This window comes from Melopsittacus undulatus, chromosome 10 (genome assembly GCF_012275295.1).
Source record: "Melopsittacus undulatus isolate bMelUnd1 chromosome 10, bMelUnd1.mat.Z, whole genome shotgun sequence".
Lineage (NCBI taxonomy): Eukaryota > Metazoa > Chordata > Aves > Psittaciformes > Psittaculidae > Melopsittacus > Melopsittacus undulatus.
In genome coordinates this window covers 26,363,212-26,433,533 of record NC_047536.1, presented here as the reverse complement: position 1 = coordinate 26,433,533, position 70,322 = coordinate 26,363,212, and the positions used below count along the sequence as shown (strand labels likewise).

Here is a 70,322-nt window from a genome sequence, read left to right as displayed (position 1 = left end):
TAAATGGCCTGCAGTTGATGGCCAAGTATGTGGAAGGAAGTGTTCATGGAGAATGAACAAGAGCAAAGACATCTTCAATGCATCAGCATTTCTTACACCCATCAGTAGTTTCTTTTCACGCAGCTTTTACTCTCTTGGTTGATACCAGTTGTACCTTTCCTGTAGCTTTTTCGTGAAGCAAAGATTTGTGCATTGGTTGCCCCCTGGCTGCTCTTGTTTATAACATGCTGCCATAATTCCAGATTCGTGCTTCTACTTCTAGTATTCCTGTTAGAAAAGTTGTGACTCTTTTACAATAGATGGTCGTCTTCTCCCTGGGGTTCTCCTGCAAAGCAAAATAAAACCCAGACATGAGGCTAAAGGTTTTGTTTCTGAACAACGTGAAGGAGTCATCCAAGCTGACTCCAGTGTACTCAGACTGCACCAGTCTCGGAGGTGCTGTCACTTAAAAGTTTGCCATAATGCGCTTGGATGGAATTTTTTTCTCCAAGATAATTAAAGGAAGAAAGACTGGAAAGATACTGCCATTTCTGTAGGCAAAAGCAGACTGCACTGTTCCCTGAGTTACATGACATGTTTTAAAACAGCCAATGCAGAAGGACTTTGTGATTACTGCTATCAAGAAGTAATGAATGCCTGAGAACAGTGTAGCATGAGGAGATCAGCAAAACTGTCAAGTGGGTGTGCAGATTCTGACCTTCAGGACACTGGTAATTTAAGAGAGGAAGGCCTGTGTCATAGATGGTGAATATTTCATGCTGAATTTGTTCTGGGACCTGTTTTTCTCAATACCTCATTCCAACTGCACTTTCACAACAAAAGCAAAAGCTACAATGTATTTTTGATGTCCTAATGACATTCTTTGTTTGATTGATCAGTTAAAGATCAGCCCTATTTGATTATCAGCCTTTTCCATAACGGTTCAAGCTAGCTCATTTCAAAAGGAGATGCAGGAGAGTTGCAGTAACTATAGCAAGTGAAGAGGCACAAAGCAACAGGCCTCTCAAGCCCCTTCTGAAACTGAAGAATTAAGCAGTTTAAAGCCCTTCCCAGTGTTTTTGATTGTCTTTGACATCATAAACTCCACCCTGGCAGCTGTGGTTCTAATGGGTTGTGTCCTATTGGAAAGCACAACTGTTCCCAGTCTATCTGTGGTGGATAAAGAACTGGCTGGATAGCCGCACGCAAAGAGTTGTGGTCAACGGTTCAATGTCTGGCTGGAGACCAGTAACGAGTGGTGTCCCTCAGGGATCAGTGTTGGGAACAGTCTTGTTTAACATCTTTGTCGGTGACATGAACAGTGGGATTGAGTGCGCCCTCAGCAAATTTGCTGATGACACCAAGCTGTGTGGTTCTGTTGATACACTAGAGGGAAGGAATGCCATCTGGAGGGACTTTGACATGCTTGTGAGGTGGGCTGATGCCAACCTTATGAAGTTTAACCATGCCAAGTGCAAGGTCCTACACCTGGGTTGGAGTAATCCTAGGCACAGCTACAGGTTGGGCAGTAAGGAAATTCAGAGCAGCCCTGCAGAGAAGGACTTGGGGGTGTTGGTCAATGAGAAAATGAACATGAGCCAGCAGTGTGCGTTTACAGCCCAGAAAGCCAACCATATTCTGGGCTGCATCAAAAGAAGCGTGACCAGCAGGTCAAAGGAGGTGATCCTGCCCCTCTACTCTGCTCTCATGAGACCTCACTTGGAGAATTGTGTACAGTTCTGGTGTCCTCAACATAAAAAGGACATGGTACTGTTAGAACAAGTCCAGAGGAGGCCACGAGGATGATCAGGGGACTGGAGCACCTCCTGTATGAAGACAGGCTGAGAAAGTTGGGGCTGTTCAGCCTGGAGAAGAGAAGGCCGCGTGGAGACCTCATAGCAGCCTTCCAGTATCTGAAGGGGGCCTACAGGGATGCTGGGGAGGGACTATGCATTAGGGACTGTAGTGACAGAACAAGGGGTAACGGGTTGAAACTTAAACAGCAGGGGTTTAGACTGGATATAAGGAAGAAATTCTTTACTGTTAGGGTGGTGAGGTACTGGAATGGGTTGCCCAGGGAGGTTGTGAGTGCTCCATCCCTGGCAGTGTTCAAGGCTGGGTTGGATGATGAAGCCTTGAGTGATATGGTTTAGTGTGAGGTGTCCCTGCCCATGGCAGAGGGGCTGGAACTGGATGATCTGAAAGTCCTTTCCAACCCTGACTATTCTATGATTCTATGATCTTTGATGGTGCATCTCATGTCAAAGCTGACATCATGACATAATGCAGCTCATGTCGAAGACCAGCAGTTTATATCAGGACTTATATAGTAGCAGGCCACAGATCATGAGTGAGCATGAAAAGCACATACAGTCTCTTGTAGTACACTTCTTAATGCTTCCCTTTATTCTCACTCTGTTTCCTTCTCACCCAGGGGATAAATGAATGTTTTATGAAGATATTTCTGCGCTTCAGGGATAAGGACTTATGTACAGAGTAGAACAGTCAAGAGAGGCAAAAAATTCAAAGAACCATGAAGAGTTGGCTCTGTTCTTTTCTAGGACCTGCTGAAGCAAAATCCTGGAGTGTTTGTTTGATTTTAACACCTCTACAACCACCGGAAAAGATCTTTCTCCCAGCAGTGTCAGCAGTAGGAGGTAATTGAAGGACATAATATAGCAGTGTTTTCAAGGAAAACTTGTTTTCAGATACCTGCTGAGCACCATTAATACATTCATTCTGGTTATGCTAACACAGTCAGTCAAGCACAGACTTCCAACAGGGACTGTTCTTCTCACCAACAGGTGCTGAGGATGCTTCTGTCATCTTTGAATATAACTCACTAATGAACATTTCTGGTTTGCTACAGTTCCAGAAAAACAGCACAAGTAATTGACCTGCCAACAAGAAAATCAGGTGGACACTCAAGGTGCCCAATAAAGTACAATGCATTGATGAAATTCCAGCAACAAGCTCTGGATGACCTCGTCCAAACTGTGCCAGAGCTCGGTTTTGGTGGAGCTCTGGAATGTGTTTGGACCTATTTTGCAGACTGCATTTAAGCAGCATGTAAGTCATTCTTAACCAAAGAAAAGGAGAGGTGGTTATGTGTTTCCTATTGCTCTGAAAACCTTTCAGCTTCTCTTGCCTCAGCAGACACCTCAACAATAGAATAGCTTAGTGTCCTTGTTACTTATGTGAGTCCCCTCCTTTGAGAACTTAGGGAACAAGGAGTCCTTGTCCTTGTTGTCTTCCAGTGACATGCCCTATCACCATAAAGTGACACTATACTGTTATCACCTTACTGCATCAAGTAAGTACTTAAAATGTTAGCCACCAAAACTGAGGACTTTCTGTTATGTTGTTCAGGCTTTTTACTATCTAATCTACAATCCTTAAGTGCAGCTTTCTGATGGCTTTCAGAATCACAAAGAAAAACCTCTTTTTCTGTTCTGTAGCATTTAAAGATATGCAATTTCTTGTGTAAAAGTCAAAAGGTAAGCCTTCCTGATGTCTTTTAGATGAATGGAAACATTCCAGACAATAACACTCTTGTTTCCTGTGCTGATGACGTAGATGTTATGGCAGACTGCAATCTAAGCCACTTGCAGTAACCATTTAATGCTTTAATTTTTTCCATTATATGTAATTTGGGACTCCTGGACAAGGAAGTAGGGAGCACATGGATAACCAACATAGCTAAAAGCTTTGCAATTAGCCCAGTACACAGTTCAGTGAAATTAACATTAGAATGAGTTTGGATTTATATTTTCTTAAACCAGATCCTGAAAGACCGCAGTACTTCACTTTTCAAATAGTTTAAGCACCATGACAGTCTCAAAATTCCCATTGCAATGAAGAAACTCTTGGAGTTTCTGGAGAAGTAGGTTTCTTCCCACCAACATCAATGCAATTATAGTTGCCTTGAGAGTTCTACATCAAAGTGTGTGGAGAAAAATAGGGACCTTTGTGACCTGCCCATTTGAAACCAAGGTCAAGATATGAGGTTCTTTCTCCCCCTAAAATCGTCAGAGAATTAGGAAGTTTTATGCAAAAAGTGAAGTAATAAAACAGGCTTGTTAATCATCTGACCCCCTACCCTGTGCCACACACAGAGATTAAAGTCTTAGAAAGAAAAGAAATTAATACATGTCAAGGTGGAACATATGCACACATCTGGGCACTCCTACCTTAGTTTTCCTTCAAGATGGTTCTGCATCCAGGATGCTGTCTCCTGTTGGCAAGATAGCAAAACTCCTTATACAGCATGTGGGAAAATTAGATCCCTAAACAGACCTCTGGATTCTTTTACAGGAGCCCTGTAATTTCTAAATTCACACAGAAATGACAAGACCCTCCTTTTTTCCTTCCTGAGGCTGACCAATCCTGCTAAAAGCAACAAAAGTTATGAGTAAAACTTTCAAAAGCAATGCTAGGTACTGTTTAAATATTTTGCAGTATAAATGAGGGGAAAAAAGGAAAAGGCACAAGTTCATGAAATGTTGTGGTCCAGTTAAAAAAAAAATGAAGCAATACACAAAGATACAACACTCACATAGCTCATAAAGGAACATTCTGTGCCCTCATTCTGAGCATAACATGGAATCCACGTGAATTTGTATAAAATGGCTTTTTTCCAACTTGCCACAGCATCCCACAGTTATTCTCTTTGTAATACAATTGATTGCTTAGCTGCAGCTGATGCTCTGCTTTCATGTGCTGTCCCCCGGCTGCTGCAGCCTTCTCTTTTCCCCACAGAGCATCCTTAATTAAATTACTCTGCATTGTACCCACACTGCAACAGGATGGGGAGCTAGAGATATTGCACAGCTGCAAGTGTTCAAGCAAGAGGAAGCCAGAAACAAAGACTGGTTTGTCTGGAGAAAGGTGCAATCCCTATGCAGTAGGCATGGGTCCTCCTGAGGAGAAGATAGCCTACAAGCACAGAGTACACAGGAAACATAGTGGTTACCAACTAGCAGAACATCAGTCTCAGGAAATGTCTCATAATGGAAAATAAAAATCCTTGGAAAAGACCTTTTCCAGATTTAGTAAGGACCTGCTGGAAGAAGGCAGCTACTCAGGTTGACTCAGGGTTACTACAAGCAAGTTTAGGTCTGCTAGCTCAGTCCATTTATTGGACTTCTGGATGCGAAGCTGAACTGATTTTCATTGATTCATATTAACTTGTTGAGTAATGCCCAAACACACTCGGGAGGTTCAGTCTTAGGACCTAAAACATCCTGCCCCATTCTCCTTCACCTCCAAGTTTCCAGTAACTGCTCTTGCAAAAAATAGGACTGTATTGGTTGAATTTTAATGGAGGCTTCTCAGAGTGAGACATCTCTGTAGATTAAAAGGTTTCCCAATGAAATGAGACTGGAGATAAATGAGCATGAACTCATCCACTTAACCAAAATAATAATGTGGCCATATTACAATTCAAAGACAAATAACTTCCAGGATCTGAAGCAGTAAATAATTAGAATCATAGAACCAACTTCCCTCAAGTGGCACCTGATTGCATGTGGCATTTCATGACATGGATTCAAGCTGATACAGAGACTCAAATCGTACTTCATTACAACCAAACCCATTTTATCCCCCTGTTTGGCACTTTCCCAACCTGCACATACATACAGTGTTCAATCTCATTGGTCCCTGTAAAACTGTCCAGGTAAATAGTCCAATCACAGTGCTACAGACCCTCTCACAACCCCCACATCCTCTGGCCTTCAACACCCCACCTCATCATCCCAGGACTTGTCAAAGCACCAAGACCTCAGAGCTCATTCTCAAACTGTTCTTCATGCAAATCTTATCACCTTCACTCCCCACAATTGCATATCAGGAAAACAGGCTACCCAGGAAGCGGTGGAGTCCTCATCCCAGGAATTATTTAAAAGACATGTAGACTGGGGACACAATTTAGTGGTAGAATTGGCAGTGCTGGGTTAATGGTTGGACTCGATAGTCTTAAAGGTCTTTTCCAACCTAAGTGATTCTATGACTCTGTGATCTACAGAATATGATGGTTAAAAAGGGTGTTCTGAAAAGCAACAAAAGCAATCCTGAGTACTTTTTAAAGAGCAGGGGAGAACAGAGGAGAAATAAATTCATCAGACCTAAGATGAACCTACCACACACATAAAATAAACTTCACAATCTGATCATTAGATAAGATTTATCACAATGGAAAAAAATAATTAAGCCAATGTGCATATCAGACTCTGAATCAAGCAATTTTGCTGGACTAAGCCTAGAATAAAAATGATCTTGTCTGTGTGTGACTAAAGGTTACTGCTCTTACAAATCAAATGGAAAAATGTATTCATCAAAAACATATCTATTAGCTTCACAACAGTAAGCACTCTGTGAATCCAAAGAAGTTTCTTAGGAATAGGTAATGCTGAAGGTTTACCCAGAAACTAGATAGCTGCCAATTTTCAGAAACAATTACTCAATTTGCTAGCAAATATTTCTTTCTGCAGTGCTTTGGAAGAGAGGCTCAGTTGTACTCACTCACTCATGTCTATTTTTGCAGCTCTATATACTTAGGTATTTTTAATTTTCTGGTAACTTCACTTAATATAATTTTAGAGATTCTAATAAGCATTTCATATAGCAACCCATTGTAAGTCAATCTCTAACATAATATACTATTATTTTATATACATCTGCAGCTCAAAATCATTTCAGTAAAGCTCTAAAAGCACTGGCAAAGACAATACGCTGTGTTGTGCATCACCATGGCAATGCTTCAGAAAATAGCTTTGATTTGGGGTCAGAAAGACCAAACATTATAATAGATTGAAAGGACAGAGTTCACCTTGATACAACCTAAAACTATAATGTTGTAACTATCATGTTCTCATTTTTTGAGATGTGCACAAAAAAGCAAGATTCAGGCAAGAAGAATGCTGGTTGATGCTGAGGTGATTTAGACCTTCTGTAAACAGGACATACTCAGAAAGTCTAGGAGTAGGGGTAAGGTCCATTTTCCCAGAGCTTTTGAAGTTTAAGCCAGCCTATACCAAAAGGCAGGATTATATTTCAAAAGAACACATTTTTATGGATCATCTGTTCCTTCATGTATTACTTAGCGCTTCACTTAATCCTCAAATTGTGTAACTGGACTACTTTACACGATTATAGTAATATCTATCCCTACAGCTAAGTAAACTGAGATAACAGAGGTTAAGCATTTATCTCAAGACAATGAAACCTGGATGAGATTCATAAACCTGTGTGCTCCCTGTGGACAGCATTGCCCTAAGCATTGCCATACTGCAACTGGATAGCTTACATAGATGTATGGAGCTGCCACAACACTCACACCAGCTTCACGTTGTGTTTAGCTGGTAGAGCCCTGATCCTGGGCTAGGATAGCTAGATCACCAGGCATAAAAGCAGCTTTAGGTCCTGCCAGCTCAGAAAAGCCTGGTGCAAATGATCCTACATTCACAGTTAACATAATCAGAGACACCTCATACCTATCTGCTCCTACCAATGTTGATATGTCTTCAATCCGGAAGCCAGAATCCCAAACTTATACATGGAGAATAGCTTTGGGATTGGATCTTTTGTAGGGCTGCCTAACTCAACACTCAGTCTCAACAACAAAGCCAACCCTTTATTCTTTAATTTCAATAAGCCCCCAGCCCCCACCTGTGTTATCAGACAACACGATAAAGTTTTCAGAGGACATTCGTTGAGTGAGTACAATCTCAAACAGAAAACACAATTACATGGCAAAAGCAAATAGTGTACTGTGACCTAACTGGGGATCAAATTAGGCCCTTCCGTTTGAGAAGTGCTTATGACACGTTTTCATTCACTGTAATTCCAAACAGGTTTAGAATTTGTCAGTTTTATTGTGCTGGTGTTCCTAGTCTCATTAGCTGTAACTCAAAATTGGGTGATTCACTGTCTTGACTATGAATCTATAGTGTAGCTCAAGAAAGCTGCTTAGCCTTTATTTGCTTCTGCATCTATAAAAGAGGGTTAAAGATTTTACCTATCTTTGAAGAGTGCCTTCAGAATTACAGGTTGAAAGGCTATTATTTATATATTAATAATAGATTATAGAATAATAGAATTACAGGTGGAAAGACTATTATTTATTATATTATTATTATATATTAGTTGCTGTCTGGGCTTAAACCACAACAATATTGACAGTAAGTACGATTATGAAGAAGGCTGTGAAATGGTGCTTCCTTTGTTTGTGAAAGTCGTCTTCCTCCCTTAGAAAATAACATGTTATATTTGAAACTTTTGTTGTTCAATTTAGACAAACGGTTTCTTGATCAAGAGCAGTTTTGCAGTTTGCTTAACATCCATTGCCCTTTCCTCCCAGTCGCACCAGCGAGCTTCTCCACCTGGTGGAATAGAAGAGAGTGACAACTGTGTCTGGCTGCAGTACAAGAAAGCTGGGCTTTTTCTTTTTAACATTCAAGATTTGACAGAGAACAATTACACCATTATCATTACAAATTGTTTGTCTGGCTACCTTCCAAATTGAGGGAACCACAGCATAAAAGACTAGTGTATCTTGCAGACCTCTACGTTAAGAAATTAATTTAGTCTTGCTGCCAAATTAGCTATGCAATTATATGGTAATACATCATGTCATAGAGGACTGCAAAGTTATTTATATGACTGAAACAATGTAATGCACATGTTCAACAAAAGGACAAACAAAACTTCTTAACTAACCTCCTCTACTAAAACACCCACTTCCTTTGCTGTCATCCCTTCCTAGTGCTGAGATTAACCATGCAGCTGAAAACTTAGGGGAGATCTATGTGGGTTTGGAAATTTGGAAGGCTGAATTGCAGAAGTGTTCAGACTGGAAACTGCTCAGGAGAGTGCGCTGGAGGGAAGCACCAGAAACCACATCTAGGCTCTGCCCAGGCCACACCAGGACTCCTTACAACAGCCAGGGACTATGCAGAGAGGAGTAGTCAAGAGGTGACAAGAGTGGGTGAAGAGAATGAGAACACAGCTGCTAAATGACTCAGTGCTGCAGCCAGTACCTGCACAGAGCATAGCAACAAAGTGGGTGTTTTGGTAAAAGGGGCTAGTTGAGAAGTTTTGTTTCTTGTTTTGTATGTTGTTGGTTGTTTGGTGTTTTTAAACCACAGATAATTTCTAAAAAGGAAAGTACAAAACTAAGCAAACCAACCAGTTGCTGGTGGGGTCAGGGTGGGTGGAAGAAACCCAGAGAATATTTCTTTCTTCTTTCCGCCTCATCTCTTAAGGTAACTTCACCCCTTGATTCAAAGAAACAGTCATCGTTTTAAGTTTAGTGAAATTCCTGCCTTCTCTCCCCATGGCTATTGACTGGTCTCTCTTCATGGGAAGGATCCCACTTCAAAACCTCTTCTGATTCTTCAATGCCATGTCCAGGGCACGGAACATCAGTGTGCCACGTATACAAGTGTCTGTTGTTCTGTGCAGACAGGTTGGTAATCAAGGAGTCACTGGCACAAATTTCTCTCTAGATAGTCACACAAGTGATTTTTAAGCAGAACTGGCAACTTGCTAAGGTCAGTTTTGTCATCACAAGTGTACACAAGTACAGGCAGCACAGAAAATGGAAGAAGGATCCAAAAAACTGGATGTGGAGGAGGCAGGGAGTCATCATTCAACAGTTGCATCCCACTTGTGTGTTCTCTCAAGGTTGCTTAAATTAAAACCTGGTAAACACATGAAGTGAGAAGAATCCTCTGTTTACATTAGTTTAGTAGTGGGATAGCTGCCCTTAGAGAACTAGTGCAAGTTTTCATCAATGCAAGATGAAAATCAAACACAATAGACAAAGGAACAAATGATCTACAAGCAAGACATGGGAGAATTCATCAGTAATATTTAGCTTCAGCTTGAGGGTGATTCAGACCCAGAATACATAAAAGAAAGATGTAAAGTCAGAAAAAAACATTACATTAAATAATCACTAGTTCTTCCAAAAGCTTACAATGTTTTTCAGCAATTAATTCTTGTATAAGTTAAAAAAAAAAAAAAAACAAAAAACAAAAAAAAACCCAAACAAACAAACAAAAAACTTAAGCTTTAACATGATAAGAATTTCTTTCAGCAGTGTGTAAAGCTAGGAAATGGAAGTAATAGCACTTCCCAGGCTACATTCTCATCCAGATGCCTCAAATGAAACATGAAGCATCTCACTCATTCATGTCAGCTCTGGAAAACAACAATTTATTTAATGCTCTGCAAGACTATGACTTCTTCATGGAAAAGCTAGGACCTGCTAGGAGCTTTGCAGTGAAGACAGCCATAGGAGCAGACCACTTGTTTCCTCCCACAAGATATTTTGGGCGCACCAAATATCAGTAGTAAACTACTTCTTCACCTTACATATTCCATTATAAATGTGTGGCTGTTTGCCTGGTTTCTGACAGTATGGGAATGCTTACAAATCCACTAAATTAAACATTTCTATCTAAAGCCAAAAGGAGAAGAAAGAAAAACCTTATTACAACCTTGCAGTCATGTAAAGTCTGGTTACTTCCAGTTAAAGCTGTTGGGCTGGTTCACAGAGTTTGCTAACTGCCCTCAGCACTAAGATTACCATCTCTCTCTGCTCCTTGGTTTATTGAATGTTAAAACCCCAGAGATTTTGCAAAACTTAAATTCTAACACCAAATATCAGAAGATGCAGTTTTAATCAGGATAGAACTGATGAAACAAAAACAGAATTTAAAATCAACAGATGTCAAACTATGCTAGGTGAGCATCTGCTCATTTTGGACATTAAAACAAGTCCAAGAAATGCCCATTCCATAATTATTATTTTTTGAAGGGAAAAAAAGAGAAAAAGTTAGGTTAAAACCAACGGCCAGATGCACCAGCCTCAGCCTGCTACTTAGCATTCAGTTAACAAAGCAGCTGGAAATCCCATCTAAATACATGGTAAAGCAGATTTGCTTCTGTTTTGCATCCACTGAGCAGTCCAAAGGACATAGTTGTTTTTTTAATTTTGAAACTGTTCAATTAACTTAAAATACCCTGCTCATTCCTATGTGAAGTCCTCTCTGTTCTAGGAGATAGGTTTTTTGTGTTCAACTCACTGTATTTCAATAATGCAGCTAAAGATCAGCTCATAACAGATGAACCACTACTAGGTCATTAGCAACTGTATCTCCTAAAGTTCGTAGTGAATTCCAGATTAGTTCATTCAAACATAATTAATCCAAATTGATCATAAAAGATATTGATGTTTTATTCCTTCACCTTCCAGGCCTGGTGGTAACACAAGTGTGCATGTGCTAAGCCAGGACCTCAACAGAAAAAACACAGTGTGAAAGCGTCAGCTGCCTTCTACAGGGGTCTGAGTCAAAGGCCTGAAGGTACAGTTAGGCTTCTGAGGCTCAGTCACTACCAGATAATTAGTCTTTCATTAAAGTTCAGCATCTGCATATTGAATTAATTCTCTGAAGCAGGTGGACAGCAAGAAACTACCCCACATCCTGACATTAAAACAGCAGGATGAGAGCAACTCAGCATGATAAACAGCCCAGAGTTCACATTATAAAGCTAACTTGGTTTTTCTTAAATAAGAATCAAATTTCATATAAATGAGGAAACAACTAAGTTCAAAATATAACAGTGGACAAATATTGTTTCTCTTGTTACAGACCCCTAAATACTGCTATAAAGTACCTGCACACCAATTCTTTTTATATTATATGCTTTAGGAAACATGCAAAAAGTCTCCAAATTCTTCTGAGGTACAATGAAACATCTGCCTGAGAGCACACAGTAGTCTTATACTACGGCTTAAGAAAGTGAAGAAGAAACCAGAAGACAGATGTGTTAAACAGACTTCCGCAGTCACTCAAAAAAACCCCAGTACTCATGATCTTCAACAAATTTCCAGGAAGTTAAATATCTTCCCTGTTGGACATTCTTTTACCCTCTGTCCTGGGTTCAGCTTTAGCAGTCATTTTTCTCTTTCCCAGTAGTTGATGCAGTGCTGTTTTGTTTTATTTTAGACTGAGAACAACACTGATAACACCAATATTTTTAGTTGTTGCTAAGTAATGGTTATTCTGATCAAGGACTTTTCAGTCTCATGCTCTGCCAGTGAGGAGGGGCACAAGAAGCCAGGAGGAAAGAGACACAGGACATCTGATCCAAACTGGCCAAAGGGGTATTCCATACCACAGCACATCATGCCCAGTATAGAAACTGGGGGAGTTACCCAGAAGGCCCAAATCACTGCTCAGGTCAGGCTGGGTATCAGTCAGCGGGTGTTGAGCAATTGTACTGTGCATCACTTGTGCTTATTGTTTTCCTTTTCCCCTTTTAGTTTTATATTCTCTTCCCTTGTTATTTCCATTATTATTATTATTATTATTATTATTATTATTATTATTATTATTATTATTATTATTGGTGGTAGCAGTAGTGGGTTTGTGTTATACCTTAGTTACTGGACTGTTCTTATCTCAACCCGTGGAATTTCTGTTCTTTTGCTTCTCCTCCCCATCCCTCCAGGAGCGGAGGGTTGGAAGGAAGAAGAGGGGAAGGGAGCAATCAGCTGCGTAGCTCTGAGTTACAGGCTGAGCTTAAACCACGACACCCTCCTAATATATAAATGCTCCAACTGCAATATAAGGTTGGCACCTGGTAGTCTACAGCAGGAAACAACAAGCTGGGCAATGTGGGATTTTTTTGATCATCAGTAAGTATTTTTCCTAATAACAAAGGTTCCTTCCTTCATTTGGAGCACTGCTAACTACAAAAATAAAAGCATGCAACACAGGTTCTAACTTGTGAGCACATCTCGTGGCTGCCTCAGAAATGTTGATAACAAGTTAAAAATAACATAGGTTATGGAGGAAATTATTTCAAGCTTTATTTTCAGTCAGTGCCACATAGAAGATTTCAGGAGATTATTTTTAAGCATTTTTTGTAAGCTCCAGGGACTTATCTCCTATTGTTAACCTAGATGGAAGCCATTCTTCTAGCTAGCATTTTACATCATTAATAGAAAAATCTATTGCTGAGCATGAATATACAGCTTAGAATTTCAATTTGATTGGTATTGTCCACTGAAGTACATCCTGTGAACTGATTATGACTTTGTTCCTTAAATAAAGATCTGAAAAGTCCAGAGTTCCAGAGTTTTTTTTAAGCATCTCTCGCAGCACACACTGAGATTGCCACAGGGTCAATTGCCCTGTCTGGCAACAACCCATACCTAGGTAATGGTAATATGTGTTCCCAGGGACACAGTTTTATATCCGTTCCATTCTAAAAGTGAAACTTCTGAACTGAGTGAATTCTTGGTGCAGCTCCAGCCTGGTGGCAGTGCTCAATGTGGAACAGGACAAACAAGCAGGCAGGGGAGGCTGCCTGGGTGGCTGGGTGCACAGATGGAAGCTGGGCACAGCCAAAGCTGCACCTCTGCAGTGGCAGCCCTGATGCTCAGGGAGAACATCCTATTCCAAGGGAAACAGCTAAGAGGATTGGGTATCATAAACTGACAACTATTTCTTTCCAATCTCACATGTGTAAAGTTGCTTATAGGTGACTCAGAAAATGTACTAAGCCAGTTATTGATCTGGGGTCTATCAGCTCCTAAAAATCAGTGTCTGCCAATGGCATGTGAGAAAGTCTATTCCAGCATCACAGCTGGATGATGCTGTCTCAAGGAGTAAAAGACAGCTGAGCTGGTTCATAATTAACATTCCCAGTTTCTATTAGTTTTAGCATATTCAGCACTGATGATGATATTGCACTGAACCAACAGTGACCCAGTTCAAAATGACACCAACAAGGCATCTTTCAGATCTTGTTGAATTAATCATTTACATTTCCTGCTAAACACTATTCCTGGCAGCCTGTAACAAGATTCTCAGATCGATTCTGCCCCCTGTTCCCACCACACAGGCTGGTTTGCTCCCTGTTTGTTCCCTGTTGGTTTACATGCCATTTTGTTATTCTAGGGTATCTGTGAGTGCTGAACACCCTGGCTTGTTACTCCAGTGCCATCTCCTCAACTTCAAAAAACACCAAAGAGTTTATCTTTTCTTTTCCTCCTTAAATTCCTGACTTTATACTGATAACAAAAGGGAAGGAAATGATCTGAACTAAGTCCGAGCTCTTTTTGTTCACTGAGAATTAAATACAAATATTAAATACTGTCTTAAGAAAGAGTGCAGTGTGCATCAATTCAGTTCCTCCACACATAAAGTAAAAATAGAGCAGAATTATAAATGTTCATCTAAAAAGTGTTCACCTGTCACCAGTACTTATAAACACTTCATCTCTAACAAAAGCAGAATTAAACATCTATGTGCCCCACTGTCTCAGAGTGTGAACTGCTTCACCCTAGCTTTTAGGATCAATTATTTTGCAATAAATCAAAAAATGTGTTAATTTTTCTTTCATTTTTTAAAATAGCTTTTAATGCTATTCCCATGGAAACTGCTTATAACCACCTGCCTAATGTTTGTGGGTTCAAGCATTATCCAGGTACAAGTCCAAATCCCATAGGCTGCACCAAAAACCTGAATTCAAAAGGACTGGTACCAGCAATTGACAAACACTGACATTCATTTACTCCGTGAGTCAGTAGGAAACAGAGCTGCTTAGCCTATGAAGTGTTTAGCAGGCAATGTATATTGTTAGATCTTTCTATCCAATGCAATTACTTTGCCTGCACTGCTGTGAGAGGCAGATGAAGGCTTTTCTAGTAATAGGTAAAATTAGCTTTTGTAACCACAAAGATGAGAAATAGTTTATTTTCAAACCAGAAAAATTCAGGTTCACTTTGGCAGCAGAGCAACTTCCCCAAAACCATAGTCTCTTGGGTCTTTATCTGTGATGCATGTTGCATCTATTAAAAATCTGATACTTCACAAACTGAGAACAAAGCAGGTGATGCTTGTTTCTGATTATTAGCAAAACCATAAAGATTCTCAAGGATTCAATATGTCTGACCCTCAATTAGAAGCAAAATGGTCTACCAATTTATTATTTTTCTTAATTATCTATTTCTAAAAGGCAGGAGGCCTATTAGTATGTGGGGGATGATGTACCATGGAAGCCACTGAGGGTTTCCATAGGCCTGAATCTGCTGTTATAACAGACTGATAATTAAGGCTCAGATCACTCTTTGATTTATGGCAGTTTTATACTACTGCAACACTATTCGCTTCACTGAATTGCACCCAGTGTTACCAGGTTGAGTTTCTTTAAGAGTTTTTGTAATCAGGTTATTTTTTAAAACTCATCCAGGCTTCTGGAATAAGAGGATCTGTTCACAGACAGCTGTTCTTCTAACCTTCCCCTTTCTTCACAGTTTCTTGTTGTTGTTGTTTGTTTGTTTGTTTCTTTTTTCTTTTGAATACTTAAAAACCTTTGTACAACATCCAAGGTCTTTACCGTTTTCAATTTTTCAGCTCTCCTTTCTGATGCCCCGTTTAAATCCACATTGCTGGATCTCCTTCTCTCCCATTTTACAAACTCTGGGTTTACAACAGTGTAATTAAGAATTGCCTCAGTAAGCTCAAATGAGTAGTCTATAGTAAACAGATAAACTTGCTAAACCCATGAATAATAAGTGAATTCTGATGTACTATCCCAAACAATAACAAATGAGGAATGTCTTATTCATTATTAATAAGAAATAATGAATAATTGGAAGTAATACAGTGGAATGGCTTTCCTCCCTCTTTCCCTAGTGCTGAAGGTACCTTCTTAGCCTTCCATCCTCTAGACTTGCTACTGTAGTAGATTTTGTGAGTGATGAATGGGGACTGTTACATTTCCCTAATAGAACTCCTCGGTGGCCAACAAAACCCACACTCTCTTCATTCCAAGGCAGCCGGCTGCATGACTACTATTGAATTAACTACTTTGTAATAGCAAGCTTTCAAACATGGTTTAAACCAGACAATAAGTCATAACTGCATTGCACAAGCCAGCTCCCAAAATCAGCCCAGCTGTGAAAAGTCAGCAGTGCCATCCATTGACTAAACTTTGTAAGGCATGAGCTTGGCAGGGGAGAAATACCTATCAGTGAACAAGCAACGTTCCTCAGTGCTGCCCTCTTGCTATTTCAGACAATTTCCCAAAGAAAGCCTGTGTAGGCTCTGGTCCCAAACAAGTTCTTACAATGCCTGCTCTCAAGCAACAGCTGCCAGACATGTCAAAAGACTTTACTCATGCAGACAGAATACTTACCATTACACTTGCTGACTCATGATGAACGAGTGCTTCTGCCAGCTAACTAGTGTGACAAGAAGAACATGACAAGTCACAGGGTGACCACACACCCAGACGCAAAGAACAGGCTCTTTTCTCCCATTGAAATCATATAACAAGCACCACCATTATGCAACATCAGAACCAGGTAAGATCACTAAGCTGACAACCCTTTACAAAATCACCCTGTTTATAGTGGTCCTACTTTTCCAAATCACACTTGAATATATGACATAACTATTTTGTAACTGATAGATTAGACGCTTTAAACTAATATTCCCCATTAGGGATTATTAGAAAGGTCAGCAGACCAAAAGGCCGATTATAACTGTGGTCTGTAATCTACAATGCTCTCTAGCTATGAGCTCATATTATAAACTGCTCACATCTATTAAACAATTTTACCAGCACAAGTAATATTATTATTATTTAAAGTTTGGTCATTCAAAATAGTTACAATTTTGGGTGTATCTCAAATTCTGGCTGAAAAAAAAAGAGCAAAAGAAGACACCAAGTGAAGGCACGCTCTCCTCCTGCATCTGCTCCTCTTCTGATCTCAGGAAACTTACTGATGCAATTCTTCTGATGCAAGAACAGAGATAAGGTACGAGCATGGGGACCTACCCTTCAGCAAAAGGCTCGCTTGTTGCATTGCTCCTGAGTGCTGGCTCTGTAGAGCAGGCAGGAGGTAGGGACCACTTTATCCCCTTTAGCCATGCTCTGAAGGAAGTTCCCAGAAGGTTTTCTTCCTTATGGCCAGTCACATCAGAACCTCTTTGTCAAACTAAAGGTTTATAATCAAAAGCTTCAAGGTAAACTCACTTTCAGATATTGAATATGGACTGGGTGCGTCACTCACTTTAGAAAGACATGTCCCAGCACAGCAGCATAATCACCCAAAAGATGTGGGAGCAATTTCCAGTAACCTCATACAAATAGGGGCTAATGACTGTGTTTAGTAACTCACATCAGCCTTTTCTGAGTACGCTGCAGCCTGAATATTGCATTGCACTGAGTAGTTTGGCCAGAATCTCATTATGGCATTATGCAGTGAGAGGTAGAAAAGAGGGAATCTGGCCTTGGCTGTTACTCGTTCTGTCTAAATTGGCTTACAATTTGTTTTATTGCAATATTGGTAGGGAGCAAAGGGCAGGAAAAGCTGCACTTGAGAATCTGAGTCATGGGCCTCTACAGCAGAATGTTATCAACTATTTACATGACTTTTAAGCCTGAAGGGGAAGAGGACAAATGGCTTTTGTACTTGCAAAAACAATTTGAGATTGCTGAATGTTTAGGAAAACAAACATAAAACATGTCTCTTGCCTAATTTTTCCTAAGTTCTCATGAAGTGAATTATGATCAGCACATTATTCAGTCAGTAGTGAGTCAACTCAAAAAAAACAAATCTAAAGGAGTCTATACAGATTTGAAGGACCATGGGAATCAGAAGAGGTGTAGAACAGGTTGAGGGGGCAAAGCTTCTAAATTTGTCCCCATAAACTTTGACTTCACAAAAAAAACTTTACCTATTTTGACAGCAGCAGATGTCAAAAAGAATTCACTAAACAGCATCATTTTGCATCCCTCTTTGTGTCAGATTCATCAGCACAAAGCATTGCACCTCTGCTGGGCCAGCTGAGCTCATCTGGTTTAAAAGTTTGATAGTTTTTTTTCCAGAGGTATGGGTCTAAAGCAGACACCTTGCCTCAGGGTGGGCTGCACTGAATGATAAATTAAATAGCCATATGAAATCTCACCTAAATGCCAAACCCCAGGTACCTGAATGAATTGTTTGCACTTTACTGCAAAATAAATATCAATCTAAGGGTAGAAGATGGTAAATTCTTCACAGACACAAGGAATGGAAACTTTGCTAGATACTCAAAAAGGTGACTTAAATGGTAAAGCCTGGCTTTCAGTTTGTGAGTAGGTTTGTGATAACACGTTTAAAGAAACTAACAGTGGGTATGGAAACTATTGCTGCCTCAAATGTAACCCAGGTTAATAGTTCCTGAAAGGTGAGAACAGCCAGTGACTTCCATGAAGTCAGTCGTGTGTGCTCAGTTTCATGCAGAGACAGGGCAAAAAAGGGCAAGAGCTGTTTGAACACGGAGGCTGAGTTACTCTCCATGTTATGAAATGCATTAGTGGGTGCCAGGGAAGCTACTTCTGCTGCTACTCCCTTTAGTTTATCTGTTCTGTGAAAAAAAATTAACTTCTTGCTTTGCTACCATCTTGCTTTTCCCACACCTAGCAGGAGATGTCAGATGGGATTTTCACCCATACACGTCCAAATGGCTGTATATCACACCATCCAAATGAAACGACATCTCATCAGATTACTGGAGAGGACTCTTGTGGAGAGTAGAATTAATACTGCTGATTTGTTGTGTCAACTAAGGCACCAATACCCTGAAAAACTATACTTCCTCCATGAAGAAGATTGGGACCTTTACTGCTCAACAGCAACAGTCTGCTCACACATGTGCATGCCAAGGATGGGAACACAAAATCAGCAGCAGATCACATAAATACAAACAATATGGATGTTTTCACTTCAATTTTTTTTCTCTTTTTATTTTACCTTTTTTTCTCAACAAGAATAGGGAGTCAAAAAACAAGATCTGCTTAGTAATTGAAATTCATCTTTGTGCAGAGGCTCCCACGAGTCATCACACAAATTGAAACATTAGCTTTCAGAAGGATTGGGGCTGAAGCTGCAATGAATAAAAGTTCTTACATATCTCCAGAGCCCTGAAATGAAACAGGGCCACACAGCCCCATTTTTCAAGGATTTGCAGGTAAATAAAGGAACTAATTCCTTCTCTGCTGTCTTATTTGGAGATTTTCCTCACCCTAAATTCCCCTTACAGACAAAAATATCTGGGCTGGCTTCCTTCAGATTTAGCTATCCTAGCAGGGCAGTCTTCTCCCACTGGAATAAAGGATACCAAGTCTGGTGTCCTCAACATAGAAAGGACATGGAACTGTTGGAACAAGCCCAGAGGAGGGCCATGAGGGTGATCAGGGGACTGGAGCACCTGCTGTATGAAGACAGGCTGAGAAAGTTGGGGCTGTTCAGCCTGGAGAAGAGAAGGCTGCGTGGAGACCTCATAGCAGCCTTCCAGTATCTGAAGGGGGCCTACAGGGATGCTGGGGAGGGACTATTCATTAGGGACTGTAGTGATAGGACAAGGGGTAACAGGTTGAAACTTAAACAGCAGGGGTTTAGACTGGATATAAGGAAGAAATTCTTTACTGTTAGGGTGGTGAGGTACTGGAATGGGTTGCCCAGAGAGGTAGTGAATGCTCCATCCCTGGCAGTGTTCAAGACCAGGTTGGATGAAGCCTTGGGTGATATGGTTTAGTGTGAGGTGTCCCTGCCCATGGCAGGGGGGTTGGAACTAGATGATCTTGAAGTTCTTTCCAATCCTAATATTCTATGATTCTATGATTCTATGAATTCAAGCAATCAACTCCCACTCTCATATAGGAACCAATTCCTACTTGCCCGTTAGAAGGCATTATATCTTGGAACTAGCACATTCACAATCCCTGAATTATTTGTAGATTAAATTATTTGAAAATGTGTCATAAATTTGCTCTTGTGCAATTTATAAAACTTAAAAGACTTCTAAGATTTATTCGTCATCAAAACATTATTGTCGTTTGACTGAGACGTTATTAAAAGTAGGCTGTTACTGAATTACTAATCACATTTACGCTTACAAACGTATTTAACTCCTGAAATAGCTCATTGCAGGGTCCCACAACCAGCACTTTTGACAAACCACAGATTGAGCAACTCTGCAACATGGATTTCTAGTTACAGGAATGATGTGCTCTAGCATACTTCAGTTCTGTCCCTGTGCCTGTAGCACTGTGAAACCAAGAGAGACTTAGACTTCAAAAAGTCAAAATATGGAAGGAAAAGTATTATATAAGGGGTTTATAATAGATACCTTGATAAAGGGTACCCCCTGTGCTACTTCATTAGAAGTGCTCTGATAAAAGCATGACAAACATTTCTGACAAATTTTATGAGAATGGCCATTGTGGAAAAGTCTTCGCCTCCTGGGAATCCAAATGCATCTTCTGGTAATATTTTACTTACTGCCTCTTTGGCAATCTCTCATCTTAATTCACAGCTTTACTCTTACTGACAATAATCAGTAACTATGCAATAATAACATCAATGACACAAAACCAGAGCAGCACTATCTGGTTGTTGGAAAATTACAAAAGGGAAATAATAGAAAATCTACATAGCAACACGATGAGAGAAGAAGCAGTGGTTCAGACAGGACACAAATGTAGTAGACAAAGTACGTTGTCAATCTAAACCTATTTTCATATAATAGATCCCAAAGCCATCTTGATTTGTGAATTTTGGGATTCACATCTTGACACACTGTGCTCTTGTTTAAGGACTGCTGAACACTCTTTTGAGATCTGTAAATATTTTATCATTTTGCAGCATCCTTTTTTTTTCCAGTGTGTTTAGTATTTAGCAGAGATACCAAAACACTTCGATACAAGTGCTTGTAAGAAAATGAATGACAGAGAAATAAGTACACTTATATGAGATAAATTATTAAAGTGTTACTTGAAAATTAACATATTATAAAGATTTATATTCTAATTATCAAAGTTAAATAGGACAATTTGAGATAACTTTAGAAAAATGAAAATTACTAGTCAGTCCTGCTTGCTAACAATAGCAATCATCTCTATTGACATGAAAGATAAATGCACTCTATGAATGTAAGAGAGAAATTCAGTAACCAAAAAGTGTATTTCTCCTTCACATTCAACTGCTTTGCACCCACTCTGGCAGACACAGGGTTATGACCTCTCATGGGATCTAGTAAGAACAAGTTACTAGTTACAGCTAGTACATAAGAGTTCAAGGCAGTTATTTGTTAGGCCTAAAGTCTTGTTCTTTCACTTGTGCCACAAATTAAGTTAGCATATGTGGCACCCATCTACAAGAATAGATGGAATGAAGATTCAGGGAACTATAGGCCTGTCAGCCTGGTCTCAGAGGCAGGAAAGGTTATGGAGCAGATTCAATTGAGTGCCATCAAGCAGCATGTACAGGACAATGAAGAGATCAGGCCAAGTCAATGCGGGTTTATGAAAGGCAGGTTCTGGTTGACTAACTTGGTTTCCTTCCGTGACAAGGTGACCCACTGAGTGAATGAGGGTAAGGCTATGGATGTTGTCTACCTAGACTTTAGTAAAGCCCCTTTGACACTGTTTCCCACAGCATTCTCCTGGAGAAAAAAGATGCTCATGGCCTGGACTGTTCACTGCAGTACTGTTCACAGGCTGAATGGCCAGGTCCAAAGAGTGGTGGTGAACAGAGTTAAATCCATTTCCCAATTTGGGGAACACAAGTGGTGTTCACCACATCTCAGTGTTGCGGCCAGTTCTGTCTATTTGCTTTATCAGTGATCTGGATGAGGGAATTGAGGGTACCCTGAGTACATTCGCAGATGACAGTAAGTTGGGTGGGAGTGTTGATCTGCTTGAGGGTGGGAAGGCTCTACAGAGGGATCTGGACAAGCTGGATTGATGGGCTGAGGCCCATGCTATGAAATTTTCCCTGTGCTTGAGAATTATCTTCACATTAAGGCATCTTAAGCCCAGGTGTTAGCTTGGTTTTCAATGAGCTTACATCATTTGATGTTTATGGCATTGTTCCTTCTGCTTCTAGCAAAATCTCCCACTGAGGCTTTGGGGACAGCAGCCAGCCACATAAAACTGCCAACCATAACGCTTTTATGCCTCATTAACTGACCTCCTGATCTTTTCTGCATTTGCCCAGGCTTTCTAGACAGGCAGCAGCAGCATAACACATATGTGACCAGAGAGCAGCTCTGTGTTCTCTACCACGCAGTGTCTCTAATGGGTCTGCCAGACAAACACAGGGAAGCATCCAGTGTCTGTGTGCAGAGCCCAGTGGTGGTTCGTGACAGCAGAACTCAACTGACATCTCCCTTACTGAGACCAAAATTGACTCCTGGGATTTTCCTATAATTCATTAAAAAATTATGACAAAATTGGAGTGTGCTATGATTAGAGCATTGCCACGTTAGTATCATCTGTCTGCTCGGGTGGTGCTGGTGTATAAATTGTCACAGAAAATGCATCAGCAAATTGCTTCAGAACAGTAATAAACATAAATACATGAACATGAGTATGTGAATTTGTGTTCCAAGGAACTACAAAGCACTCAGAGACTGGATTTATGAAGCAAGAACTAAAGGAAGTGTAAAACCCTAGAACTGGCAGTGCTGTTTATTATGCCCAGAACAGACTCTATTTTAATGCATGCAAAGCTCTCTCCCTCTCTTCCTCCAAGATACTCCCTGAAACCCATCTGTTCCATGGCACATTGAACTTAACAAGAGCCACCCACCATGCCATTTCAGCATTGTGCATTCAGTGTTGTTCTGTGCAGTTCCAGCTTGTGCTCCTAAACTGCAAGCTCTTCCGGAGGGAAAACCTTCTATTTATCTGACACAGTGCTCCTATTGTACTCAGCCCTGTATGCTTACATCCCTGCAAAAACAACATGTCTGAAGAGGAAATGCTTAGACACCAGGAAAAATGAAGTATTTTATTGCTGGACCTCAGCATTCAGAAGCATTGTTTCAGTACATTAATGTAGTATTTACCCTCCCCACCCCAGTGAGCAGCCTTGTCTGTGATGGCAAGAAGCCATCATTCCAGAAAACTGCAGCCACTGCAGTTATGAAATGTTGGCATCGTGCAGAACAAGGAGCAGTGGCCATGAACTAAACCATGAGGAGTTTCACATCAACATGAGGAAGAACTTCTTTATGCTGAGGGTGGCAGAGCACTTGAACAGGCTGCCCAGGGAGTTGTGGAGTCTCCCTCTCTGGAGCCATCCCAAACCTACCTGGACACATTCCTGTGTGACCTGCTCTAGGTGGCCCTGCCTTGGCAGGCAGTTGGACTGGATGATCTCCAGAGATCCCTTTCAACATCAATGACTCTGAACCATAGGTACTAACCACAGTGCAGGTCAGTCTCTCCTCCTAAGGAATAAGTGACAGGCTGAAAGGGAATGGCCTCAGGTTGTGCCAGGGGAGGTTTAGATTGGGTATTACAACAAATTTCTTCAGCAAAAGGGTTGTCAAGCACTGGAACAGGCTGCCCAAGGAAGTGCTGGAGTCCCCATCCCTGGAGGTATTTTACAGACATTCGGATGTGACACTTGGGGACATGGTTTAGTGATGGAGTTGGCAATGCTGGGTTAATGGTTGGACTCAATGATCTTAAAGATCTTTTCCAACCTACACAATTCTACGATTCTGTGTTCTGTAGCATTAACACTGAATAGCTGGAACACCGCAGAAAGTCTGGAAATCAGGGCAGTTATCCTCTTATCCTGAAAATTACCGACTAACCAAAGCCTTGCTCATTGAAATAGAGCTCCCCAGGGCACAGGGATTCACCCCCTCTCCACCCAACATCTCCAGTTCCCCCAGACTGATGTTACACTTCAGTGGTATTTTTAATTCATGCTTGTCCTGTTGTGGTTTTAATGTAGAAACAAGATGTAAACATGAGACCTTCTCAGTGCTTGTGGGAAGCTGCTTCTGGTCTCAGGGATGCGATGAACCCTTTGGAGTTGGATACGCTCTGTGCTTGCACTCTGCCCTGCACCATGAAGTCCTGGCAAATTACCAGGGCTCTTCAAGATAAAGCCAGTAATGAAATAAACTGCTCGCACCGTGCGCCCGGGCACCGGCCCTGCAGCAGCAGTGACACCTTACCCACCTCTCCAGCGCACATGCAGACTCCGGGACCACGCTGGAAAGGCGACCGGCACCGCCCTCCCCCCCCCCCCCCCCCCCCCCCCCCCCCCCTTCACATAAGGCTAAATATCACCGAGGGGAGTGGAAAGGCGATTTTCCCCGTCTAGCGAGCTGTCTGCAAAGACACCCCGCAAAGCTGCAGTGGTCACCCCCATACAGCTCCCTTCTGAAGAGATGGAGAGTGTTTAGCCAGCCAAAGTGGGGCAAGGCACTTCCCCTGAAGACCTTCTTCCTCTCAGACTACAACCGAACACTCACCCCCCCCAACAACCACTATCCCGCCGGGCGGCAGATTCCCTCCTCCTTAAAGGGATGGCTTCCTCCTCCTTAAAAGGGTAGCTCCCATCAGCACGCCCCGCCCGGCAGGAGGGGCGGCTGTTCGGTCTGTCATGTCTGCCCGCCCGCCGGGCTCGACGCGCAGAGTGGGGGGTGTGCCGCGGCCGTGCCGTTGTCATGTACCGCCTGGTGCGCCTCGGCCCGGTGCGGCCGCTGCTACCCCCGCTGCTCGCTGCCGCCGCTCCACGCGTCCTGTGCTGCGGTCCCCGTCTGGCCTGGGCTGGCCTCAGCCCGCAGCTGCCCCTCGTAACGCTGCGGTCCGCCGGCAGCTCCGCCAAGGTAGGGGAGCGGGGAGGGGGCTCGGCTGGGACCCGGTCTCCTGAGGTACTGCCCAGGGCCCGCTTCTGAGGGCAGATGTCTCGGTGAGGAGCGGGTCGTGGCTTTGATTAAAGCACAAAGTTGTCCTGGCCTGGAAGTGTTTCCCGGCTTTTTGGGGGTGTCTTCAAGGTTGGGGTTCTGCTGGCCTGCAGCTCCCTGCCGTGTTTGCCCTGCGAGCTGCGGAGTTTGAGCACTTCGGGTGAGTCATGAGGGAATGAAGGGGGTTCGGTAGTTGCCGCAGAGCGGGGCAGGCGGGTGTGCCCGCTGACCGTGGCTGAAAGGGTTTGCTGACAGCGGTCCCCAACCTGACTGCGCCGTGTCATCAGCTGAGGGGTAAAGCATGGACGTGCACCCCGTTAGGGACGGGTTTCACTGTGCTGTCAGCATCCAGCTGATTTCTGGGAGGTGGGAAGGGAAAAGTAATATGAATTTCTACCATTATAGGATCACAGAGTGGTTTGGGTTGGAAAGGACCCCTAAGATCATCCAGTGCCAGTCCCCTGCCCTGGATCACACTAGTCCATGTTTCCCAAGGTTCTGTCCATCCTGGCCTTGAACACTGCCAGGGATGGAGCATTCGCCACTTCCTTGGGTAACTTGTGCCAGTGGCTCAGCACCCTCACAGTGAGGAACTTCTTCCTTATATCTAACCTGAGCTTCTCGTGTTTAAGCCCATTGCCCCTCGTCCCGTCGCTGCAGTCCCTAATGAAGAGTATCCCTCTCTGGTATCCCTGTAGGCCCCCTTCAGGTATTGAAAGACTGCTTTCATTGCATTCATTGTTTTGGGTTTTTTTTTTTTTAATTTGAATTTACTCAGTATGAAAAATTACATGCAGGTGTTTTTTCCAGTCCAGGAGGTTATTAAATTATGTTCATCCTGTATTTCAGTAGGATACAGAGGGCTGCTTGACACCTGCTTGTGAATGTAAGCCTCGTACAGTTTTAATTTCCACAGCTTAATATTCCGGTTAATTTCAGTAGCCTCATTACAAAGCATAACATGATGCTTCAAATTTGTTTTCCTGTCCTTAGTTTACTTAGAAGCTCAGTCGTTGCCTAAATTATGTGAACAGAACTGGCTTTCTCGGAGAAATATTGTAGGAGAATTATACAGCAAATGGGTAGCTTTCTTTGCTAAATTGTACGTTTTTGAGGACACAACTGTACTGGGTAATCCAAATAACATCTGTCAAAGTGAGACTTTAACATCTTGCTTCAATACCATGCAGAAATTGCCTGGCTTGTGAGCCTGAGAGGATGAGTGAATTGAAATGTACTTGAATGATGAGAACAAGCTTCAGTCCTTGTAATCAATCTTGCAGTTGTGGCTGTGAGACATGGAGATCCCATGAGGCTTATGTATCTGTAGATTTGTCAGCTTCTATTTTCAGGACAGCTGTGTGAAGAAAATCCTTGTGTTTGGCTCCTTAAATTAGTAATAATCATCTTTGGATGAAAAATTCACTGTAAGCTGTTAAATCTTAAACTACCATTTAAACCATGCTTGGCTTTTAAGAAAATCACACTGTTGAATAAATGAGCATTCTTGACTAAACACATGCTGTTGGTTGAATTGTTAGGACAGCTTTTGGCAGAAGATACTGGGAGACTGTTTTGTTCAGTTTGGTTTATGAGCCAAAAACAAAACCCAAAACAAAACTAACATTATCCGTTATGGTTAATTTTTTTAAAGATATGGTAATCAGAATAAGTTGAGCTACACAATACCCTAAATACATTTTTAGAGAAAAGAGAAAGCAGCAGCAAATGTAGGGGTTTTGGGGGAGTGATGTGGTTGGTATGTTTGTAATCACAAATGAAAGCCAGTTCATCCTACCATGAATGCTGTGGGAGGAGCCCCTCATGTGTATCCTAATTTGCACTCTCACTGACTCCAGGGATTAATCAAAAGTATTTTTCTTCTAATATTCTTCTAATTGGAAGCAGTCTACAGCAGGACAAAGTGCTGCCGGGCACTCAGTAGCTGTCGCTGTCCTGTGGGCAGCAGTGGCCTTTAGTGTGCTTGACAGGTTGTCATAGAATCACAGAATAGTTAGGGATGGAAAGTACCTTAAGATCATCCAGTTCCAACCCCCCTGCCATGGGCAGGGACGCCTCACACTAAATCATGTCACCCAAGGCTTCATCCAACCCAGCCTTGAACACTGCCAGGGATGGAGCATTCACAACCTCCCTGGGCAACACATTCCAGTATCTCACCACCCTAACAGTAAAGAATTTCTTCCTTACATTCAATCTAAACCTCTGCTATTTAAGTTTCAACCCATTACCCCTTGTCCTGTCACTACAGTCCCTAATGAATAGTCCCTCCCCAGCACCCCTGTAGGCCCCCTTCAGATACTGGAAGGCTGCTCTGAGGTCTCCATGCAGCCTTCTCTTCTCCAGGCTGAACAGCCCCAAGTTTCTCAGCCTGTCTTCATACGGGACAGGATCCAGCCCCTGATCATCCTTGTGGCCCTCCTCTGGACTTGTTCTAACAGTTGCATGTCCTTTTTATATTGAGGACACCAGAACTGCACACAACACCTCCAGGCGAGGTCTCATGAGAGCAGAGTAGAGAGGCAGGATCACCTCCTTCAACCGGCTGGTCACGCTCCTTCTGTTGATGCATCACATTCCTGATGCTTCTGCAGAGGTCTGAGCTCCCAGTTCACTGCAGTGCAAGCCAGACCCAGGACCAAAATTAAATACAAGGATATGCTCCAGCTAACAAGGCTTCCTGAAAGCCAGACTAGATTAACCCAGATCCAGCCCCACAGCAGTTGTCCATCTGGATCAGGATGCGGTGCACGTCTGGGCAGCTGGAGCTGTGGTCTCATCTGCCCATTCCCATGCAGACTGGCCTCAAACAGCAGCTCTGAAGTGGTCAGGATGAGACCTACTTTAACCCCCATGCACAAGCCAGCCCCACATCAACAGGGACAACTATTGTGCTACCCAGTGTTCTGTTGCCCAAGAACACCTCCTACAACTTGCCTGTGTCAAGAAGGGGACACAGTAGAGTCAACAACTTCAACACACAAAAGCAGGAGGTTATAATTACCTGTGCTCCATGTTATGACAGTTGCATTATGAATTTGCTTTTATGAAGCACAGCTTTGACTTGCACATTTGGGACTGTTTCAGGTGCACAAGTTGACACCTGCTTTTCTCTTTCTGCTTTAGCATTACTGGAGTCCTTTGGGGCAAGGTGGGAACAGGTACAGAAAGCACATCTGCTTTGTGCTTAAAAATAGAATCCACAGTCATTTGCAAGGCACTGTTTATGGTTTCAGTATTGCCTGAGCAAGCTTTTGATCCTGCTGCCACATCTGAACAAGTTTCCCACATTCAAGCAGCATCCGCAGCAGCTAGGTTATCCTCTGTGCTGCATCTTCCCATCTACTCCCATTGTCTGCAATGAGCAGAGCAACCCTTTGGACAAACTTCTTGACAAGGTGATGGGTAGATGAGGAAAGTCATGAGCAGGGCTAGAGAACATGCTACATAGTCCCCCAAAACACCTCCAAAGTCCCCATCATTGCTGCTCTTCCATGTTGCAGCCTGAAGTCCTGAGCACATTAAGATGTGGTGCCTCATCATATAAGTATCATGCAAATTGAACCCAACAGAAGTTGGGTTTTCACCTTTGAAAATCAGTATCAGAACTGACCCTTGGAGTCAGTGTGATATTTATACATTAGCCACATTGAACATGAGCAAGTAAAACTACAGTCCCCCAGGGAGCCAAGTAGAACTGCTTCTGAATTCAGCTGGAAAGTAAGGACACTTCTAATCTTTCTTGACAGCTGCTCACTAATTAGAGAAAAATCCTGAGGTCTTTGGAAACATTTTCTTTCTCCCATTTGTATTTCTTCTATGGCAAGTATGAGGAGGTATCCAAGGGCTGTCTTATTTACTACCCCTTCTTTGTCTGCATCACACCATCACATTGCTCTGGGGTATATTTTAGTATGAAGTTCTACACTTAAAATTTACCCGGATAAAAGCTGTCAGTAAATTTCCCTATGACAAATGAAAAAACTTTCCAGTGAAGTTAGGCTATTTACACCAGCACTAGCATGTCTGTGTAGCTGTTGTCTACACTGTGGCAACAGCATTGCTCATGGCTGTCAGCAGCAGTTCCCTGGTTCCTTTTTTCAGCTGATCTACAGAGTGTGATTTATAGGAACTTAAATGTTGGACTTCTATCCGGAAGTTGCTAGTAAGTGAGCATCAGTTGGTATTGTGTAGGCTACCAGTGCCATGAGCAGCTTAGCTCTTGAGCAAAAAGCTGTGTTACAGGAATTCACTGTGTAAAGCTGAGCAGTGGGTGTAAGCAAAGATCTCTTTGGCACCTCTGTCTCAACTCTCAAGTGACTGCTATACTGATGCAAAAGAGCAAAAATGTGTTAACTGCCTTCCCAAAGCATTCTGAGCAGTGCTGTATGAAAGCCATTTCTTTCGTTATTTCAGATTGGTTCAACTGACTGGAATATGGTATTGTGCTTAATGGTAATAAATACTTGTTTTCTTTTTAGGATGCAGCTGGATCCTCTGAAAAGGCAGCCACAGATCCCAGTGGTGAAAACAAGAAACTCAACAAATCCCAGCAGCTGAAACGAGTGTTTAAAGAGTATGGTGCTGTAGGGGTTTCATTCCATGTTGGAATTTCATTAGTATCTCTAGGTATCTTCTACCTGGCTGTATCAAGGTGAGGTTTTTGCAGTTGTCTGTAGCCTCTAGTTAATGGTTTAGCCAAGAAAAATATCTTACTATTGTGCTTATTTCTGCAAAGGGACATTTACTTTGCGCCCCTTTGATCTATACACAGTAATCTTCTGTATTTTGAGTTTAGATAGATCTGTAAATTGATGTAATCTCTCATCAGGCATGAGAGAAGTTGGATGTACATGGTCTTTTTTGCGTAAGTTCAAGATCCGTGGTGGGCAGGTGAAAACAGCAGAGTGGAGACTCCACTGGAGTAACTAAACAGATGAGAGAATTCATTTTTGTTCTGCAGAGATATCTTTCATTCTCATGCAGTAGCATGGTCTGTAGAGATAGAGCCATACAAAAGTGCTGGTGCTTAGAGATAAATATGTTTTTCTGGGTGTTGAACTCTGTTTTTTGCAGTTGAATTGCAGAAGGTAGCAGATACTGAAACAGGATTAGATTAAAAAAGAAAATACTAGATAACCATATAGAAGTCAGGTGGGAAATTGTGTCTGTGGCTCCTGGTGGGAATGCCTCAGTTATAAATAATCTTTGAGCATGAGGTATTCCAGCTGAGGAGATAGGGAAACACACTATTCCTCAGAATATTCCCTGCTGCTTACTCTTGCCTTCAGTGGGGGTATGTGAATGCTGATTTCTGTCATTTAGTACATCGTGGCACACACAGGGTGACAATTTTCTTCCTTCAGGTATGATTTAACAGCTTTGGAAAATTACTCAAAATGTAGGGGCCTTGATGAAAGCTGTTACATCTGTAGAGAATTAAAATATTAATGGGTTTGGTGGATAACACTTATTTGAGATCTATAATACTTCCTTCACTTGCTTGATTTTAGATAAGATACTTGTTTTCTCAGCTTTTGCTCCTCTGTTAGAACACTCTAAGCCTAGCAACAGGTACTTTGTTTGGTTTGGGTCAGTCTATATTAATGTGATAGATTTCATCAAGACAAAAAGAGGCTTCCTTGTAAATCTTGGGAAGATGAATTTCCAACACCAGTTCACAAATTTCTAATTTTTTTAAAGTTCAGAAATAGAGAAGCAGCTTCTTTTCTCTCTGAAGGCTGAACATGCTGCAGCTATACAGTTGTAAAACTAAGAACATGTTCTACTGCACAGTAACTTGTCCTTATATTTAAGGGGAAGAAAAAGTACATTTGATAATATTGCATGTGTTGTTGCTACAGAAGTAACTTAAGCTGTTACTGCTGAACTGATTGGTTGAGTTTCTTGAATAACAATATCTAATTTATAAATAATTTATAATAAATTCTAGTTGGATGCCATGTAAAATTCCCTGGGAAAGAAAAAATGGCATTTTATATTTTTTTTTAGTATGCAACCTTAAAATAAACTAAAGAGATGTTGTGTTCTTTTTCCCCAGTGGAGTGGATATGACTGCAGTTCTCTTCAAACTTGGTTTCAGTGAATCATCGTTGCAATCTAAAATGGCAGCTGGCACAAGTACATTTGTGCTGGCATATGCCATTCACAAGTTGTTTGCTCCAGTAAGAATCAGCATTACCGTAGTTTCTGTGCCATTCGTTGTCCGATACTGCCGGAAGATTGGTTTCTTCAAACCTCCTACCCCAAATCCATGAGGATTTCTCACTGGTTTTTACTCCAGTTGTTTTTATTGGTTTTTTTATGCCCTATATCCACATAGCTTTTCAGATTGTTAAATTTCTTTAAAAGACTTGTTTGGATCCATGTAAATGCTGACCTCCTCTTGCATTTCTTACTTGTTCATTCAGGTGAATGGTGGTGAGTGCTACACTGAAAAGTGTTGTCTTTCTTTCCATTTTGCCACCCTTCTTTAGAAAAACCTGTTAAAATGGTTTTCACTGCAAGTGGTAATATAAGTGCTTGACAATGAGCAGTCTCTTTAGAACACACAGTTCTAGGACTTTATAATCTAGCTTTTGGGGTCTTAAGTTTTGTTTTTTTCTTGTCAAAATAGAGTGTCAGCGTTAGTTTGTATCTTTGTATTTGGGAAACAGAGTAAGATTCTCTTCCTAATAGGGTGTGGGATCAACAATATCCTACTATATGAAAGGTTCCTTTGGTAAGGGTATGTACTGGAATCTAAAGTGGTAGGTGGGTGCTTTTTTTGTTATAAAAGACGTGCATCATGACCACAGTCTTGCAGCACAACACACATGCTGAGTTAACTTAGGCAGAAGTACCCACACACTTAATTGCACAGTAATAATTGTTTTAGCCAGAACAGGCGATGCACTGTTCTGAAACTACAGCTCCTTTGAGGTGCTTCCATGTTTCAAGAGTTTATTTGAAGATGGGTTTTATTTATAGGATAGGAGCTGGCCTTACTAAAGTCCTTTTTGTGTTATTTTTTTTTTACGCCTATAGACTCTACTGAAATCAATGTAACCAGAATTACCTCCTGTGGGAACATACTCCAAAGATTATCAAGTCAGGGGCAAAGGTATCTGTGGGTTTTTAATGTATTGAGATCTGGCTGTGTACGAGGCACACATTTTTTTAACCTGAAAACTAATCCTAGCCGCTTTCTGCTTCTGTGAATGAAACTCAGATCTGCACCTGAAGTCCCAACATTGCAATTCATAGCTTCCCAAGAGCAATTTATATGCTGTTGTCTGACAGACTTTTGAATGTACCAATTAGAGGTGATTTTCAATCTTATTTGGATGCTGTTCCTGTTAGAATGCAGCTGCACGTGTGTATATTTATATACCACTTTTCAGTTAAACTAAAGACTGGATCCCAAATACTTGAGTATTGACTAGCATTGTGGTAAACCTGGGTTTCAGACTCAGGACTGTGCTCCTGTGAGATAGGTGAAGTCAAATCTGTCAGACTTTAGGACCGGTTCCTCCTTCCAGGTCTGCTCTTTTACACTGGCCTTTGTTGAGACTTACCCCAAGGTGGCTCTGACACAATCTGTTCATTCAGGAATCTGATTAAAGTAAAACAGCAGGCAACTACCCTGAAATTTAGTGAACTGAGAGAAAGGGAAAACTGTAGAAGAGGTAGTTTACTTCCTTTGCCCTGTGGAAGCAAGCTGATACTGGAGACTGCCAACTGAAAACAATGAGCCCCTTTGGTGTGTGGGTGTGTGCTGTTAGCCCAGTTGAAGGGTTTGTCTTAGGATGGAAACAGTCCCTGCAGTGAGCAGATACACATGCTGGAGTCTTAATATATAATGCAGACACAGCCATTCATGGCACGTGTGTAAAGGTGCATTACACTGGTATTTTGTGCAGTGTTTAACAGCCACAGGAGCAGGGCATACTGAGAACCTTGCAGTGTGGCCTGTAGAGCTGTAAGCTGTGTCACTAAGAGAACTTATGTCATGCACAGATACTTGGCTTGTTAGAATATGGAGCCAGTGCTCTGGTGCTTCACATACCTATGTGTGGAGGAATGGCTGTCCCATTCATTTGAACTAACTGCTTATTCCCCAAAAATAAAAGACACAAAATGCAGTTGGCTTGCTCCTGTTGTATGCCTGTTTGCAGTATGGCTGCTGAAGCTGGCAGCTTGGCCAGGTCATTAGCTTCAACGTGCCAGCTCTGATTAGAGCATAAGGAAGCTGTGCCTTTACCCCTGACTAACCTGTGTGTTATATCTGTTATGTGGACGGAAGCTTAGTGCAGTTCTTGCCTATTAAACAGCGCACTATCTACACCACAGCTGAAGGGTTAGCATGGTATGACAATGTGCAACCAACAGTAGTGCAGCTTTCTGTGATCTACTACATTCTAGAGCAAGTAGCATATTTTTAAGTTTCAAGTGGGCAGGGCAGTCACTATTTTTTAAGAATAAGTTTTACTGTGGCTTTTTTTCTCTCCCAGACACAGAAGCCTTTGTGTTTTGGTTTATTTTTTCTGCATGTCCTCTCTGTTTGTATCAGTTCAGGACAATGTTCTGTTAACAACGATAACAGAATTCCAGAATCATCATGTGGCAGCCTTGATTTATTTAATCAGTCATTTCTGATAAGTACATTTTGTCCTAAAGTTAATAGAAAAGGAAGAGGCAAGCTTTTTCTTCTTCTAAAAAGTCTCTCTGTAAACCAGCAATCATTTAAAACAAATGCAACTCAAAGTTCTTAGTGCTGGTACTTTTATCTGGAAACTTTCTTGCTGTAAAGAAACAGCTTCATTTAAGTTATGACCAGGATTCAGATAAACATGGCTGTATAAACTACTGGCAATTTTAGATGAAGTTTTTTTTTACAAAGTATTATATTAATTTGAGAGTATATTTTGAATTCTAGAATCCTTGCTGTAAAGATTGGGGTTTTTTTAATGGTTTGTAAAATAGGGATAACCTTAAAGCCTTATAATGAAAATATAATAAATTGCTTTCTCTTACTTTGCTTGGAGTTTTATTAGTTTGTATGCTTTGGTAAAAAGTGGCCTGACCCTTGCTCCAGTTTAGGGAATAACATCTTACAACACCAGATGTTAACGTTAGTTCCTGTTTGTCGTGGTCTAATCCCAATCCGCACAGCTCGTTAACTCACTCCCCCAGCTCCCAGACTTAGGAAGGAGAATCCAAAGAACGCAGCCCCCATGGGTCAAGACATGAGCAGTCCAACAACCAAGGTACAACACAAATCATCACTGCCACCACTAATAATAGTAATAATGATAAAGCAAATAAGAGAATACAACACCTCACCAGCCGCTGACCCATAACTCACCCCACCCTGCCTGACCGAGCACCAACTGATATCTCCTCCATCACCCCAGAGCTCCAGCCCTTCTGGGTAACTCTTGGTTACCTCCTGGGTATGACATGCTATGGTATGGAATACCTCTTTGACTAGCCTGGGCCAGGTGTCCTGTCTCCACCTTCCTTCCAGCCTCCCCTCCTTCCCTGGCAGAGTATGAGGCTCAGAAAGTCCTTGGACAAACCAAACATTTGAGCAGTAACTCAACATACGTGCTATCAGCAACCATTCCCAGCCCAAAAGTCAAAACCACAGCACTGCACCAGCTACCAAGGAGAAAAAATGACTGCTACTGGTGAATCCAGGACGCTGTTACATATCCCATTAGAAAACAGTACTTTCCAGCTCTTTCTCCCAGAAGTGCTTTCAGATTGTGTTGTCTCTGAGTAACTGCATTTAAAAAAAAAGGAAAAGCCACAAAAGGTAAGTGGCAACATGTTTGGTAGTTGTAGTCCTGTATGGCAAATGTAGAATAGAGTGACCATACCTACTTTTGGTACCTGCACTTTGAGCAAGAGTTTTATACCAGCCTCCTTTTTGATAGAGGTGGGAAGTAAACTGTGTGATCATAGCTAGATGAATCAAAGTGTCCTGATGGTAAAAACAAAGGGTTAGACACAGCCAGTGAAAGTGATAATGCCACCAGGAGCCTTACCATGCTGGCAGCAGTATACAATGCATCTTTATTTCAGAAGTTGACTGCTCACATTTAAGATAAAAATTAGACAAAAATAATGCACACATCATTTTTAGGACATTTCAAAAAATGCATTCACCTTGCTCTTGTTGAGATTACACCACAGTTACGATACCCTTAGCAGCCCAGTAAATTCAGAGGCAGGTATCTCTAGGATATTGCACTGTTCAATAAGATAAACAACTTACTCTTGTTCTTGTAAAGGTTCATTGGTCCCAGGACAGACCACATCATAAGAGCCTTGAACAGCTTAATACTTACATCAATAAACCTGGCCCACATATGACAAGATTTCAAGTATACTTTTAAGCATTCCACAACGTCCAGGCAGAAGTCAAATAACTTTACATTGCAATTAGAATTTTAAAAGACTGCCAACCCAAAGACTTGCATTCCAATTGCCGCTAGATTCCAAGACCTGCTTTTTGTATTGTAAGCATTACAGTAGTCACAGTACAAGACTCTCATTGATCCCATGAGGCTGTCCCTGCTAAGACTGTGTTCTGCATGGGGCAGCAGCATCACTTTTTCTGCTAGTGGGCACCTTTGTAGAGTTTGCTGTAATCCAGGGATGAAGTAGTACATCCTTCAGGGGCAGTCGAGAGAATGGGCTATGCTTCAGAAGCTTTGATATTAAATCCCTCGCACCTTCTGTTACAAATGGAGGAAACTTGAATTCCACCTAGGGAAAAAGAAGGATACTAAACATGATTCAGAAGTTCCTTGACAATAACCAAACTAGAGACAAAGGGCTCTACCCTCTGATATACATCTAGAAAGGCTTAATCAGCCTCAGGCTATGCACCTTATGCCTGTTGAGGCAAGATTAAGTAATTTCATCATAATCCTGAAGAAAACAAGGTTCTCAGAAGTGAAGCTAGTATATTGAACCAATATATACAATATACAATATATACAATAGTTTGCTGAGACCTCTCTAGGGTATGCAACAGGAAAAGTTAAGCTTATTTTTAGTAACACATTGGGTGTTAAATATTCATTTTATAAATTAGAAAAGGAAAGAGGTGGAGAAGATTGGTTGCTTCATGAAGAGATAGAAATTCAGATGCAGGCAGAAACAGGGTAGAACTAAGTACATAAGGTGTGGAGGGACAGAGTGAGTTAAACCTTGATGAGCTGGCCTTGTGTCTTTGAAGCAGAGGAGGGCAGGAAAGGAGGGGACTTGTGGTGGAAAGAAGGAACTCAGCTAATGACTGGGGGAACCCATGGACAGCATCACTGAACCAATAATTATAGTAGTAGAAGCACATGAACACAAGGCAGTACCCTATCGGACAATTTCTGATGGCACATGCTTGGAGAGCAATAGTATAAAAAGCCTGTTAGCAAAGCAATAAAGGTCTTTGGCCTATACCCTGCCAAGAGTCTGTGCCATCAATCTCCACAATAAGGCAAGATATCTTTAAGGTCTCATTATACTGAATGAGCAAAGATTTTTTTTACAAACAGATTTAGTTTTAGAATGATAGGATAGTTAGGGTTGCAAAGGACCTTAGGATCATCTAGTTCCAACCCCCCTGCCATGGGCAGGGACACCTCACACTACACCATGTCACCCAAGGCTCTGTCCAACCTGGCCTTAAACACTGCCAGGGATGGAGCATTCACAACTTCCCTGGGCAACACATTCCAGTACCTCACCACCCTAACAGTAAAGAATTTCTTCCTTATATCCAGTCTAAACCTCTGCTGTTTAAGTTTCAACCCATTACCCCTTGTCCTATCACTACAGTCCCTAACGAATAGTCCCTCTCCAGCATCCCTGTACGCCCCCTTCAGATACTGGAAGGCTGCTATGAGGTCTCCATGCAGCCTTCTCTTCTCCAGGCTGAACAGCCCCAACTTTCTCAGCCTGTCTTCATATGAGAGGTGATCCAGCCCCTGATCATCCTTGTGGCCCTCCTCTGGACTTGTTCCAACAGTTCCATGTCCTTTTTATATTGAGGACACCAGAACTGCACACAACACCTCCAGGCAAGGTCTCATGAGAGCAGAGTAGAGGGGCAGGATCACCTCCTTTGACCTGCTGGTCACGCTTCTTTTGATGCAGCCCAGAATACGGTTGGCTTTCTGGGCTGCGAATGCACACTGCCAGCTCATGTTAAGTTTTTCATTTACCAACACCCCCACATCCTTCTCCACAGGGCTGCTCTGAAACTCCTCTGCCCAACATGTAGCTGTGCCTGGGATTGCTCCAACCGAGGTGTAGGACCTTGCACTTGTCATGGCACACAGCACATTTTATGCATATCATGTCTTTCTACAGATCTAGTTGAAATACATGCCGTTCTTCAAAATGACCATTTGTTACACTTCAATAAGACAACAGAAATGAAAGACAGCACAATTCATCTGCCTCAGTCCATGTAAGTGTGGCACATACCCTGGAGATCGCTCTGTAGGTTTCCTGGTATGTTTCTGATTCAAAAGGTGGTTTCCCTACAAGGAATTCATAGCACAGAACTCCCAGGCTCCAAATATCCACCTTTTCATCATGTGTTCTTCCCTCAATCATTTCAGGAGGCAGGTAGTCAAGTGTCCCACAGAGAGTTGTTCTCCTGATTAAAAGGCAAAGTCAATAATTTACTGATTATGGCAACTGTAAGATCCATTTAAAGAGCCACATAAAAGCTAATGCTGGCAATCATCTGTATTTCAGTGCTGTCTACCCTGGATAAACTGCACCAACAGAATACCTGGTAAAGAAGTGGTAGCAGTAATTTGGCCAATTTTGCTTTAAAGCATTTTAATCACTGCAGTCAGCCTGACCCCTCCTTTCTTTATTCCACTTGCTAGGATTAAGTATAGTGTTCTTTTGTCAGATGCAATTCACACTAATTAGGAAATTACTTAAGTATATTGCTAGAGTGATGTTTGAACACAAGTGCTGGTCTGTGTTCTCAGGGACTACTATAACCCTAACAAAAGTACACCAGCCTTCTTCACTTCCAGGTTCAGCAAGTTTTCAAACATACAAGTTGCTGCAGTGGCCCAGTTCTTAAAGGATTTTTTCCCACTATTTTAGGAAGTTAACATTTACTTCCATTCCACAACTGTAAGAGTGACAGAAAGTAACATTTTCATTACAGAAGTCTTTCATTGCACAAGGTATGTCCTACATTCTTACCTAGAAGATGGAGCATGCACAGACCATCCAAAGTCAGCAATTTTTAGTTCTCCATTTGAGCCAAGCAGCAAGTTTTCTGGCTTGATGTCTCGATGAATCACGTTCTTTGAATGACAGTATGATAGAGCATCTGCTAGTTCCGTGATGTACTGTATTCAGAAAGAGAACAAAACAAATTCATTGTCACTAGCTTATCTGGCTACATTATAGCCTTTTCTAGGCCTAATTAGAAGTTACAGCAACTGTTCCTCAAACCCTTGGAAGTCTGACAATACAGGCTTTGCCTGAAATGACCAAGCACTTACTACTATCATCAGCAATGCTGAATATCATATCAGTGCTGTGCAGCAACATCTTCCCAACATTTTTCTTTCTTGTTGCAAGTACATAAACTAGCATCTAAGGAGTCACAGTTTCACACAACAATATAGAACTTTATCTGAAGATCTAGCTTTATTCTGCAAACATTCCAAATACAAAGAGCAAGTAACACATCAGAAGCTAGAACAACCTACAGTAGCAGTTCTTTGCTCATCAAACTTGGTGAGCTTCTGAAGTTCTTTGTAGACTTCCCCACGTGGTGCATACTCTAGGATAAGGTAGACCCTCGTAACATCATGGAAGTAGCCATATAATCTGAGAATATTGGGATGCCTGCAAAAAAACATTTAAATATTTTTCTGAACAGGTATATTTGTCCATACAACTTTAATTTCCCTTTCCTGCCTCCCCCCTTTCAATGTAATCTTGTAAGTGTGCCTTCAGCTCACAACATACCGATCGAGACCTTCATAGCAGATAGATGGTGTTTATCTCAGCAGCAGCTTAGATTTTGGGCTAGCAAGCAGCTAACCAAAAGTTTAGCTAATTCAGATCTTCTTGTCCATACCCTTCTATGGCAAATGGAAAAGTAATGACCACTGAAGGTACCAATTCTTATGGGTCTTGGAATTTACATTTTGTGAAAACTAGTTTCTTCAAGTTGGGCTTATTTTCTGAGAAGCAAAATGCCAGAAACAAATTCAGACTTTGTGAAAGCTGTTATCCACATACATCCAAGCAGCAGGAAGATCTTACCAGAGGTTGCTTCATTGCAAGGTAGACAAAGATAAATCTCCCTCCAGAAAAGCAAGAATTCTAACTAGCAATTTCAAGGTGTCACACACTTGAAAGAAACTTCTCCAGGAGGTTATGCTGTCATAAACAAGGTTATTTTGTTTATTTGAACACAAAGAGTGTAACTGGTCATGAAATTTTACCTAAGATGAGACTGTATTTCAACTTCTCTCCGTAGCTGATGTTCTACACCAGCCTCCTCAAGCTGTGTTTTAAAGAGCACTTTCAGTGCCAGAATAAATTTACTCTGCTTCTCACGTGCCAGGTAGACATTTCCAAATTTTCCTTTCCCCAGAGGACGACCAATTTCAAAATCATCAAGAGACCATTGCCTTCTGTAAGAGGAAAGAACAAGTTACAAAACCTAGATACTTGCATGGGCTTTGACTCCTAGGTTTACAGTCTATAGTGTTCTTGTTCAGTAGATACTTAGTGATCTGAACTAGATTTTAGTCTTTACACCACCACCAAGAGAATATGCCTTGAGACTTTTCAAAAGAAAGTTCTGAAAGATTGTCTCTTCCTTCCTAAAGTTTACACACAGACATACTAATGTCAACCACACTACTATAAAATATCAAGCCAGGCTCACTTCAATACACTTAATACAGATTCATCACCAGAGCATTTCAGAGCTATTTAAGATAGCCATACTACAGGTCTAACTCTACCCTTGAACTCCAGCCTGTTGCACATATGACAGAGGCTTTGTTTTCAAGTGTGCATCTTGTGATTGGAGCAGCGGCTATCAGTGTTCTCTCATAGGAAGAACTATTATGCATTTAGCCAAAAGTTTTCTTTAGATTACAGGAAGTTCTTGTTCCTGAGAATTACCAGGTCAAAGTAAGCTTTCCTAGTTTCATCTGCTGCCTCTATGAAGTGTAGGACCACTGCTCTCTACAACAAAGAGGCTCAAGTAGCCTTAGCTTAGCTGCAACTAAGTTGCAGCATGAAGTCCCTGAAGACAAAAATAAGCCAAATCCAACAGGGCTCAGCTTAAAACAATTTAGATATAAAACTTACTTTTTAGTCTCTTCTTTTTTCTGTTTAGAGGTGCTTTCTGCTTCAGAACTTTTTGCTATATATAGAGAAATAGATAAATTTTAAGAAACAGACCCAGAACCACAAGACAAAAATTCACATGGGAGCAAATCTAGCCTCTGTGCAGTATCTCAATTAGTTCTTTAAATACATTCAATGGCATTTTCAACAACTTACTACTGTCAAAGCAGCATAGCAATTACCAGTGATAAAGATATAATTATAAAAGCTTTCTTAAAATAAAAAAAAAAGCTTCCCCCCCCAAAACACAGTATTTTTATATACAAAACATTAACATGAATATTGGAAAAACTGATGTATGAGTACCAATTACATAAACTCATAGCCAAATGAGCATCTGGAAATTCTTAAACACCCATATTGGCCCTTATATGGGTAACCCTGGCAACAAGGGGAATGCAGTAACATCTAAGCTGAAGTTGTGCTGCTATTCTGTTTTGGGGCACAACCAAGTACTACTTCTCTATAAGGCCATCTCTCCACATAATCAACAACAGTTTTTCCTGCACTCCACTCTGCTTCATAGAACAGAAGTATCCCAAGTGTCATAACTGTACAAACACATATACATCATCTTCAAAATTACCAGGTGCTAGAGTCTGTTGAGATTTTTCATTGTTCTTGTTTGGAACTTGAGGCTTAGCAGTCGCTTGGACTGGTAATTTTGGTCGGGGCTGCTGTGTTGTCTGGGGATTAGACAGTTTTTGGTTTGACAGTACAGGCTTCTGTGGCTGTACTGGAACTCGCTTGGCAAAGTTTGAAGAGCAAAGAACACGTTGCGCTTGAACTCCACTGTTTGGTAACCGACTCTGAGCGGAATGCTGAGACACAGGAACACGCTTTGGGCCATCCCCAAAAGGATTAGTAACCTTCAAAAAAATAAGAATATGTATTACTTGTAGAATAGTATACTATAACTTTTATGGCCATATTCATAAAGCAGAAGAACACCACAAAGTACATAAACAGAAAAAGTTAGTGTGGTTCGATCTGGTTTATGACTAAAAGCATTCTTAAATTTCTACACTGACAAGAAACTTAAGTTTTCTACAACAGCAAACATACTTATAGCTAGCAGAACTTTTCCACACACTTCTCCAGAGCATCAGCCAAAGGTATTAAGACAGCAGATCACTAGTATTAAAACATACACTGCTTTGAATCATTGCTTCCTTTAACGCTGGTCATCTTAATATATATTGCACTGCAACAGGAGCTACACAGAACAAGTTCACTCAGTAAAAGCAGATAGCTGAACCTTAACCTTTTACTTCCAATAAGGAAATGTATTTTGGTTTTATGCTTAAGAAAATTTAGTTCACCACAGGATTTGGGTTGGAAAGGACCTTAACGCTCATACAGTTCCAACCTCCTGCCACAGACAGGGGAACCTTCTACTAGACCAGGCTGCTCCAAGTCCCATCCAGCCTGGCCTTGAAGACTGCCAGGGATGAGACAGCCATCTGAGCTGCCCCATTCTCTGAGGAACCTAGTTGTTCTAGGATACTTTGGCTACAGTGAAGTTCAAATACCAATGATTAGCTTCAACAATTTTGGCAATTATTTCCTGCACATGGAAGCTATTGTTTCACGACAGCTTTTCCCCTTCCTGCTGCTTAGTACAGTTGACAATTACTACCGTTTGGAACCTGTAGTTTTAGCGTTATCAGGATAAACGCACCCACCAGCCTAACGAGTCATTTACCTTTACAGTACGGCTGTAGCACCCAGAGTGGTTCTCTTTTGTATTCTTATCCATAGCGCCCGAAAACAGCAATTACATAGAACTTAACCTACAGACAGGACGTGGAAAACAGAGTCAGCTCCACAGAAAACACCACGCCTCGGATCTCCCCTCCCCGTATGCGAGCGCCAGGAGGCCCCAAGACCTAACTATACACCACCTCACACCACCACCACTCTCCGTTCGCAGCCTCCCACCGGCCGGGACTGTCTCATCCAGCACCCACAGCGTCCAGGGCCCAGCGAGCCGGGTCCCCCACTACCGCACAGCGCGGAACCCCAGCGGCCGCTCACCCTGAAGCTCCGCCGCTTCCAGCCACCACAACGGTTTAGATTCAAACCTCCCTCCCTTAAATACCCTTTAAAACCACCGCTTGTCACCATTGGCCCTTCTCCCACAGCTCGCGCCCGCTGATTGGCTGCTTTTCAACCGGCAGGCCGGCCCATTGGCTCTCCGCAAGCTCCGCTCGTTGCGAGGCTGAGCCTGGCCGCCGGGAGCCTCTGGGGCGCATGCGCAACGGCAGCCTGCTGCGTACGCCGCGCGGGCCCGCCCCGCCCGCCCCGAGGGCGGTGTTTGCGCTACATGCGTATTTTACGTACCGTTTCTCCGCCGCTGGTTCCTTCCGTACTCCAACTGCGTGGACCGGCGCCGCTCGCACACTTTGCTCCGCCAAGTCTCTGCCTGCTCGGGTCTTCCGCTACGTAAATCGCGTACGCCCAGACCACCCACCTGTGGCAACGCTACAACTACCGTCCCCTCCTCGCAGCCACCGAGGCCTCGGAGCCTGCCGCCGCCGCGGGGGGAAGGGCGCCAGGTTCGTCCCGCATCCCGCGAGGCACCAGCCGCTTCCCTCTCCTTCTCCAGCACACGCTACCCGCCGGCCCGGGCCGAGGGAGAGGCGGTGCTGCCACCTCGCGTGGAGCCGAGCGCGAGTGGGGCCGGGGGCCATTGTGTGCAGCCGGTGAGGTAGGTGCCCCGGTGGCAGCTCGCAGCCCCGAGGGGCGGGAGGACGGGCAGAGGGGTGAAGCAGGCCTCAGCCTCGCGCTTGCCGGGACGTGCGGCCCAGGGCAGCACCCACGTGCAGTCAGCTCTTGAGGGCAAGTGCGAAGGGTTCCCCCCGCCTCGGCGCGACACAGCGTGACAGGGGACGCCTGTCCTGAGGCGACTCCACCGGCCCGCGGACCCCTTGTGTCACAGTAGCGGTGATCTGCAGTGGCAGTGCCCGAAACCGCACGGGTTCCCGAGGAGACGCCGAGCAGCAGTGGACAGGCAGCGAGTGCGGTTTGCAAGCAGCAGCGTAACGGGAGTGTGAGACTGCTGTGCTGTCTCAGCTGTCCCTGTGGTCCTGCTCACGCCTGTGAGGGGGACCTTGGCTGCCGGCTGACAAGCGGCAGCTGAAGCTAGGTTCAGTACTTCGGGCCTCTAAAGAACCGTGATCGAAGGCAACTTTTAACTGTCTCTGCGGTGTTAAAAACAAGCGCGGAGGCGAACCAGTTGTGTGTGTTGGTGTTCACAAGTGGTACAGGATAGGTAAAAAGAAGATGTCGGGTCGCCGTGTCGCTGCAGCATGTGATAGACGTCAGCTGCCACGGGGCATGGGTAGCATGGCATCCCCCCTCCTTGACCCGCGCCCACTTCGACTGCCGTTTCTTGAGGCTGACGTGAGTAGGACTTTTCGGAGGGGAGGGGGGGTGTGGGCTCAGCCTGCCGGGCTCTGAGGGGTCCGGCAGCTGGAGGTGCTTGCGGCCGCGTAGCCCAGGTGCGGGGCGGCCTGCAGCGGCTGGCGGCAGTGTCAGCACTTGCTGTTTCACAACCCGCTCACGTCCCCGTGTTTGGGATCACGGTGTCTCAGTGGAAACAGCGTTTCGGAGCTTTGCGGCTGGGACACAAAAGCACCCGGCTCCCCGCCTCCCGCCAGCAATCGCCCTGCTGCGAGCCGGGTTCCTGGCCCAGCCCAGGGCCTGCCGCCTTCGATCCGCCCTGAGCGCGGCTGTGCCCGCTCAGGCCAAGGCCCCGACCTCCCCGGAAGGGGAACGGGAACGGGAAGGGGACGTGGTTTGGGACCCCGGGCGCGGCCGCTCCCGCCCCGCCCCTCCGCGCCGCTCGGGGGCTCCCTCGGCGCGTCACAGGTCACGTGACACCGGGTCCTGGCAGGGCCCGCGCGTGGTGTCGCGGTCATGTGATACTGCGATTCTTCCCCTTCAAGAGTCGCCTCCAATCGATCTGCGGGCGCTCGATGCAGCAGCCTTCGCGGAGGAGCATTCTTCGGTCCCGGCCGCCGCCGCCGCCTCCTCCCTTGCCGCCGCCGCCCATCGATGCGCTCAGGGCTCCGGTCGCCATCTTAGGGGGAGAGCGAGGGAGGCAGAAGGAAGGGTCGGTAGGTACCTGGGCCGCGCCGCGCTGTCCCCCGCCTTCGGCTCCGCTGCCCAGGCAGGGCCTCGCCCTCGGCAGCTCCCGCCCGAAGCTGCTCGGCCCTCCCCCTGCGCTGGAAGCCCGCGTACTGTGGCCGCAGCGCTCCAGCTGAGCACTCCCCGCCCTCATTCAGCCCCTTTACCCCCACGCCCCCTCGCTGCCCGGGTATTGGTCTCCGGAGCCGGTTACGGGCCGTGCAGCCGGGCGCTGCGAGAGGGTTTGCGGGCGGTGGGGAGGATGCGGTGTCCCGGGATGAGAGAGAGAGAGGGAGGGAGCGGGTCGGGGCGGCGGGAGGGTGCTAGCGTTGGGGTGTCCTGCATGGTTTGGGTCGGTCCTCTCCCCAGTGCCCGGGGCCGCCTTCTGGCGGGGCTCAGTGAAAGGCCTTGACAGAATCATTCTGCTAACTAATGCCGCAGTATTTCTGTCTTCTCCATTGCTCCTTAATATACGGTTCGTGCTCTGTTTATTGGTGAGGTGTCATTTCTATAGCAGACAAGTGCAACAGGTTTTTCCTTGCCTTTTTTTTTCCCTTCCAATTTAGTGACTCAGATTCTTACCTAAAATAAATATGTCTGCACTGAATTTGGGCACGATGTGCATTATTTGAAGGTTGTGCTTTTTTCATCAGACTCTCTTGTATGTAATTTTTCTTCTTTATTTATTTCAGGCCCCTCCAAGGCATTCCTTGCTCACAATGTATAGAACAAAAGTCAGTTTGAAAGACCGTCAGCAACTTTATAAACTGATAATTAGTCAGCTGCTATATGATGGATACATAAATATTGCCAATGGCTTGATAAATGAGATAAAACCACAATCAGTCTGTGCACCATCTGAACAACTACTGCACCTAATTAAGTTAGGTAAGCTGCAATAAAAAGCTAACATAAAAGTCTAGTTTCCAAATCTCTAGTTTAAATCCTTGTGAATTAAGAGGTTAGAGTTACTGACAACGCGTCTTTTATGCAATGGTTGCGTCTAGTAATAGCATAACACTTCACATACTTAGATAAAGCGTTTGCCTCTGTGCTTTTTTGAAGGGCATTCTAGCTCTGTGTTTCATTGTTTAGTATGCATTAAAAGCAAAACATCACATAGTCAAAATCCCTTTGTTTGCACTTCTGTAACACATAAGAATACTTGCTCAAGGTCCTGGGTGACTGGCAACCTTCTAAAAGCACATTCCAGTAAACAGGATCACGTCCACAGACCTAACAGTTCTGTGCCAGCTTTAGAGATACTTTCTATATGATTCTTCCTGGCAGTGCTGGAAAGGGATCAAGCCCTTCCATTGACAGTCTTTGCTAGCCTTAGTATATCAGTCTCAAGAAAATTAGCTTCACAATCTAAGATCTCAGCAGAGGTATTACCTGTTCTCTCTCTCTCTCTGTATTTTTCTCCCTGAAAGTACATCTGTGCCGCAGTATGTAGTCACAACACCAGAGCTGCTGTTGAAACAAGCTGACTTAAGATACTGGAAGAGGTCTAGCCATGCCATCATTGTATTGTAACTGAACTGGTTCTGCTGCCTGAACTAGTTGACTTCCAAGGGTATAAATATGTGAAGCCCTGTGTCTGAAATAAGAATGCTAGACTTGCAATTTGTAGATGAAAGCAAGAAAAGCTTGCATTTGATGGATAAATTATCAAAGTTGGGCACATAGCTGGAAATTCTTGTGTCTGTTCTATTACCAGTTCCAGTGCTGAACTGTCTTTGTATATGTATCCTGGAAATAAATAAAAATCTATAGGTGGGTGTGAAGAGGAGTAAATACTTCCATTTGCAATGCTGCATTAGTTATCGTTGGGGTAGAGGTTCTTTTCCTTCAATGCAGTGAAACAGAAAGAAGAATTGGTAAATGCTTCAGTCTTTTATTTGAAATCTCATGTAACAGTGCTGGAGCTCATTTCTTCCTCTGTGAAAAGCTGCCAGTGGCTTCAGAGATTTGATTATCAGTGCATTTGTCATTCTGCTGTCATACTGTCATTCTATAGTGTTTGCTGTATTTAATTTTGAGAGCTGTGTTCTGCTCTAGAGTAGCCAAAGTACTTCTCACTTCTCATGAGAAGTACTGCTGTGTCACTAAGTCTGCTCTGCTAGCTTAGCCTTGTTCACCAGGAGCTGCCTCTCAAAACCTGACTTGTAGCTGTAACCAAAGCCTGTAGCGTAGATACGGCCACAGCCTATCTGTCTAAGGAGAAGGTTAACCTGGTTTAAGTGCATCAACTTCTCTTTTTCAGGAATGGAGAATGATGACAGTGCTGTTCAGTATGCAATTGGACGGTCAGACACAGTAGCTCCAGGCACAGGAATTGACTTGGAATTTGATGCAGATGTACAGACCATGTCTCCCGAGGCTTCTGAATACGAGACTTGTTATGTCACGTCTCACAAAGGGCCATGTCGTGTAGCTACATATAGCAGAGATGGACAGTTAATAGCTACAGGATCTGCTGATGCCTCAATAAAAATTCTTGATACAGAGAGAATGTTGGCCAAAAGTGCTATGCCTATTGAGGTAAAATATGACTTGAATCATAACCACTGTGTGAATTCTTGAGATGCTGTCTGTTTCATGCCGTGTCTGTGCCTTGTGGCTGGCTCAGTGGGTTCTGTCTCGCCGTATTTCGTACTCCAACAGCGGCTCATAAAGTACCCTTGAAGAGAAGGAAGAAGAAATAGGGCAAGTATACCTGTGTAACTTCTGGCAGCCATCTTGAGAATTGAGCCAGAAATTGCTTTTAATAGGTGCTGATAATTGTTATACTGTATGAACACAGTTCATTTTTGAGCCCATATACCTTTGGCCTTCACAGCCTCTAGTGGCTGTGTCTCAGAACTGTTTCACGTAATACATAGAATCATAGAATAGTTAGGGTTGGAAAGGACCTTAAGATCATCTAGTTCCAACTCCCCTGCCATGGGCAGGGACACCTCACACTAAATCATATCACCCAAGGCTTCATCCAACCTGGTCTTGAACACTACCAGCGATGGAGCATTCACTACCTCTCTGGGCAACCCATTCCATTACCTCACCACCCTAGCAGTAAAGAACATGTTTATTTGCATCATCTTTTTTCTCCAGTATGGTTACCAGGTAGCAGTTTAGAAGTGGGTGAGTTTGGGTGGTTTTGCACAGAGCGTACACCAAATTCTCAGCAGTATCCTGTGAGTAGAAGTTGCAGTTTTCCCAGTAGGTACAATGTCCCTTAATTCTTACAACAATACAATATTTTGGTTTGGACTACTTATGACTGTTAAGTTTTCTTGCACCCATTCTCTGCTGCTGAAACTAGCGTGTCCTTGAGTAAGTCAGTTGACCTTTGTAAAGATACAGGGATCTTATAGGATAACAGTATCTGATGGGCCTTCAAATAACTGAGATAATGGTGATATGTGCCTAGGCATGTGTCAAAAATGTTTAGCTGCTCTGGCAAGCATAAAACCTACTTTTTCTGTTAAAAAGCATGTCTGCTTTCTAACACTGACTTGTTGAATGTTCTTTATAGGTCATGATGAATGAGACAGCACAGCAAAACATGGAAAATCATCCTGTTATTCGAACTCTGTATGATCATGTGGATGAAGTTACGTGCTTAGCTTTTCATCCAACAGAACAGATCCTAGCATCTGGTTCAAGGGACTACACACTTAAATTATTTGATTATTCAAAACCTTCTGCCAAAAGAGCCTTCAAGTATATACAGGTTAGATACGATACCAGTTCAGAGCAACCAAAGCTTGAATGTATATGTACTTGAGGTATCAGTGACCTGAATTGTGTCTGGATTTATAAGCATTTAGGTTTGTAGGAGTATGCGGATACAAAATGTGGAGACGTTATGGTAATACGTGTTAAGAGTTTGTGCATGCTGGATACCTACATTCCTTAGATCTAGTGCCTGTCTGCTTCTTGTTAATTTAGATCAGATCTGATCTATGTAACTGATGTCAATTATATTATCTTTCTTTTGGAGGAGTTTGGGATTATGTGGTAGTGGGCTTTGGGGTTTGTGACTGGCTGACAGAAGCTCCTGTCACTCTTGTGCAATGTCCCAAAAATGAGCAGGCATTGCAAGCTGCTTCAGGACAAAAACGAAGGCAGCCTGTCATTTTAATCCTATGGGAAGCATTTTCTATTTTGAAAAAAGCAGAACACATTGTGCTAACTCATAATTTAACCAGGTTTTTAGCACTTTAATGCCACCAGAATTGACACTTCCATTTCAGACTTTTTTCTTACACCAGTTATGTATTTTTGATCAAACAGGAGGCAGAGATGTTGCGTTCAATTTCTTTTCATCCTTCTGGAGATTTCATACTTGTTGGTACCCAGCACCCTACTTTACGACTGTATGATATCAATACCTTCCAGTGTTTTGTGTCTTGCAATCCTCAAGATCAGCACACTGATGCCATATGTTCAGTAAATTACAACACAAGTGCAAACATGTATGTGACAGGAAGTAAGGATGGATGCATCAAACTGTGGGATGGTGTTTCAAATCGCTGCATCACGACTTTTGAGAAGGCACATGATGGAGCTGAAGTCTGTTCTGCTATTTTTTCCAAAAACTCAAAGTATATCTTGTCAAGTGGAAAAGACTCTGTAGCTAAACTATGGGAGATATCCACTGGTCGAACACTGGTCAAATATACAGGTATGTGGCAGGTGACCTTCCAGGTACCTTCTCTTTCAGGTACTGACCCACAGCAGAGGTGGTAATATTGTCAGAACAGGAGTTCTGAAAGGTACTGGGAGACTGCTGCTTTGAGGTTAAATTGCCCCAGACTTTTGAAAACATTTAAGTAGACTAATTCCAGAAGAGAAACTGTGATTCCTGTATGTCAGTCAGTGTAAATGTATTTAGTTTGAGTGCGTTTTGGAGACTTTTCCCACACTGTTACTCCATTGCTTTGGAGGGAAGCTGTGACTAAATTACAGGGAAGTAAGGAGCTCTGCCCCGAGGACAACTTGTGGAGAGAATTTAGAAACAATGATTGTTAAAACAAAACTACATCATCACTTTTCCACCTAGAGTAGGGTCACAGTTTAAACTGGAAGGATCAAAACCAACACCTAATCCATTTCTGGGTAGAGTAGGCCCCATTCCCTGAGAGCACCCACTCAGACAGGGGTAACTGAACCTACTTTGTGGCAGTTTACTTAACAATTAGACTCTTATGCAAAAGAGGGCTCTAGTAAGCTGTGGCAATATTCTAGAATAGCTACAGCTGGTTGGTTTCCTTTCAGTTATATGCAAGGTGGTCCTACTTGGCGTTCTGGCAATACCATGCGTTGATCTCTGCAGGATTTAAATGGTGAAGGATGAGAAGCTTTGCATAAGATAGCAGCTAAGTGACAGGGAAGCTTTTGAGTCAAGCACTAATGTGCTTAAGCATTAGAATTCATAGCATAAAAGACGAGAGGATGTTGAAAACGCTTTATACCAGCTTTTGGGATGTGTATAGTCCTTTTCTGTATGCTAGCTCTGTCTGCTCTCAACCAGCAGAGTGCAGCACCTCCTTGATAAACTTTTGGCAACATACTAGGTAGGATGCAGGTGTGTGCATTGCAGAGTAAATGCCTATATAGGAGACTGCGTTTTATTTGAAGGGTTTGGAGGGAAAGTATGGCCAAGTAAACTCATACAGGGCCATATGATATATACATTAAAACCAAATTGTCTTTTGTAATGAGAATCTATGTATTTGTCTGTGGTGTTTCACCTTAGCTACAGCAGTAAGCCTCATACAAAATATATAAGGCAAAAGTGCTTTTAAAGTTAACTGACTGCACTCAATAGCGAGTGGCTGAACTTGACTGACACAGCTGTAGTAGTTAATCTTTCTGTCCTTTAAGAAGTTTTAGAATGTACTGTGTATGTTAACTGTTCGGCATTGACTCACCTGTTGTATGTGGAAGCAATAGACTGAGAAAATAAGGCTCCTTTATAGACTGCAGAAATTGATGTTTATGGGAGGTTTGTTCTTAGGTCTTTGGAAACTTCCAAAAACTAATCCTATCTGTGTTAATATTTTGCTGCATGTATTTAGGAGCTGGTTTGAGTGGACGACAAGTACACAGGACACAAGCTGTCTTCAACCACACAGAAGATTATGTGCTGCTTCCAGATGAAAGGACCATAAGTCTCTGCTGCTGGGACTCAAGAACTGCTGAAAGGAGAAATCTTCTTTCTCTGGGGCACAACAGCATTGTGCGTTGCATTGTCCATTCTCCTACCAATCCTGGTTTCATGACCTGCAGCGATGACTACAGGGCTAGATTCTGGTACAGAAGGTCGACAACAGACTAAGGACTTCTTTATAAAACAGCGATGCTCCAGATTGATTCTGTCTTTGTGAATTGATTGTACTGCCGACAGATGCCTACAAGAAAGCTGTGCTGTGTCTGGTCTTTCATTCTGTCAAGTGTGGCAGAAACAATATCAAAAGACTTAAGTTTTGCCCCATGCTAATTTTTTTTATTGGTGTGTGTGGCATCAATTTTTGTCAGTCATCTCCAATTGTACTCAAGGAGTGGAGAGGGGAAGGAGGGGGGCAAAGAATAAAATGATCCTTGCAGAAAGGATTAAACTTGTTTTCCTGTATGTCTAAATCCCATAAAACAATAATGTGACTGTATCTTGCTCAAACTGGGCAGTGTGAGCCAGTTTTGCTCTGCATTGTATCTGTGCAATCCCACTGAAGTCTGTTTAAAGAATGGATTACACAAGTAACAGCAGAACTTGGCAAATACTTTAATGAAGCCTTAAGCTGCCTTCAGTTCTGATCACTCTTTGTAAAGCTGTTTTGTATTTTTTGTCTGAGGGGGGGTTTGGTGTATTTTTTTTCTTTTCAATTATTTTTCAAGTGTCCCTTCAGTTCTGAGCCAGTTTTGTGCCATAAGAACTTGAAACAGGATGTTAAAACTATTTAGATGAATTCCAGAAATGGTGTTCTAGTTCTGGTATTAAAGCTCAGACTTGAAATCGGGTCTTGTTTTGAATTTATTTTGACAAGTGGGATCTCAAAATGAATTCACGGTATTTCCAAGAAATATCCATATTGCAAATGTAAAATGTGCTGTGGCATGTGAAAATGAGAACAATTTTGCCATCGCGACCTTTAATATCCAAGAAGCTGTTGTGCATATTAATTTTTGTATGTGTACCCCAGAAATCTCATTTTGCTTCATTTTATCGAGTAGTTTTCATTGTTACACAGCACTTGAATTACATTTTTTCTCCATTATTCAGAAACCCAGACTCAATGTTTCTTCTCCTTGTTATCACTGTAATCGAGGTTTCCCAAACCTCATCCCATTCAGCAGGAGTTCAGATTGTTAAGGAACCGTGCTTAAACCTTCTGTCAGTTTGAAAATTCACTACCTATTTTACAGAGTTGCCTGTGCAAAGCTTTAAATGTATCAATTGAGGCAGCTTTGCACAGTGCTCTTGGGCTTCATTTTTGGGAGGTTTCCTCTAGTCAAAAGCTCAGCACTTGCCTTCATGAGGATTTTTAAATGTAAGATTACTCTTACTGCTGGATTAACTCCCCCTTCCCACCGATGCCCATCAGGGGCTGATGAGGATATAGGTTTTGTCTGTATTTAAATAAAAATTACCTTTTAAAAAGTTACTTAACATATGAAGGAATTGTATTAGTTTTCTATATAATGAACAAGAAAATTAGTAGTGGAAAGCTGTGTTTCTGGGGACATGTTGAAACTCGATGAGTTCATTGTGTTACATCTGAATCAGACTCAACTGTACATTTGCAGTGTATGGGATTGTTTTTTAAAAGAGAATGTCATTTTTTCTCTTAAAAGCTGCTGCTCTGGAAACTTTCCTTCGGCTCAGCAATGCTATCATGAGGTAGCAGTTCTGGTGGCTCTTTTCATGGAGAAATAAGGAGAGTGCCTTTGTGCTCCCTCAGTGGCAGCCACTCTCCTCTTGCAGCCTGCCTGCTAAGCTGATAGCACTGGTAGTGTTGAGGGGAGTGCTGCATTTGTGTCAGTTCCATTAAAGAGGCCCTAAGTAACACATTTATTATTGGTGTTTGCACTCTTTATTTTAAAACCACTTTAAAATAGTACTTACAGAATATAGAAATGTAGTTGTAAAATGTAGAAATAGTTCATTCAAGAACACCCTGCCATTGGCACCTTGCTTACTTTTCATCTCATGTTCTTTCTTACTTTTCATCATCTTGCTTGAGGCCAGAAGTTTGGGGTTTTCTGTTTAAGGAATAAGGGCTGGAAGAAACTTAAACTCATCTTCTTTGGGTAGATAATGCAATCCTGGGAGTGAAATGGTTTAGTGCTACAGCATCCTAGTGGTGGTCTGAAGGTGGCTGGGGGGGGAGGGGGCAAAGCTGCTATACAGCACTGGGAGCAAGCAACGGTGTAAGTGGAGCTGTAGCTGCCTTGTGGAGAGCAAGGTTCTGCACACATGTAGTCACTGTTTGATCTGCATTTGCTTGGAGGGAATGCATCCTGCTGTGCAGGTCTGCAAGTATCTCAGTAAATGTTCTTTATGTGATCGTACTGCTACTGTCAGAGAGGCTTCACACACACAAGCTGTGTTCATCAGTTGAACCTCCAGTGCAGTCACTTGCCCTTCATGAGTTTTGTAGTCTGTGCCTCTCAGTAGCTGCATCCCAGAGCAGCACTGTTGTCCTTGGGATTTACCACCTCCTCAAGAAAGCCTCTGTCACCTGTCTAAAGGTCTGCTGTGTCTGTCTGGTGTGTAACCTATTTTTGCTTCTCAGAAGAAGCTGTCATGGAAGCATGGTGAGATGATACCACAGCTAACGCGTTCAGCCAGAGGGCCATGCCAATGTGAAAGCAGCTTTGGAGGCAACCATAACTATGGATTTGTATCTCTTGGTTTTCAGCGTTCCTCAGCACACTGACTTGGCACTGATTGGCACCCAGCTCTAGGGAAAGTCTTTCCTATAGGTCTGCTTCTGGAATCAGGCTGATTTCCCACCCTTTTAAACAGATTTCAAACTTTATACTGAAGAAGGGGTTCTGGGTTGGGATGAATATTTCTCGTTTCCTGGACACAGAGCCTGGCTTTCCATGAGAGCTGCAGGAAAGTGTGAAGTGCAGTAAAGGAAAAGTAGTTACAATGGTTGTAACTCAGGTTAGGAAGTTCTTTAGCTGGCTGTAAGGGACCTTACAAGCTTGGTGCAGCACAACTGCTCTACTCACTGAGTGGATGCTGCAAGCCAGGAGTCAAATGTGTTCCCTTGTAAGTGTTTGAGCCTTGGTGCAGCTGGGGGAGTCTTTCACAGCCTTCACCCCAGGAGTGGATGGCAACATGTAAGGTTTTCCCAAAGCCCCTTTATAAACAAACCCTTATCAGTGTCTTTGAAAGGCATAAAAACTGCTGGCTTCAGACTCTTGAACTGATACTGCTGTAGCAGTCCTACTTCCATGGAGCACTGTGCAGCCCTTGTGGTACGTATTATTCTTGTGTTCATTCCATTTCTAAAAGAGGAAATACAGGAACATGCAGCAAACCCAAAGGGCGAGACTTCTGACTGCGGTTAATTGCGACAAGTTGGTGACAGTGAGACCAAGGAAAATTCCACTTGCAGACAGGCTCTTTTTCTCTCTTGCAGATGCTAATGGGGCTTTTCTGGTCTGTGCTCTGCCCCTTGTAATCTTGGCTGTTGTCACAGAAATTGCCTTTCATAAGGATCTTTTATACAAGTTCTTAAATGCAGATGTGCTTTCTCAAGACGTAGCTCCTAACACGCAGAGACCGGGCAAAGGCAGAGTCTCTCCCTCCTGCCGTGGTTATCTGTGTTGCTCCAAGTGATGTGAATGACAGCAATGGATAAACATGTGAGAATCAACAGAACTGCAAAGGTAGGTCTGGTTTTCTGAGCTCAGCATATAAACAACTAAGACAAAAGGGGCCTAGAGGAGGGTTTGATGATTGAATTCAGCGTGGCGCTGGTGATGTGGGAAATGCTTGGTGTTCTCTTGAGCTGCACAGAAAGCTGTTTACGATGCCAATGTACTCACTGTCTCCTGGTGCTCTCTGTTGCTACAAAACTACTAACTGGAAGGAATGTCTTCCTGGGGAGGGCTCTGAATAAAGCAGGCTCCCCAGGTAGAAAATACCTGTGGATAAACATATTTGTGAGATAGTAAATATGTAGCTTGAAGGTTCCTGCAGTTTTCCTCTATCCTGTAGTAACATTAGAGATGTGGTTAGGCTGTCAGAGACTTCCAGTGACAGTGCAGTTGACTTGCTATGTGATAGATCATTTCCTATGTTACACACAAACCATTTTGAACACTGTATTTGTTTAGTTTGAAAGACTAGAACAAGCTCATGAGGGGTTTGGCTTTTATTTGTGTATTCCTATTGTATCTGCTGTTATTTTATGTATATATACATAGATCAAATACCCTGCTGCAGCTATAAGGGTTAGAGAACATTGAAGTCTTGATCCAAAGGCAGTGCCTTGGTTGTGCTGCTGTCTGCAAGTCTAATGAGCAGTGCAATAGAACTATTAGTTTCATCCTGGGTTATTGTCTCAGTGTTCATTGTAAATAAACTGCATTCTGGAAACTGGATACGAAACAGTGGGTGGAAAAAGCTCAGAACCAGCATGGTGAGTCCCTTTTTTGCACTCAGAAGTTGCCATTGATGCATGTAAAGCTAAGAGGACTGTTCTTCATGTGAAGTCATCAGAAATGACATTTTTAATGACATAGCATCATATGATTTCTATACAAAGAATGGAGTTTCTATTTCTAAGAATGATATTTTCAGTTTTCTGAATTGGCTAAAGAAATGTAATGGTGGTAGCAAGCTCATTTCCTGTCTTGCTGTGTGACCTTTAGACATGGCCACAGCACACCCAGTCAAATTCAGCTGAGTAACAACTGAAAAAGTCCAATTTATTTCCACTCTATAATTTATTAGCTGTTTCTAAGGTTCCTGCTCCCCTGGCAGTGCTGTTTATTGTAACAGTTGAATGTGACACTTAATACAAGAACATTAGGGATGTGTTTTTTCTGCTAGCTGGACTTGAAGCACCACGTGCCAGCCATCAGTAGCTTTGGTGGGACAGGTACCGCTCTGCAGTTAACACCATGCCCAAACTATCCCACCTTTCACAAGGAAAACTGAAGTGAACCTAGGGCACAAGGGGAGCTGGAGAAATGATGCAACTCCTTTCTTGTTGCACATACACCTGCGACACAGTCTGCACAGGAAACATTGCACCTCGTGGTGCAATCTAAAACAGCTTGCACTGCCGGCTGCGCTTGGGAAATAGTTCTTGTACTGTTTGACAACATTTTCTGTTGCCAGAGAAATACAGGAAAGGGCTTTTAAACACGCATTAAGTTGATAGGAGGTTTTCTCCCCTTCCAAAATGCCCAGTTCATATGTTCCCATCCTGTCGGCAAGCAAGTGCGATGTGGTTATGTGGGTGATGTGTGCACTCGCAGCCCCAGGTGCAGGCCACCACCCCCCAGGCTCCATCTCCAGCACCTGGAGGCAGAAAACGTGATTTAAAATAGGATTTGCTAAAGCTGATGCACTGAACAAGTTTTTCCTTGGCCAAGAGGAAATACTGGAGAGTCTCCTCAGACAATAAATCTGGGGCTGTTCTTGGGGATGCAGAGGAGTGGAAGTGGAGTCAGTGCCCAGCTTTCCTGGGGAAATCTTATAGGTAAAACTTCAGTTGTGTCATGGATGGAACAGTCCCAACCCAGGGAATTTTAACCTCATGTAATTTATGCCAGTTAATACAAACTTCTAATCACTGGTGTGGCTGATGGAGGAAGAACCATGGAAAATTAAGCAAGCACTTAAGTAAACAGCTTTCGGTGGGGGGATATGCTCTATCTGCCCAACTTACAGAATCCCAGGCTGGTTTGGGTTGGAAAGACCTTGCAGCTCCTCCAGTTCCAACCCCTGCCACGGGCAGGGACACCTTCCACCGGAGCAGGTTGTTCCAAGCACAGTCCAAGCTGGCCTTGAACGCTGCCAGGGATGGGGCAGCCACAGCTTCTCTGGGCACCCTGTGCCAGCGCTTCAGCACCCTCACAGGGAAGAAGGGACCATTTAATTGTATTTGAAAGTAGCTTTGTGTCCACAGCTTTGTTACTTGTATTTCTGGATCATTTCAAACACTGGTGACATAGGAAAAATTCCAGGTCAGTCAGTGAATGGCTGCTCCTTATCTTCTTTATGGAGTGTTCAAACCAGTAACACTGCTGGTTGTGGTATGAAAGAAAGAAAAGCTAAGTCCCAAAAGCACTGAAATGAGCTGCTTTGTGCCAGGAATCTTTTCTCATGTGGACAAGGGCATCAGCTGCTGGTGTGCCCCATATAGATTTTGTTGAGAAAGCATTTTCAATGCAGCATTTCCTATTCAAGATGCTCGGCTTTTCTAGTTGCGTGATTGTGGGTTTGGGAGCCAGTGCCTAATTTCATCTTGTGCTACCATGGAAAGAGGAAGGAAAAGACTTTTGCCAGAGCAAAGGCAGCATGTACAAAGGCAAAGCCAGTAAAAGTTTGCAAACCCCAAGATACAAGGGCAGAGTGGTAAAATCCGTGCATTTGCACAAGTGTGACCCAGGCAGAGCTGTTGCTGCACAAATAGCAACTATGGGTAATTTTAAATAATTGCTATTTAATAATGTTACAGGTTCAGTTTAATAATAACCAAAGGAACAAACCCCCTCACCTGCAGTCATTGTTGAGCTTTCAAATTTTCTGCCCTTGAAGAAAGGAATTATTCTGCAGGGATTTCTGTGACAACAGAGAACTGCTCAGTTTCCCAGGGACCCGAGCATCGATATCTGAAAGCCAAACCCCTTTGAAGTTCAACAAACCAAGAGTAAAGAGCGATGCTGCAAACAGCGCTTCAAACCCAGCCCCGCTGCCGGCTCAGCCCCACCGCCCCCCGGCTCCCTGCTCCCATGCTCCCTGGGGCGGCTGCCGGAGGGAGGGACGGACCGGACGGATGCCGTGTGTGGGTCCGCACGGCCCCGCAGCAGCTGCCGGCGCTGGAGGCACCTCCGCTGTGTGATCAGCTCCTTCTGCTCCCAGTCGCTGCGCCTTTGAGCGCAGTGCGGCTGGAGCGGGGCTTCCAGCCTGACCCTTCCCTACTGCTGCCGCTGCGCTTGGGCTGGGAGAGGAAGGGTTGGGGGAGATCTCATCGTCCTCTTCCTCAGGTGATGGAGTAACAAGGAGGTAGGAGACAACAAAATGAAGGTCAATGTAAGTATTGATTTATTGTATTTCTGTTGTAGTTAATGGCTGTGCTTACTTCATTTGGAGTGTGTACTTACTTCATTTGGACAATGTAAAACCTGTATTTATCAGGATCCCTGTTCACAGCAAGCCACTGATCCTATTTGCACATTGCTCACAGAGCATGGGGTCTTAGTCTTTAAAACACAATTCAAATCAAGCTGAAAAGAAAAATGCTTTTATCAAGAACAGCGGTGTGGTTAAGAAGGGCAAGGTTTTGTATCCTGCCCAGGAGGCAATAATACACCTTGTTAAAGTCTTACCACGAATGGTCTTGGCTGATCATCAGGATGTCTTTCGTTTCGCATATTTTCTTGGAAATAATGAGTCTAAATGATTAACACTCTAGCCATATGTTAGAAATATATATATGGGGGGGGGGGGGGGGGAGAGGGGTTGCACTGATTACTAGAAAATGGGCAATGGAAATGTGTCATCAACTTGAGCCAGTCTTTGCAGAAGAAAACGTCAATATGAGTTGTGCAAGCCTGGGGAGATCTGTTCATTCTAGGGTAGCACTGCAGAGCTCTTTGCAAAGAGAACTGAAACTCAAAAGAAGAAAGGGGTGGTGGCTGTGTTCACCTTTAGGGAACACTGCCCTGGGATGGAAGGAGGGGGGGAAGAAGTGGATGCATCAAAAACATGACTATAAACTGGTTTATACATACATCATATGTTAATGGTTTTGCCCAAGCCTCCAGCCCCGCACACGGAGGCTCCTGGCATTATCCTGCTTTGTGCTAAGGAGCATTTCTTTGGCTGTGAAGCGGGGTGGATCTTGCAGCGTGATGTGCAGCTGATCTCTGGCAGCTGTGACTCGGGCAGGGTCTGTGCGGTCCCCGTGTGCCTGCTGTTAATGACAGGGGAACGGGCAATGTCCAGCTGCTGCCCTGAGCCAGGATGCACACAAGGGATCAGGGCAGAAGAACACCCTCCCGCATCCTTGCCCGGGGAAATATTAGCATTCCAGATAAAGGGAGCTTGTTCCCAAAGGGTAGTCTTAAACAGGAATACCTTTCTGGGGCAGATAACCGCCCTGGGAGAGCGGGAGGAAGCCGCAGCGTTTGGGAGTTGTGATGTCGCCGCTGATTCATTATGAATCAGAGAATACCCAGCCCTGCGCTGCTGTCACTTCTGATGCACCCAGGGAACCAGCGGGTCAGAGGGGATGTGGGACGCATCCTGTCCCGTCTGTGCACCCAAAGCAGGGATGTACAGTAGCGCCTGCAAAGGGAAAACCTGCAGCTTGATAAACGTGCTAATGCATCCTAGGAGCTGTTTGCTTGCTCAAACAAGCAGAGGAAAGGAAGGAAGGACCCTGCTCTAATGAGTCTCTGAAGCATCAATTGCTTAGGAGGCAGGCAGAGAAAACTTGTGCTCATCAGAACTTTCTGGATCTTTAAATCCACATTAGGAAATAAATGTTGTAGCAAAATGTAGTTAAGATACTAAAAGCAAAGTCATTTGGTGTTTATGGGCAAAACTGTTTGGATTGTGGGAGAAACCATAACCCATAAATACATATTCTGGTTTCTGAATATCAGGAAATGGCAGTTTATTTTAACTTGAACTTAGGCATGAGACCACACATGCAAAAATGTTGTGAATGGGAATGAAATCCCACGCACTGAAAGAGGGAGAGGAGGGGTCTCTTGGTTCTAACACAGCTGGAATCTGATTAACTGCAATTGTGGAGAAAACCAACAGACCTGGCTTGTAATTCCCACCTCTGCAGCCCTGACTAATGTGGTTCTGCCTCATTTGTTAAACCGGTTCTTCTTTATTGCATCTGAAACTGATTTGGCCATTCAGAATTTCAAACCTGCTGATTAGCAGCTGGATCCACTCTCAAAAAATCAACCACTGAATAGGTGATAAAAGCAAGCCCTGAGACCCATTCCTTATTGAAGCTCATGCAAAAAGGTCTGAAAAGGTGTGATCAGATCAATTATATTCCAAAACATGCAAACACCAAAGCACAGGCCAAGGACCTTCCCAAGTCACAGATGTTGCACATCAAGTGGAGGGAAGGCATCATGCATCACATGCATGTGGAGAAAGAGCTGAGCATTCAAGGTGGATTCTCCTTTCTTTGGTGAGATATCAAGATGTGAACCCTGTCTACAATTAAAGGAATCAGGCAATTCAATTGACTCAGCCCGGTGTGCTGTTTAAATGAGGCTTCTCTAGAAAGCCTGTTCCCAGCTCAGGGGGCAATGGAGAATGTTTATTTCTTCAGCTTTGTTGGTGGTGAGGGGATTAACTGGAAACAGTTCTGTAAACATGTCAGAGGGTGTCACTGATGCATGAACATCACCATTCAGCAAGCACAACCCCTTACCTTTAGTTGTATCTTCTCCTCAAATATGCCAAATCCCATTTTCCTGCAGTAAAAGTGCTTGCAGATGTTTTTTATGTGTGAAATGCAGCTGAGAAATATTTGTCTTCACCCACAAAAACTCCCATGATTAAAACTGTCTCTTTTTTTAAGATTGCTTTAATGGGGCTTTTTAAAGAAGCAAATGTAAGACAGCAGACAAAAAATCTTATTTTTCATTTTAAATGCTGTGAGGTACTACAGTACCTCTGTGTCACATGAAATAGTGTGTTGCAGTGAACTGATGTTCCAAATACAACTGAGTGGGAAGGCTAGGGGTAGAAACATTATGGTGGCAAACTTGCAGGCAGGATGCTCACCACATTATCACTTGACAATCATGAAGTTTTTTTATGTAACATTTGCATGTATTTTATAAGGACTAAAAGGACTTCTCTTTTCTGTTGTAGCCTGAGGATAGGGATTGCAACAAGAGAGGGGTCAGGAGAATTTAGTGGGGTTTTCTTGCCTTAGTAAAAGCACAGGTATTTACTGTGTATATAAAGCACAGATGTCAGTCTGTGAGTACTGAATTCTGTGTTGTAGAATTGTACAATTATCAGCTTTACTGAGTCCTAATTAAAATTTTCCCTCTCTTCATTAATAAACATGAGTTAACAGCTTTCATTGTGAAGATTCCCAAGGGCTGTTAGGTTTTATAGCGGGAGTGCTGCTGGGTAAGGATACACAAACAATAAAGATGTAAAAAGTCTGAGTTGCAGGGAGAATTGCTATCTTAACATCTGATCTACACCCCAATGAAGGGAGACACCCTTCCAGCTACAGAACTTTCCTGCATGCCTAAGTTAACTGAACCTGTGTTAGCAGAGGTCTTGCACTGTAAATCCATTCAGTATGGTCAGTGTGAGGCATCCCTGCCCATGGCAGGGGTTGGAACTTGGGTGATCTTGAGATCCTTTCCAACACAAACCATTCTGTGATTCTATGTGATTAACTTGCATCACTCCAACATGGTCATGGACTGTGTGGGGGAGAACGGTGTCTTGGTAAGAGGATGCAGACGCAGCCTCTGTTTTTAGGTTGTGCTGTGTCATTGTCTTGTTAGAATCTGCTCAGTGAGAGAAGAGTATCAGCACTGTCTTGCGGGTGCTTTCTCATGGGTCAAGAGACTGGCTTTTAAGATGTTCTCTGTCTTGGGAGACTTCTGTCTGGGCTGCTGATGGGAAGAAACAGCAAGCGTCAAAGAAGGGGAAACAATTTGATCTCATGTGTTGCTTTAGCACTTACCACATGTGGGTTATTGTAAAGACACATTCATGAGGTTGCATAAAATAACAGAGCTGTACATGGCTGGCCCTCGATGGCATTTTGTGGGTGATAGCATTAGACAGCCCATTTCCGCTCCTCTGGCAATAAAGTGCAGATCCCATTGGCCCCACAGCACAGCTTCCTCCCAGCTACACATCCCGTAAGGTCTCTGTGATCCTGGGAATGCAGTACTTGTTTATGGTTAATGGCAGGTCAGAGATGCTTCTGCTTACACAATAGAAGGGGGCTGCCACAGTGATTCCTTACATATGTCCTGGATAGCTGAAAGTGTAGATAGGGCCCAATTTCTGATTAACAGCCCCACACCGGATGAACCAGAGCCTGTACTACACATAACCTCACCCCACATTACTGGGTAGACCTCTGCTATCTGTGCTATCAGGTCAAGCACTCATCCCATAAACCTTCTGTAACTTTTGTCTATAAAATTACTCCCAGTGACTGTGATAACAGAATCAATTAGGAAGAGTTCTCTGAGATACCTCCACAAATCAGATTTCTTTGGAAAGCAGATGGCAACAGGTTTGGCATCTGATGGCTCCTCAGTAATTCAGTTTCTTCACATGATCAGATGGAGCCAGCAGGGTGCTGAGCTGGATGTGGGCAGCACGGGACACCGCCATGCTTTGATTTACTCAGGATGGCTGTATGCTCCTCATAGGAATCTTACTAGGGGTTTAATGTCAGTGGAACATGGATATACCAATCTAGCTTTCATAACTGGCTCAACTCAGTGGCTCCAGCAGTTTTTTCTAGTGCCATAGGATTCAGTGCCATCTCAATCACTGCTGGAAAATCACCTACTGATAGCAAACTCTTTGCTGACAGAGCTGCAGCACTTGTCTGTACCAAAGCTTGCTAGTTCAACACTTGCTTGCATGTATATCCTATACAATAGCTAACCACATCAGCACCTGTGTTGCTAGTCATTGCTGCGAGCTTGTTACAGTTGGTTTTACCAGTATTAGGCTGATCCTCAACATCAGCTTCAGCATCCTGGGCTAATACTTGTTGAATCCACAGCTGGGACTCCTAAAAACTAATGGCGCTTATGTGAACAGTATTGCCTACATTCCCTTGGAGATAACACTGAGCAGAACAAATGCTTTCACATCAGCCCTGGTGCAGTCAGGTCCTGAGAGGCTGTGTGACCAACCAGAACATTTGGAAAGGAAATGAGAAATAAAGGGGACTTACTAGTCCTGTAAACAGAGGGGCAAAGGAGAAGAGGGAGCAAAACACAAAAGCAGACCTGCTTGACCTGTTGCTTTTACACCCTGTGCAAATGTTCCTTCATCTCCGTTGTTATGGAGATTAGAACTGAGCAGAAATGCCTTACTCTGGTGTGGTGCTGATTGTATTGCTCTTTTCAATGTATTGCTGCAGCTTTCTGCCAGGCTGTGGGCACACAAGAGTTTGTTCACAGATGTTGGCAGGGGTCTTTTGCTTTGTCTTAGTGACTTGGCTGGTGTGGGGGATTTGTGCCTCCTCATATTACACTGTGACAAGGGGATGTCTTCTGAGAGTTTTGCATGGGACTGCTAGTTACAAGTTACTGATATCCTCTGTGTTAAATATTTCTACCTTTTATAAATCCTTTCAGAGGCTAGTTCCAAATCAGAAGGATAAATACCTTCATTGAAATACCTTCCTAAGTTTCTCGACCCTTTTCAAAATGCACTGAAAAGAGTCACCAAGGGCTGCAAGTCTTGGGTCTCTGTCACCTGGAACTGTATCTGTGCCACTGGCTGTCCTGTTGTGCCAGTGATGGGCTGCTTCCGCTGACAGCAGCATGAGGAACCAAATTATATTGCTGTGCACTTGTGCAACACTGAAACAGAGTGGATGGAGATTTGCTCTCCAGCTCTATCATTGTGTCCTGAACCATGTGTTCTGAACCTTGAAACCTAACGTGGCACTGCCTTACACGGAAAAAACCTTTGGAAAGGTTCAGAGGTCTGACAACCTCACAGTTTGTCCATGTTCTATAGTCTGCAGGTTGCAGCCTGTCTCCATCACTTTGGTTCCAGCCCTATGGATGGGCTATGAGATGATACATGAACAGATTTGTTGTTCCACCTAAGTCAGGTTTTCCAAAGTGTCCTATGATTTTTAATTTTCACTTTTTTAATCCCCTGCTTGGCTTGCCATTGAGATGGTCTCGAGGGTTCCTGGATATCTGTGCTGCCTACAGATGTGAGCCCACATGCCCTAATCTGAGCTCCACAGATCAGAGTCCACCTTTCAAAATCTGAACCATTCTGCTTTAAAGGTACCTTGGTGTGGGCTACTCACCCTTGGATGCTGGCACAGCTTTATTGTGCTGTGCTTCACAAGAAGGGACCCCTCTGCTGAACAGGTTTGTGATTTCCGTGCTGGAAGTTTAAAGTTTAACTCTTCATTCAGTGTGAGGGCCCTGAATACATCATCTGCCTTTGCCAAATGACAGGGTGGTCAGTTGAATTTTGGCAACCTGTCTGTGGAAGAGCTTGGCTGTTGAACAGCTTAGAACTCCCTGTTGCTTTCATTGACTTGGCAGCTCTCTTGCTTCACTTGTTCTTCATCAAAGCAGTTCCAGCAGTGTCTAGGGAAAGAAATAGCTGGAATAATTTATCCTGCTTAGGACCTGCTGCAGTCATGTTTTAGTACTGCTGAATAGGAGGAATCTCCTTGGTCTGTATGACTTAGGTTGCAGTCTCCAGGCACTATCTGCAGAAATCCTAACTAATATGTACAGGCCAAATTCTGATCCAGTGAAAATCATCATATTTGAAACAAATTAGATTTGAGATTAATGTAGTTTCAGTACTTTGGCTTATTAAAGAATTAGAACCAGCAATGTGTTTAGTATGCTATTTCCACAAGACTTAGCTGGGGAAATGTCACATTTAGATCCCATTAAAATCGTACCGTGAACCTCTTATTTGTGCTGCTGCAGCTAGGAAGGACAGCCTTGTCTCATGCACTAGTTGCTGGGTTCAGGCTTCCTGGCTCTGCCACTGATTTCCTGTGTGTGCCTGGATAAGGCTCTTCATATTTCAGTTGCCTGGTTGCAAATGGGGGAGAGTGTTGCAAATGGGGGAGAGTGTTCCTCTGTCCATTCTCTTCAGGTCAGAAGAAGGGGGTCTTGTCTTTTAGTGTGAATGTACAGCATTCGACAACAAGGGATCTACAAGTATTGCTGATGGATAACAGGAAAAGTTGGTTGATTTCCTCTTTATTTCGATAACTGCAACAATGTGTGAAGCCCAAGCCCGGCCTGGACTGTGCTTTGTGGTGGGATTCCTGGAGGCCTGCCTTCAACACAGGTGGTTCAGAGCATTTGGCATGGTCCAAATAGAAAGTGGACTCCCATGTTCAAGGCAAGAAGGCTGTTTTAACAAGGCTAGGATGCAAGGTAAATAGGGCTGTTGTCCATCTCTGGCAGCTGCTGAGGAACATGCCCATGTATCATAAAAAGGCCATTGTTCATGGTCACCCTGACCAAGAAATACATGCTGCGAACAACAGGCCATTTTCATCAGCTGAGCTGACAAATTGCTTTATTCCTGCTGCAACTTCAAGACAGCTGTTGCTTTACAGCAAATGCTCTGGACAAAAATGCAAGGCATCACATTTCCTGTTTGGGTACTATCTCTTTGGACATTACTTGCATGTTCTGATAAGAAACTAATGCTTAAAAACATCCAGTGTCCCACTGACTGGGAAGCAGTCAGCCTGAGTTTAAAGCTGAAAGAAAATGGTATCTTGTACTGCAAAACACTATGTCCACAGCTCGCTCTACCCTTTGCACAAATGCCTTGGGTGAGTCAAACTGCATGCTCCTACCTTTCTTATTCTTTTAACTTTCACCTTGTGCAGAGTAGCCAAATACCTCCAAAAATATGATACAAATAAAACATGGTGATCTACACACTCACAATTGCCAGAAATTTATGGGCTTCAGCTGAGAGAGGTAGGGCTGCTCAGTAGTGAAGAAGCTGGGAAAGATGGATATTTGCTATCTCAGTTTCTGTGACCTTAGGATTTCTTGCTTGTTCTTCCTTGGTTTCCTGTCTAAAAGAGCACTCTATAAAGATGCTGCGAGATATACTGAAGACAGAGGTATTTAGATACAGGTAATGTACACAGACACAGACACTGTTTCAGGTGTGCTTATCTGAAGAAATGCTCACTGACTAGCCATGAAGACTTAGCAGCCAGCAGAGCTGGTGCCACTGTGTGCATAACTAGCTTTCTCCCTCAGCTGATGTGTCACATAAGTCATTAATTAACCTGGGATGCTCTGAATCAGTATGATCCAACACTGCAGTCTGGAGTGGATGTGGATGCAGACAGCTGAGTCTGGGTCTTCACAAGCACCACAGCTCTCCGGCAGCATTTCTGCCACTGGTCTTGCCATTGAACACTTACTAATTCCCTTAGCATTGATGTTGCTGAGAGATCTGTTTTTATAAGACTGAGAAAAGACAAAGTTTAAAGGAAAACAAGCAAGGTCAGGATGGTTTTGGTATTTGGTTGTGAAGGGTTTTTTTGGGAAGGTAGGTAAAAATAATCAGCCTTTTCCAGATGCAGTTAAGTCCTTGGATGAGCTGGGAAGCAGGCAGCAAGGCACGAGGTTCAGTGTCGGACGATTGATGTGTTTTTTCTGCACCTTCTGACAAAGAATACACAGAATAGCAATGGGAAAACACCTGGTTTTCTTATGGAGATGTGGCAAAGTAATGAATCTAAGTAATGAACATTAGCAGTGCTCTTGCTTTGGGGGGAAAAGGTAGTGAAAAAATTTATTGTTATTGTTATTATAATATATTTCTTTACTGCGTGGAGCCCAGCAGACACAGGCTGTAAATGTTAAACTCACAGAAACCAATGCACTGAGAAATGGTGGTTAATGCAAAAATGGGTGGACTTGAGTTAAACTGAATTAAATCTCTTCATCAGGGATTGTTGCAATAGGACAAGGGGTGATAGGTTCAAACTGAAAGAGGAGAAGTTCAGGTTGAAGATAAGGAAGAAGTTCTTTACTGTGAGGGTGGTGAGGCGCTGGCACAGGGTGCCCAGAGAGGTGCCCCATCCCCGGCAGTGTTCAAGGCCAGGCTGGACAGAGCCTTGGGTGACATGGTGTAGTGTGACCCATTGCAGGGGATTGGAACTGCATGATCTTAAGGTCCTTTCCAACTCTAACTATTCTATGATTCTATGAAATTAAGGAGGAGATAAACACCAAACCAGACACAAGCCAACATTTCTGCTGGTGCAGTAGAGCAGTGCTGGTCTGTTTTCTCTCTCTAGAACACCTTGGCGAAGGCTCTTTATGACAACAAGGCAGAGTGCTCGGATGAGCTGGCCTTCCGCAAAGGAGACATCCTGACGGTTCTGGACCAAAACGTCATTGGCAGCGAAGGCTGGTGGAGATGCTCCCTCCATGGCAGGCAGGGCCTGGCCCCTGCTAACCGTCTGCAGCTACTTGCTGCCTCACAAGCTGCCCTGCTGCCTTCTTCCACCTGGAGTGGTGCCACAGAGTCACCACCCGGCCAGCAAAACATCTACCAGGTTCCTTCCGTCCCCAAGCCCACCGTGCTGTCATCTACCTACGAGAAGATGGAGGGGTGGGTTAAATCTCCAGCAAGGGTCTCTGCTCTACCTGCCCAAGCAATATATCAGGTACCAGCTGTGGCTGCACAGCTGCTCAGTGAAAGGACGCAAAGCTCAACAAGCCAGGTAAGAACATAAGCAGCTATAAAAGTAGCAAGTGTTATTATTAAAACTATCATTGGGAGCAGGAAAGTAATAACTGCTGTTGGCCTGAACATCTCAGTGGAATTCACAGCAGAGACATTCAAATAAATGGTGTTTAGAAAACTCCCATTAATTCTGTTACAGTTTATAGCATTGTATGAGAAATGCTGCTCTGGGCAACATATAGTACTCTCTATATTCTGTAGTACCTCACTTTTTTGACAGTTTAAAGAGGCTGTCAAATAGGGCAGGAAGTAAATAATATACCATGTGTTTGGAAGAATCTAGAAAGGGTTTACAAACCCACCCCAAAGTTAAAATAACAAGACACAGAGCTTTTTCCTCTGTTGGTTTACAGCATCCAGAGTCCTCTGGGCACATGTGGGGTCTTTGCATCCATCTGCACAAGAACATGATTTGTAATTAAAAAGGCTACCCTTTGCTGGGTGATTGATGTCTTTGGTCTAGTTTTACTATTTCCAGCACCTCAGTAAGTGCTGTGATCTTATTTCTCCACATTCCTAACCATAAAGAAGCAATTTGCAGATTCAGTGTGAGATGGATACAAATTGTCCATGTTGTGCCAGCAAAACAGGCTGAAGAATGTTCTTGATCTGAAGGAATGGCCCAACAGAAGGTGTCCTTGGCTATTCCTGTGTCTGTCATTTCATGAGTTTATATACCTAAGCCTTGTTTACTCTAAAGAGAAAGACAAAACAACGTCTTAGGCTGCTTTTAAGAAGTTCAGATTTGCCTGAGCTGCTTCTTGCACAACGCCCCAGCTGTTACTACACCAACTGTACAGTGGTGGTCACAGATGCACAAGGAGGCTCAGGGGTGAACAGGCTATGGATGGGCAGAGGGGGGCAGAGGGAACCTCCACGGTCCGGGCAGTCCCTTGTAGATCCTATGGGACAACTGGCAAAGTTTCTGGCATACTCAGCTGCCCTCCAAGCAGCTGGGAAAAGCCACTGTAAATCTTTGAGGGAACTGACTGAAAGCAATAAAACACAACAAAATCCTCCAAAGCCTGTGTGCTTTCACCCTATTGAAAAAGCCTTGTCAGTTCTGCCTAACAACAAGGCACTTTCTTGCTTCACTGTGACTGAAAGTACTTTAAAAAATAGCAAGATAAGATACTTGGTTTAGTTTCCTTTCTGCTGTATACTGAACAAGATCTATCCATCTGAAAACAGACCTGAGCTAAGGATGCCTTTCCTTTTACCCTTTCAGCTCAAGAAAGTCTCTTCTTCTATGCCTCTGTTTGCAAGCAAGTTGGCTTATGTTGCAGAGCACTAGGGTAATTGTGCTCACTCCTTGCTCCCTTCCTTCACGGAGCAGGCAGTTGTAAAGCTGGAGCCTTGTTCCTCTGAACTCAGTGGCTACACCGCTTACACGGCGGGGAACACTACCTCCAATATTAAATACTTTACTGTGATGTCTCTTTTGCAGTACCTTTTCTGTGGGTCAGTAATGTGTAGAAGTCCATTTATGAACTACTTGTGGAAAGTCAGGCTAAACCCATGCTGAATGAACAAAATTCAGTGGTTTGGAAGCTGATTTTTAACAATGTCCTCTCCAAAATTCATACTTTGGTACCTTAGCTCATTGTCTCATGGCCCTTCAAATTACATTTTGAGCAAACAGGAGAATTAGTCTGTAATTGACCTCATGTAATTCCTGTATCAAACTTCTCTATGGAGCTGGTCAGGACATCAAGGTTACTCCTTCCAAATGAGTCGGTCTTTCATAAATTCAGAATAACGTGTCTCAGCCTGTACCTTTTTGTTGCTCTTACTTCCACTAAATATGACTTGGCCTGATGGCTCTGTGGGCCTGGAGAAGTAGAAATTCCCCCACTTACTCTTTTCAGTGGTTCTGCTTTTGGGTAGTCTAAAGATTAAAGCGATAAACTGGGTTTTCCCTAAATCTTTTCCTTCCCCCGGTTAGTAAGACAGACCACCTTTGGTTTGTATGTGCCAATTCTAATCTGAAATAAAGCAGAAATGCTGGCAAAGGAGAATTCTGGGGGAAAAAAATACCACACAGGCTTGTAAGGTCAGTTCCTGTCTGTCACTGTCAGAGAAAAGCTGGAAGGTTTTTAATCCCTTAAGAGTGATTACTCTGACAGTGGCCTATTCAACTAACCTGAGTTTTCAAAGATGTCCTGAGCTTAGTGCTCATTGCAGCTCTCTCACTGTTGGGTTTTTCTCCTCCTCTTAGCATCTGTTTACTCTCCCGAGAGCATGCCGGGCTTCAGTCCCAAGTATCAGGAGTGAGGTGTATGATGTTCCATCCACACAGCGCCGGGAGTCCTTGCTCACGCAGGTGAGTCCAGCCATTGTCCCCCCTGCAGCTCTGACCCTGCAGGACTTCAGAATAGAGTTTCAGGTAAATTCTGGCAGTTTCCTGTTCACTTTTTGTAGAATTTGGCAGAAAATAATCTATTTTTAAGGAAGTTCATGATGTAAAGCAGTTCTCTTTGGGGTTTGGTAGACATTTAGAGAAATGTAGCTTATCTGGTACATTTCTAAGAAACACTTCTTACCATTACTGAGTTCGAGGGCACAGATGAATTCTCAGTATCAGAGTGTCAACTTCTCTGCCTTGGTTTATCTATCAGGAAATATGCTTTGTCTTTGCATCCTTTCATCAGGAAGATTTCAAGATATTTATAGAGGAGTCACTAGGGCATGTGCAAAAACAAACTAAATGTCACCCACACCACTTGCCTCCTGGGCAAGAAAATGCAAGGGATTAGACACACTCAGGGTAAGGGCAACATGTTGGCTGCATCTACTGCTGAAGCATCCTGTTACATGATCTTGCTCTTGCTAACATGTTGCCCTGGGGAGAGCAAATGTCACCGCATTGCTTCTGCATCTCACTGCAGCCTGTGTAGGTCACCAGGATGGGACAGATGCCAGGACTCAACCCGTCATCTACCACACGAAGGTGCATGTGGGACTGGAGCACGTCCACAGAGCCTACACACACTCCTTATGCTCCTGACACTGCAGGGTTGAACCCACTCTAATTCATTTATTGTTAAGTTATCCAAAAACTCCTTTGTGTTATCCACTTTGTACAGGTGGGGTGATCCCTACTCAGACCCAAAAGTAGGCAATTAGGTGGTGGCTGCCTTGTGCATTGCAGTATATGACCTGAGTGCCTTTAAGTCTTCAGTAGGGTCTCAACAGAGTTGAAGTAAACCTGGTTTTATTCCCTTTGACCAGAGTGGTTCCACTCCACCCACTGCACG

At 43.2% G+C, this 70,322-nt stretch overlaps 4 protein-coding genes across 6 annotated transcripts in view; 3 read left to right on the top strand and 1 right to left on the bottom strand.

Annotated features, from left to right (window-relative positions):
- Positions 1-24,469: 24,469 nt before the first annotated feature.
- FAM210B (family with sequence similarity 210 member B) lies at positions 24,470-33,814 on the top strand. The gene is made up of 3 exons (XM_005147602.3): positions 24,470-24,680; positions 29,261-29,433; positions 30,841-33,814. Exons 1-3 carry the CDS (start codon positions 24,519-24,521, stop codon positions 31,055-31,057), a joined length of 552 nt encoding a protein of 183 aa, XP_005147659.2. The 5' UTR covers positions 24,470-24,518; the 3' UTR covers positions 31,058-33,814.
- A 987-nt stretch (positions 33,815-34,801) lies between these two features.
- On the bottom strand, positions 34,802-42,781 carry AURKA (aurora kinase A). 3 transcript variants are annotated; one of them, XM_031047658.2, is made up of 9 exons: positions 42,543-42,781; positions 41,905-41,992; positions 40,786-41,068; positions 40,161-40,215; positions 39,281-39,472; positions 38,537-38,675; positions 38,022-38,170; positions 37,278-37,452; positions 34,802-35,555 (listed from the first exon to the last, which is right to left on the bottom strand). In XM_031047658.2, the coding sequence occupies exons 2-9, from the start codon at positions 41,956-41,958 to the stop codon at positions 35,364-35,366; spliced, it is 1,239 nt and encodes a 412-aa protein (XP_030903518.1). In that variant the 5' UTR covers positions 41,959-41,992; positions 42,543-42,781; the 3' UTR covers positions 34,802-35,363. The 3 variants fall into 3 exon arrangements, with proteins under 3 accessions (XP_030903518.1, XP_005147618.1, XP_030903519.1); XM_005147561.3 differs by lacking the exon at positions 42,543-42,781 and adding an exon at positions 42,237-42,283; XM_031047659.2 differs by lacking the exon at positions 42,543-42,781 and adding an exon at positions 42,237-42,283 and having other exon boundaries at positions 39,281-39,469.
- Positions 42,532-52,404, top strand: CSTF1 (cleavage stimulation factor subunit 1). The gene is made up of 8 exons (XM_005147559.4): positions 42,532-42,909; positions 43,461-43,604; positions 44,150-44,320; positions 45,023-45,218; positions 46,597-46,874; positions 47,869-48,066; positions 48,630-49,020; positions 50,417-52,404. Exons 2-8 carry the CDS (start codon positions 43,485-43,487, stop codon positions 50,674-50,676), a joined length of 1,614 nt encoding a protein of 537 aa, XP_005147616.1. The 5' UTR covers positions 42,532-42,909; positions 43,461-43,484; the 3' UTR covers positions 50,677-52,404.
- An 8,595-nt stretch (positions 52,405-60,999) lies between these two features.
- The window catches only part of CASS4 (Cas scaffold protein family member 4), a 14,540-nt gene continuing 5,217 nt past the window's right edge, over positions 61,000-70,322 (top strand). Inside the window, 4 exon segments of the mRNA XM_013128649.3 lie at positions 61,000-61,035; positions 66,614-67,042; positions 69,284-69,388; positions 70,297-70,322. The exon segment at positions 70,297-70,322 is cut by the window's right edge and continues 124 nt beyond it. Of these exon segments, the coding sequence (XP_012984103.2) occupies positions 61,000-61,035; positions 66,614-67,042; positions 69,284-69,388; positions 70,297-70,322 (596 nt within the window).

What these genes read in the sequence shown, in the direction of transcription:
- FAM210B (XM_005147602.3), top strand. Translation starts at nt 24,519, where the DNA reads ATGTACCGCCTGGTGCGCCTCGGCCCGGTGCGGCCGCTGCTACCCCCG. An exon ending in CCGCCGGCAGCTCCGCCAAG is followed by an intron (nt 24,681 to 29,260) that starts GTAGGGGAGCGG and finishes TTTTCTTTTTAG; the next exon opens with GATGCAGCTGGATCCTCTGA. An exon ending in TTCTACCTGGCTGTATCAAG is followed by an intron (nt 29,434 to 30,840) that starts GTGAGGTTTTTG and finishes CTTTTTCCCCAG; the next exon opens with TGGAGTGGATATGACTGCAG.
- AURKA (XM_031047658.2), bottom strand. Translation starts at nt 41,958, where the DNA reads ATGGATAAGAATACAAAAGAGAACCACTCTGGGTGCTACAGCCGTACT. An exon ending in GCTACAGCCGTACTGTAAAG is followed by an intron (nt 41,069 to 41,904) that starts GTAAATGACTCG and finishes ATTTTTTTGAAG; the next exon opens with GTTACTAATCCTTTTGGGGA. An exon ending in GAAATACAGTCTCATCTTAG is followed by an intron (nt 38,676 to 39,280) that starts GTAAAATTTCAT and finishes GTTTTTTTGCAG; the next exon opens with GCATCCCAATATTCTCAGAT.
- CSTF1 (XM_005147559.4), top strand. Translation starts at nt 43,485, where the DNA reads ATGTCGGGTCGCCGTGTCGCTGCAGCATGTGATAGACGTCAGCTGCCA. An exon ending in GGAGGCAGAAGGAAGGGTCG is followed by an intron (nt 44,321 to 45,022) that starts GTAGGTACCTGG and finishes TATTTATTTCAG; the next exon opens with GCCCCTCCAAGGCATTCCTT. An exon ending in AAAGTGCTATGCCTATTGAG is followed by an intron (nt 46,875 to 47,868) that starts GTAAAATATGAC and finishes TGTTCTTTATAG; the next exon opens with GTCATGATGAATGAGACAGC.